Source organism: Thamnophis sirtalis, unplaced genomic scaffold (genome assembly GCF_051295495.1).
Source record: "Thamnophis sirtalis isolate CommonGarterSnake01/CBP01778 unplaced genomic scaffold, rThaSir2_p1.2 scaffold_4, whole genome shotgun sequence".
NCBI classification, from domain to species: Eukaryota; Metazoa; Chordata; class Lepidosauria; order Squamata; family Natricidae; genus Thamnophis; species Thamnophis sirtalis.
Window position 1 is genome coordinate 142,597,842 of NW_028261384.1, and position 66,769 is coordinate 142,664,610.

General features: G+C 55.0%; 5 protein-coding genes, 1 long non-coding RNA gene and 3 pseudogenes across 9 annotated transcripts; 7 read left to right on the forward strand and 2 right to left on the reverse strand.

Moving 5' to 3' along the window:
* Nucleotides 1–7,098: 7,098 nt before the first annotated feature.
* LOC148046943 (uncharacterized) lies at nt 7,099–7,707 on the forward strand. The gene is made up of 3 exons (XR_015696293.1): nt 7,099–7,197; nt 7,467–7,519; nt 7,611–7,707. It is a non-coding gene; the product is annotated as an uncharacterized LOC148046943 (long non-coding RNA).
* A 3,847-nt stretch (nt 7,708–11,554) lies between these two features.
* On the forward strand, nt 11,555–23,771 carry SLC12A9 (solute carrier family 12 member 9). Of its 2 annotated transcripts, none has more exons than XM_087714323.1 (14): nt 11,555–11,657; nt 12,134–12,375; nt 12,487–12,621; nt 13,241–13,372; nt 13,519–13,809; nt 14,212–14,319; nt 14,410–14,521; nt 15,148–15,305; nt 15,788–15,870; nt 16,879–17,003; nt 17,477–17,669; nt 20,441–20,615; nt 20,832–20,978; nt 21,802–23,771. In XM_087714323.1, exons 2-14 carry the CDS (start codon nt 12,156–12,158, stop codon nt 22,689–22,691), a joined length of 2,769 nt encoding a protein of 922 aa, XP_087570449.1. In that variant the 5' UTR covers nt 11,555–11,657; nt 12,134–12,155; the 3' UTR covers nt 22,692–23,771. The 2 variants fall into 2 exon arrangements, with proteins under 2 accessions (XP_087570449.1, XP_087570448.1); XM_087714322.1 differs by having other exon boundaries at nt 11,558–11,657; nt 12,130–12,375.
* Nucleotides 23,772–24,503: 732 nt separating this feature from the next.
* On the forward strand, nt 24,504–28,334 carry UFSP1 (UFM1 specific peptidase 1). The gene is made up of 2 exons (XM_087712131.1): nt 24,504–24,605; nt 27,556–28,334. The coding sequence occupies exon 2, from the start codon at nt 27,564–27,566 to the stop codon at nt 28,281–28,283; it is 720 nt and encodes a 239-aa protein (XP_087568257.1). The 5' UTR covers nt 24,504–24,605; nt 27,556–27,563; the 3' UTR covers nt 28,284–28,334.
* Nucleotides 28,335–37,579: 9,245 nt separating this feature from the next.
* On the forward strand, nt 37,580–39,214 carry LOC148046944 (N-acetyllactosaminide beta-1,3-N-acetylglucosaminyltransferase 3-like; annotated as a pseudogene).
* A 1,940-nt stretch (nt 39,215–41,154) lies between these two features.
* On the forward strand, nt 41,155–43,599 carry LOC148046945 (N-acetyllactosaminide beta-1,3-N-acetylglucosaminyltransferase 3-like; annotated as a pseudogene). The gene is made up of 3 exons (XR_015696528.1): nt 41,155–41,198; nt 41,332–41,933; nt 43,520–43,599. The product of XR_015696528.1 is annotated as an N-acetyllactosaminide beta-1,3-N-acetylglucosaminyltransferase 3-like (transcript).
* On the reverse strand, nt 43,424–45,029 carry LOC148046946 (N-acetyllactosaminide beta-1,3-N-acetylglucosaminyltransferase 3-like; annotated as a pseudogene). Its single transcript, XR_015696529.1, has 2 exons — nt 44,568–45,029; nt 43,424–44,164 (listed from the first exon to the last, which is right to left on the reverse strand). The product of XR_015696529.1 is annotated as an N-acetyllactosaminide beta-1,3-N-acetylglucosaminyltransferase 3-like (transcript).
* Nucleotides 45,030–47,059: 2,030 nt separating this feature from the next.
* Nucleotides 47,060–50,891, reverse strand: LOC148046947 (beta-1,3-galactosyltransferase 5-like). Its single transcript, XM_087714324.1, has 2 exons — nt 50,225–50,891; nt 47,060–48,192 (listed from the first exon to the last, which is right to left on the reverse strand). Exons 1-2 carry the CDS (start codon nt 50,814–50,816, stop codon nt 47,735–47,737), a joined length of 1,050 nt encoding a protein of 349 aa, XP_087570450.1. The 5' UTR covers nt 50,817–50,891; the 3' UTR covers nt 47,060–47,734.
* Nucleotides 50,892–55,527: 4,636 nt separating this feature from the next.
* On the forward strand, nt 55,528–61,836 carry LOC148046948 (beta-1,3-galactosyltransferase 5-like). Its single transcript, XM_087714325.1, has 3 exons — nt 55,528–55,560; nt 55,701–56,306; nt 61,263–61,836. Exons 2-3 carry the CDS (start codon nt 55,715–55,717, stop codon nt 61,718–61,720), a joined length of 1,050 nt encoding a protein of 349 aa, XP_087570451.1. The 5' UTR covers nt 55,528–55,560; nt 55,701–55,714; the 3' UTR covers nt 61,721–61,836.
* A 481-nt stretch (nt 61,837–62,317) lies between these two features.
* On the forward strand, nt 62,318–65,616 carry LOC148046949 (UDP-GlcNAc:betaGal beta-1,3-N-acetylglucosaminyltransferase 7-like). Its single transcript, XM_087715044.1, has 3 exons — nt 62,318–62,328; nt 64,514–65,052; nt 65,165–65,616. Exons 1-3 carry the CDS (start codon nt 62,318–62,320, stop codon nt 65,614–65,616), a joined length of 1,002 nt encoding a protein of 333 aa, XP_087571170.1.
* Nucleotides 65,617–66,769: the final 1,153 nt, after the last annotated feature.

Consider the following 66,769-nt stretch of genomic DNA (forward strand, 5'->3'; position numbering starts at 1 on the left):
TTGTTGTTGGGGGCGATATGCTGACTCTGTAAACCGCTTAGAGGGGGCTGAAAGGCCTATGAAGCGGTATATAAGTCTACTGCTATTTTAGACTGTGTTTGATAAAAAGCTATACCGGGTACGGGCTCTGGTAAGTCGGGAGGGGGGAAGGGAGGTTGGGGTCCTAGGGGGGAGGTGGGAGGTGGGGGAAAATATAGTTTGTGCCAGTTTTTAAAAGAACAGGATTGCACTTGTATACTGTTGCTTTTTTTGAAAAATTTTAGTATATAAATAAGAAGCTGAATATATCGATGGATAGTAGAAATACACAGAAGGGAGGAGCAGAGGGAAAGAAGAGGGAGGGGCAGAGAGGGAGGGAGAGGGGTATGGGAGGAGGGGGAGATGGAAGGGAGGGGAGAAAGGAGCGTTAGAGGGGGAGGGGAGGTAGGAGAGGGGAAAGTTGGAGGGGAAGAAAGGAAAGTTGGAGGGGGGGGAAAGAAAGGGTGGAGGGAGGTTGAAGGGCTCCATTGGTTTGGTCTTTGGGGGGAGACGAGGAGGGCTGGGTCTATCGCTCAATGCTAGACGGCCTCAACCAGGCACAGTAGACACGTGACTGTATGAAGTGAAAGTGAAAGTGACAGAAAAGAGTTGAAAGGCGAGATGGATGACCCGGGGACTCGCTCTGAACACGGAAGCTCCATCGGAAAGCCGGGCGGGGGGCGCAGGGAGCCCTTCCCCCCCAGGAAGTCTGCTGCCGGGGGGGAGGGTGGCCCTGCGCCATCCTCCTGATCGCCCCCTCCCCCCCTCCCCCCAGCCAGACCCGCGCCCCCTCCCCGGGCCATGCCCACCGAGAGCTCCCCGCTTCCGAGGTGAGCAGACCCAGGAGGGGAGCCCGCGCGGGTTCCCTGCACTCCAACACTGCGGATGGTTCCTCGCCTCTCGCCACGGTGGGTGCGACCCCCCCCCCATTTGAGCCACCTCTCTCCCGTCCCTTCCTCCGGCAGACAACGCCTGGGTCAGCAACCCCTGGCAGAACGAGGGGAAGTGCCAGGTCACCCCGGAGGGCTTCGAGTGTGCCTGTGTCGAGGGCTACATCGGACCCCTCTGCCAGGACTCCCCATTTGAGGGTTCGACCCCAGCGCCCCCCAAAACCACCGCGCCCAGCACCACCCGGACCCTGCCAGATGTCAGCCAGACGACAGGTAGGCAGACCCCCCACTCTTCTCCCACCCACCCCCCAGGCTGGGGCCTTCTGGCCCCTCATTCCCTCCCCCGCCCGCCCTCTTTCCGCCCCAGACCGGCCTTGCCCCGGGCATCGTGAGAGAGGCGCCCACAGGGCATGGGAGAAGCCTCCTGGGCACCACGAAGCAGAGGGGCTCAGGTGGCGCAGCCTTTGTGGCCGAGGGAGGCCTCCCAGGTGGGCTTCAGACCCCCGTGGCCCCCAGACTCACTGGGCCTCCGTGTCTTTTCAGCGGCTACCAGATGAAGCATGGAGGAAGACCACGTCTCCATCATCTCCACCACAGGTGAGCCCCTGCGCCATCTGGGCACCCGGCAGCTGGCACCCACCAGCACCCACCGGGGCTGCTCTGACTGGTGCGCCCTTCTCTCTTTCAGGCTTCCCTGGCTTGTGAGGCCCCCACCCACCAGAAGAGCCTCCCCCTTGTCCATCCCCTCCCACCTCGGGCAGCCCAGGCTCTCCCCCACCCCGATCTCCAGAGCCGGCTGAATTGGGAGACGAGTGAGGGGACCTCCTCCCCGACTCCACCCAGATCAACGGGCACTCCCCAAGTTGCTGGCCGGGGCATCCAAGTCCCCCAGGGTCTGCTTTATTATCTTAATAAAGATAATGCCTACAAAATGTCTCAGCAGTCCAGACAAGTGATTTCCCCTTTCACGGGCCTGGGGAGTCGGACCCGGCTGGAATCTTAGCGGTGGGGCACTCTGGAAACCATGGGCAAAAAGATGCCAGAAGGGGCATAGAAGGCGCCATGCAGAGATCATAGTGTCTGTCAATGTTGGCATGTTTAAGATGGGTGGACTTCAACTCCCAGAATTCCCAATCAACATGCTTTAAGATGGGTGGACTTCAACTCCCAGAATTCCCCAGCCGGCATGCTTTAGATGGGTGGACTTCAACTCCCAGAATTCCCCAATCAACATGCTTTAAGATGGGTGGACATGCTGCCATGGTTCTCGGCTGTCCGTCCAGAGGCCTCCTCTGCCAGCTGCCTCTGCTCCACGTCCCCACAGGGCACAGCCTCCGGGCGAGTGGGGAGGGAATGGAGCCCTGCCTGATGGGGGAGGTAGTACCTGGGAATTCCAGGCGTGGAAAGCCCCCCCCCTCAAACGTCAAAGGGTTTATCGCACGGTTTGTTTTCCCTGATTAGCCTCCGCTGGGTTATCAGCTGGTTGTTTGCAAAAGACGGCACTTCAATGGGGCCATTATGGCCGGAGAATTAAGAAAGCCGATGCCCCCCCCCCTCTCTGCCCCACCAGGTGTGGGACTCTGGCTGTGCCATGGCTGTGCCCAGATCACACCAACCCTGTGATGTGGGGGGAAGGGAGTTCCCAGGGGGGGGGCAGCAGATGCCCCTGGTGCCCAGCCCAGCTGGAGGGCCCTTCTTGAAGAGTGCCAAGTTTGGATTAAGCTTCGAATTCGAGATGGGCACCCCCAAATTCACCTCCCTCCAGGCTCTGGGGGAAGGAGCCCAGCCAGGCGTCCCTCCCTCCAAGCACTGAGGCCGGGGGGCCCCCAAAGGGAGCCCCTTCCCCATGGCTGGGAATCCCCCTGTGCAGGGACCTCTAGTTCCGCCTTAGCCATGAAAGGCAGCTGGGTGGACCTCGGGCCAATCACCAGGAGACGGCGAGTTCTAGTCCTGCCTTGGGCACGAAAGCTGGCCAGTCCCTCTCTCTTCGCCCAATCCGCCTCGCAGGGCTGTTGTTGCTGTGGGAAAAAGCAGTTAGAAAGGAGTTTTGTGTAGCTCGCTCCTTCTAAAAATCGTAAAAGAATCTGGAATGCAAATAAATATATAATTTTAAACAATGCTAAGAGCTGCCAGCTTTCTTTGAGGTGACCTGTCCTATCGGTCAGCCTGGAATGGGCAGCCACCAGGTCCCATAGATTCCGAGGGTCCAAGTGTCCATCGGCAGCCGTTGTGTATCCTGGCCTCAGCACCGTCCTGTGTCCATTCCCAGCACGGGGGGGGGGGCACACAAAAGGCCTCCACCCACCCTTAGAGCCACCAAGTGACCGAGGCTGAGGTCTTTGTTATACAAGCACGAAAGGCCAGCTGGCTCGCAAAAGGTCTCATTCTGGGCTGGCTCTGCTTGGGGAGGGGGTCTTTAACCCCCCCCGCTCCGCCCCCATCGCCCAGCAGCCTCCCTCTGCCCTGCCGCAACCCCTGGCCGGCACTCCCGCCCGCCCGCCCACTGCAACCTCCTCCAAGGTCCCGGGGTTATCGCAGTTGGTTATCCTGAAGCAATTGGACACGTGTGGCATTGCGGTTTTCCTGGCCCAGAGATAGCAGGGAGCCAGAGGTGGCCGGAGGGGGAGGCGCCAGCCGAGGAAAAGGGGGTTCACTGGAGAGAGCCCCCCGCCCCGTCACGCAGCTGTGGATCTGGAAGGCTCATAGCTCTCCAGGGTGGCCAGGCAGCCCCACAGACAGACAGACAGGCAGACGGACCCCAAATCTGTAGCTGTCAGTCCTTGCTCAGTTGCAGCCTTGACTCCATTGCCTTTCACCTGCACAGGTGGGAGGGTGACACACACACCCCCGGCTCCCTCCCTGTTTCCAGAGTGGGCTTTATGTGGTTTCACTGTCCCCGTTCTTATTTTCAATGGAAATTTTCCCCTGTTTTAAGGCAAATTATCTAGAGACCTTGGGACATTGGGACAGACAGACAGACACACAGACAGACAGACAGACAGACAGATTAGAGAGAGAAAGAGTAAGTTTAGATAGATAGATAGATAGATAGATAGATAGATAGATAGATAGATAGGCAGACAGATTAGAGAGAGAGTGATAGATAGATAGATAGATAGATAGATAGATAGATAGATAGATAGACAGATTAGAGAGAGAGTGATAGATAGATAGATAGATAGATAGATAGATAGATAGATAGATAGATAGATAGATAGACAGATTAGAGAGAGTGATAGATAGATAGATAGATAAGATAGATAGATAGATAGATAGATAGAGAGAGAGAGAGAGAGAGAGTAAGTTTTAGATAGATAGATAGACAGACATAGAGTGATAGATATATAGACAGAGAGTGATAGATAGATAGATAGATAGATAGATAGATAGATAGATAGATAGATAGATAGATAGATAGGCAGACAGATTAGAGAGAGGGTGATAGATAGATAGATAGATAGATAGATAGATAGATAGATAGATAGATAGATAGATAGATAGATAGACAGATTAGAGAGAGTGATAGATAGATAGATAGATAGATAGATAGACAGATTAGAGAGAGTGATAGATAGATAGATAGATAGACAGATTAGAGAGAGAGTGATAGATAGATAGATAGATAGATAGACAGATTAGAGAGAGTGATAGATAGATAGATAGATAGATAGATAGACAGATTAGAGAGAGAGTGATAGATAGATAGATAGATAGATAGATAGATAGATAGATAGATTAGAGAGAGAGAGAGAGTAAGTTTTAGATAGATAGATAGACAGACATAGAGTGATAGATATATAGACAGAGAGTGATAGATAGATAGATAGATAGATAGATAGATAGATAGATAGATAGATAGATAGATAGATAGATAGATAGATAGACAGATTAGAGAGAGAGAGAGAGGAAGTTTTAGATAGATAGATAGATAGATAGATAGATAGATAGATAGATAGGCAGATAGAGTGATAGATATATAGACAGAGAAAGAGAGAGATAGACAGAGAGTGATAGATAGATAGAGAGACAGATTAGAGAGAGAGAGAGAAAGAGAGAGAGTCAGTTAGATATAGATAGATAGATAGATAGATAGATAGATAGATAGATAGATAGATAGACAGATTAGAGAGAGAGAGAAAGAGAGAGAGAGTAAGTTAGATATAGATAGATTGATAGATAGATAGATTGATAGATAGATAGATTGATAGATAGATAGAGAGAGAGAGAGAGAGAGAGAGAGTAAGTTTTAGATAGATAGATAGACAGACATAGAGTGATAGATATATAGACAGAGAGAGTGATAGATAGATAGATAGATAGATAGATAGATAGATAGACAGATTAGAGAGAGAGAGAGTAAGTTTTAGATAGATAGATAGGTAGATAGATAGATAGATAGATAGGTAGGTAGATAGATAGATAGATAGATAGATAGATAGATAGATAGATAGATATAGATATAGATATAGATATAGATATAGATAGATTGATAGATAGATAGATAGATAGATATAGATATAGATATAGATATAGATATAGATATAGATATAGATAGATAGATAGATAGATATAGATATAGATATAGATATAGATATAGATATAGATATAGATATAGATATAGATATAGATATAGATATAGATATAGATATATATATAGATATATAGATATATAAGACACAAACAAAGGCAAAAACGAAAAGAGTTGGAAGAGGAAATCAAAAGAAAAATTTGAAATGTATCTAAATTGTGTTATAGAGGAAGGAGGCACAAAGGGGACAAAAATAAGGGTTTGGAAATAGATAAGATATTTAGATAAAGAGATAAGGCCCCTAGCTAGAGAAGAGTACAGAAAAAGCTGAATCAGCAAATAACTTCTGGGGAAATCCTGCAGGTAATCAATCAATCAAGATTAGGAACAATGTAAACTGCTTAAGTTTGTTTATGGTAAGAAGCTGAGTTCAATGCAGAGATTTTAGAGCCAAGGTGGCGCAGTGGTTAAATGCAGCACTGCAGGCTACTGCTAGATCCGCAGTTCAGCGGTTCAAATCTCACCGGCTCAAGGTTGACTCAGCCTTCCGTCCTTCCGAGGTGGGTGAAATGAGGACCCAGATTGTTGTTGGGGGCGATATGCTGACTCTGTAAACCGCTTAGAGGGGGCTGAAAGGCCTATGAAGCGGTATATAAGTCTACTGCTATTTTAGACTGTGTTTGATAAAAAGCTATACCGGGTACGGGCTCTGGTAAGTCGGGAGGGGGGAAGGGAGGTGGGGTCCTAGGGGGGAGGTGGGAGGTGGGGAAATATAGTTTGTGCCAGTTTTTAAAAGAACAGGATTGCACTTGTATACTGTTGCTTTTTTTGAAAAATTTTAGTATATAAATAAGAAGCTGAATATATCGATGGATAGTAGAAATACACAGAAGGGAGGAGCAGAGGGAAAGAAGAGGGAGGGGCAGAGAGGGAGGGAGAGGGGTATGGGAGGAGGGGGAGATGGAAGGGAGGGGGAGAAAGGAGCGTTAGAGGGGGAGGGGAGGTAGGAGAGGGGAAAGTTGGAGGGGAAGAAAGGAAAGTTGGAGGGGGGGAAAGAAAGGGTGGAGGGAGGGTTGAAGGGCTCCATTGGTTTGGTCTTTGGGGGGAGACGAGGAGGGCTGGGTCTATCGCTCAATGCTAGACGGCCTCAACCAGGCACAGTAGACACGTGACTGTATGAAGTGAAAGTGAAAGTGACAGAAAAGAGTTGAAAGGCGAGATGGATGACCCGGGGACTCGCTCTGAACACGGAAGCTCCATCGGAAAGCCGGGCGGGGGGCGCAGGGAGCCCTTCCCCCCCAGGAAGTCTGCTGCCGGGGGGGGAGGGTGGCCCTGCGCCATCCTCTGATCGCCCCCTCCCCCCCCTCCCCCCAGCCAGACCCGCGCCCCCTCCCCGGGCCATGCCCACCGAGAGCTCCCCGCTTCCGAGGTGAGCAGACCCAGGAGGGGAGCCCGCGCGGGTTCCCTGCACTCCAACACTGCGGATGGTTCCTCGCCTCTCGCCACGGTGGGTGCGACCCCCCCCCCCATTTGAGCCACCTCTCTCCCGTCCCTTCCTCCGCAGACAACGCCTGGGTCAGCAACCCCTGGCAGAACGAGGGGAAGTGCCAGGTCACCCCGGAGGGCTTCGAGTGTGCCTGTGTCGAGGGCTACATCGGACCCCTCTGCCAGGACTCCCCATTTGAGGGTTCGACCCAGCGCCCCCCAAAACCACCGCGCCCAGCACCACCCGGACCCTGCCAGATGTCAGCCAGACGACAGGTAGGCAGACCCCCCACTCTTCTCCCACCCACCCCCAGGCTGGGGCCTTCTGGCCCCTCATTCCCTCCCCCGCCCGCCCTCTTTCCGCCCCAGACCGGCCTTGCCCCGGGCATCGTGAGAGAGGCGCCCACAGGGCATGGGAGAAGCCTCCTGGGCACCACGAAGCAGAGGGGCTCAGGTGGCGCAGCCTTTGTGGCCGAGGGAGGCCTCCCAGGTGGGCTTCAGACCCCCGTGGCCCCCAGACTCACTGGGCCTCCGTGTCTTTTCAGCGGCTACCAGATGAAGCTGGAGGAAGACCACGTCTCCATCATCTCCACCACAGGTGAGCCCCTGCGCCATCTGGGCACCCGGCAGCTGGCACCCACCAGCACCCACCGGGGCTGCTCTGACTGGTGCGCCCTTCTCTCTTTCAGGCTTCCCTGGCTTGTGAGGCCCTGACCCACCAGAAGAGATTCCCCCTCGTCCATCCCACCTCGGGCAGCCCAGGCTCTCCCCCACCCTGATCTCCAGAGCTGGCTGAATTGGGAGACCTCCTCCCTGACTCCACCCAGATCAACGGGCACTCCCCAAGTTGCTGGCCGGGGCATCCAAGTCCCCCAAGGGTCTGCTTTATCATCTTAATAAAGATAATGCCTAGAAAATGTCTCAGCAGTCCAGACAAGTGATTTCCCCCTTTCACGGGCCTGGGGAGGAGGAGCCGGCTGGAATCTTAGCAGTGGGGCACTCTGAAACATGGGCAAAAAGATGCCAGTAGGGGCATAGAAAGGGCGCCATGCAGAGATCATAGTGTCTGTCAATGTTGGCATGTTTAAGATGGACGGTCTTCAACTCCCAGAATTCCCCAATCAACATGATTTAAGATGGGTGGACTTCAACTCCCAGAATTCCCCAGCTGGCATGCTTTAAGATGGGTGGACTTCAACTCCCAGAATTCCCCAATCAACATACTTTAAGATGGGTGGACTTCAACTCCCAGAATTCCCCAATCAACATGCTTTAAGATGGGTGGACATGCTGCCATGGTTCTCGGCTGTCCGTCCAGAGGCCTCCTCTGCCAGCCGCCTCTGCTCCACGTCCCACAGGGCACAGGCCACGGGGCGAGAGAGAGGGAATGGAGCCCTGCCTGATGGGGGAGGTAGTACCTGGGAATTCCAGGCGTGGAAAGCCCCCCCCTCCCCAAAGGCAAAGGGTTTTATCGCACCGTTTGTTTTCCCTGATTAGCCTCCGCTGGGTTATCAGCTGGTTGTTTGCAAAAGACGGCACTTCAATGGGGCCATTATGGCCGGAGATTAAGAAAGCCGATGCCCCCCCCCTCTCTGCCCCACCAGGTGTGGGACTCTGGCTGTGCCATGGCTGTGCCCAGATCACACCAACCCTGTGATGTGGGGGGGGGAAGGGAGTTCCCAGGGGGAGCACCAGCTGGAGGGCCCTTCCTGAAGAGAGCCAAGTTTGGATTAAGCTTTGAATTCAGGATGGCCACCCCCAAATTCACCTCCCCTCCAGGCTCTGGGGGAAGGAGCCCAGCCAAGGGTCCCTCCCTCCAAGCACTGAGGCCGGGGGGGCCCCCCCAAAGGGAGCCCCTTCCCCATGGCTGGGAATCCCCCTGTGCAGGGACCCACAGCCTGCCCCCCACCCCCCGGGCAGCCCACTTGGGGGTTTTGCTCCATGGCAGGAAAGAGGGTTTCTGGCCCCTTCGCCTGAAGGCTGGGAGTTCTAGTCCTGACTCCTGCATGGAAGCCAACTGGGTGGCCTTGGGCCAATCACTAGGAGACAGTGAGTTCCAGTTCCGCCTTAGCCATGAAAGGCAGCCGGGTGGACCTCGGGCCAATCACCAGGAGACGGCGAGTTCTAGCCCTGCCTTGGGCACGAAAGCTGGCCAGTCCCTCTCTCTTCGCCCAATCCGCCTCGCAGGGCTGTTGTTGCTGTGGGAAAAGCAGTTAGAAAGGAGTTTTGTGTAGCTCGCTCCTTCTAAAAATCGTAAAAGAATCTGGAATGCAAATAAATATATAATTTTTAAAAATCCTAAGAGCTGCCAGCTTTCTTTGAGGTGACCTGTCCTATCGGTCAGCCTGGAATGGGCAGCCGTCAGATCCCATAGATTCCGAGGGTCCAAGTGTCCATCGGCAGCCGTTGTGTATCCTGGCCTCAGCACCGCCCTGTGTCCATTCCCAGCACGGGGGGGGGGGGCACACAAAAGGCCTCCACCCACCCTTAGAGCCACCAAGTGACGGAGGCTGAGGTCTTTGTTATACAAGCATGAAAGGCCAGCTGGCTCGCAAAAGGTCTCATTCTGGGCTGGCTCTGCTTGGGGAGGGGGCCTTTAACCCCCCCGCTCCACCCCCATCGCCCAGCAGCCTCCCTCTGCCCTGCCGCAACCCCTGGCCGGCACTCCCGCCCGCCCGCCCACTGCAACCTCCTCCAAGGTCCCGGGGTTATCGCGGTTTGTTATCCTGAAGCAATTGGACACCTGTGGCATTGCGGTTTTCCTGGCCCAGAGATAGCAGGGAGCCAGAGGTGGCCGCAGGGGGAGGCGCCAGCCGAGGAAAAGGGGGTTCACTGGAGAGAGCCCCCCGCCCCGTCACGCAGCTGTGGATCTAGAAGGATCATAGCTCTCCCAGGGTGGCCAGGCAGCCCCACAGACAGACAGACAGACAGACAGACAGACGGACCCCAAATCTGTAGCTGTCAGTCCTTGCTCAGTTGCAGCCTTGACCTCATTGTCTTTTCACCTGCACAGGTGGGAGGGTGACACCCCCCCCCGGCTCCCTCCCTGTTTCCAGAGTGGGCTTTATGTGGTTTCACTGTCCCCGTTCTTATTTTCAATGGAAATTTTCCCCTGTTTTAAGGCAAATTATCTAGAGACCTTGGGACATTGGGACAGATGGATGGATGGATGGATGGATGGATGGATGGATGGATGGATGGATGGATGGATAGATAGATAGAATTAGAGAGAGAGAAAGAGTAAGTTTGAGATGATAGATAGATAGATAGATAGACAGACATAGAGTGATAGATAGATAGATAGACAGATTAGAGAGAGAAAGAGAGAGAGAAAGTTAGAGATAGATAGATAGATAGATAGATAGATAGATAGATAGACACAGACATAGAGTGATAGATAGATAGATAGATAGACAGACATAGAGTGATAGATAGATAGATAGATAGATAGATAGATAGATAGACAGATTAGAGAGAAAGAGAGAGAGAGAAAGTTAGAGATAGATAGATAGATAGATAGATAGATAGATAGATAGATAGATAGACAGATTAGAGAGAAAGAGAGAGAGAGAAAGTTAGAGATAGATAGATAGATAGATAGATAGATAGATAGATAGATAGATAGATAGATAGATAGACAGACAGACAGACATAGAGTGATAGATAGATAGATAGATAGACAGACATAGAGAGATAGATAGATAGATAGATAGATAGATAGATAGATAGATAGATAGATAGACAGATTAGAGAGAGAAAGAGAGAGAGAGTAAGTTAGATATAGATAGATAGATAGATAGATAGATAGATAGATAGACAGACACAGACAGACAGAAAGATTAGAGAGAGAAAGAGAGTAAGTTTGAGATAGATAGATAGATAGATAGATAGATAGATAGATAGATATAGAGTGATTGATATATAAATAGACAGAGAGAGAGTGACAGATAGATAGACAGAGAAAGAGAGAGAAAGTTAGATATAGATAGATAGATAGATAGATAGATAGATAGATAGATAGATAGATGGATAGATGGATAGACAGACAGACAGACAGACAGACATAGAGTGATCGATATATAAATAGACAGAGTGACAGATAGATAGATAGATAGATAGATAGATTAGAGAGAGAAAGAGAGAGAGAGAAAGTTAGAGATAGATAGATAGATAGCTAGACAGACAGACAGAGTGATAGATAGATAGATAGATAGATAGATAGATAGATAGATAGATAGATAGATAGATAGATAGATAGATAGATAGATAGATAGATAGATAGATAGATAGATAAACAGACAGACAGACAGACAGACAAATGAAGACTTCCGAGTTTAGGAAAAGCCCGCGTGGAATACAGGGGGGGGGGTCACCTTTCCACCTGTTGGGAAGAATCTCCGCTGCGCAGGGAGGAGGAAAAGCGGGGTCCCTGCCGCAGGGGGATGGGGTGCCAGGGCGGGGGGCGCGGACTTTCCCTCCAGGGGGGCCAATGGGATTCCCTCCCCCCCCCCCAGAAGCAGCCGGGGTTCTCCCCGTGGCCGTCGGGCGCTGCGGAGGAGAGCCCGGGAGCCCCCCCCCCGCCCGCCTTCCCTGGCGCCGCCTCCGCCCCCGCCCCTTCCCCCGCCCCTCCCGGCAGCATCTGAGCGGACGGGCGGGGGAAAGATGCAGCCCGGCGGCGGCGGAGGGCCCGGCCGGCCCGGTCACATGCCGAGCCCGTGAGCCGCGGACGGAGCCAGGTGGGCGAGGGGCGCGGGGAAACGGGCGGGGGGCTCCCGGAGCCGCTCTCGGGGGGGAGGGGGGCGGCCGGGGGAGGGGGGGGAGATCGGAGGATCCCTTTCCTCCCCTCCCCATAATTGGGGGTCTCCGCTGCCCGGGCATCGCCCCCCGCCCCAGCCCCTCCCGCCGCTCCCTCCCAAGCGGCGAGTGTCCCCCCCCGGTGGGCGCTGCGCCCCTCGGGTCCCCCTCCCCACTTTGCCCTCCCCCCGGAGGCGGGAGGGGGGGCGCCAGTAGACCCCCAGCCCACCCTCTGTCCGGGCATGCCGGCGATGGATGCCCCGGGGACTCGCTCTGAACGCGGAAGCCCCATCGAAGAGCCGGGCGGGGGGGGGCAGGGAGCCCTTCCCCCCCCCGGAAGTCTGCTGCCAGGGGGGGGTCTGCGGCAGCCTCTGATCTCCCCCCCCTCCCCATCTCCCCCCTCTCCCCCCCCAGCCAGACCCGCGCCCCCTCCCCGGGCCATGTCCACCGAGAGCTCCCCGCTGCTCAGCTACCGGCTCTTTCGGGTCTCGGGGGACGCGGAGATGGCGGGGGTCGGCCAGGAGGAGGCACCCCTGGTGGTGGGCTCGAGCTCCGGCGGCGGCGGCGCCCCCGACCCGGCCCGCCAGCTCTCCACCTTCTTCGGGGTCATCGTGCCCACCGTCCTCTCCATGTTCAGCATCGTGGTCTTCATGCGAGTCGGTAGGTCGGGGGGACTCCGTCCTGGGGGGGAGGGAGGGGAGGGGGGGTTTCTCAGCCTAGAGCTCACCCCCCCTCCCTTCTCCCTTCTCCCCCCCTCCCCACTCTTGCCAGGGTTCGTGGTGGGCCACGCGGGGTTCCTGCAGTCGCTGCTGATGCTGGTGGTCGCCTATCTCATCATCTCCCTCACCGTCCTCTCCGTCTGCGCCATCTCCACCAACGGAGCCGTCCAGGCTGGGGGGGCTTACTGTATCCTTTGGCGCTGCCCCCCACCCACCCCAAGGGGTGGCCGCACTGAAAGACACCCCCGGGGGGGCTCCAGGGCTGGCAGACCTGCTCTTCCTGGGCAGAGAGTCCGAAGGGGACCTCGCAGGTCATCTAGTCCAACTCCTTGCCCCAGCGGGAGACCCGACACGTGCCTCCACCTAGGATCGAACTCCCAACCGCCTGATTGTGAGCCGAGGCACCAAGTCCAGCCTCGTAGGTGCTGTCCCCGCTCCCAGGACCAATGCGGGCCTTTCCAAACCCCAACCTGAGTGTGGCCCCTGGCCGTGCAGAGGAGGAGATGTGGCACATGGGATTCGTGGTCCTTCGGAAGGGAGGCGACGGGCCACCTCCGATGCTGGGCTTTGGCATCCCACCCAAGGATTCGGCCTGCTCCTCGGCTCCTACAAGCTGCAGGCGAGGGAGGGAGGGAGGGGACACTGCCCAGATGGGGGGGATGTTGGGGTCTCTCCAGGGTCACCCCTCAAACACCCAAAAACCCAGCCTGAGGGGGGGAGACTGCCTCTGTGGGGGGCTCCCTCCCTCAAGGGGGCCTTGTGTGTGTGCTATTTTCCCTTAACTGCCCCCCCCCTGCGCCCTCCAGTCATGATCAGCCGGACTCTGGGCCCCGAGTTCGGGGGCAGCATCGGCCTCATGTTCTACCTGGCCAACGTCTGCGCCTGCGGCGTCTACGTCCTTGGGCTGGTGGAAGCCATTCTGGACGTCTTCGGAGCAGGTGGGGCCTCCAGCCACAGAGCCTCCCTCCCCCCAGGGGTTGGGTTGGAGACACAGGGCAGGTTGTTCTGCTCCGGACACGGGTGCGGATCTTGCCCTGAAGCCCCCCCCCTCTTCTCTCTCTCTCTCTCTCTCCACCTGGCCCAGACGGATCAGAGCCAGCGGGCCTGAAGACCCTCCCGCAGGGCTACCTCTACAGCTTCCTCTACAGCTCCCTGGTGCTGCTGCTGTGCCTGCTGGTGTGCCTGGTGGGGGCCCAGATCTACTCCCGGGCGGCTTTCTTCATCTTCCTCCTGGTCAACCTGGTGCTGGTCACCATCTTCGTCAGCTTCTTCACCGTCTCCCCGAGGGAGATCGCCGTCTCCCACGGCGGCAACCAGACTTTCAACGCCTCCTTCACCGGCTTCAACATCTCCACCCTCAGGGACAACCTGTATGGTAGGGGGGCTTCGGACAGGTGGTGCGAGGAGGGAGGACCAGGGGCCGGCCTTCAGCCCCGGCATCTCCTGGGGCCTAGAGGTGGACCTCTAGGCCTCACAATCGGGCCTAGAGGCTGTGAGTTTGATCCTAGGTAGAGGCAAATATTTCTCTCTCCCGGCACGATCCGCCCTGGCGACGGGGAAAGGCGTCCGGCCAGTAAAACACTCTGCTAGCTCCATCCAGTCGCCCAGACTCTACCTCGCAAGGGATTATGGGGCCTTAAATGATGTGCCGGGGAGAGGGGTGTCCGGCAGCCTCTCTGGGTGGCCAGATGAAGAAGCCACAGGGAGGGAGGGGAAGGGAGGGCTGGAGGTAGCCGTGCCCCCTCGGGATAACCTGACTCTCCCGTCCTCCACATAGCCATGTACTCGAGGGACTACACAACCAACAACATGATGTCTTTTGCCACCGTCTTTGCCGTCATGTTCAACGGCTGCACCGGGATCATGGCCGGCTCCAACATGTCAGGTGAGGCGTGGAAGGCCCCCCGGGGAGGGGGGGGATCCGGGAGTGCTCCCATGGGGCAGACGGGAGGGTAACGGCGGCTGATTCCCGCAGGGGAGCTGAAGAACGCCAGCGCCTCCATCCCCAAGGGGACCATCGTGGCCGTCCTGTATACCTTCATCATCTACTTCTTCCTTTTCTTCATGACCGGCTTCACCTGCGAGAGGTGAGCGGCTGCAGGGACGCCAGCGGGTAGCAGCCCCTCCCCCACAACAGGTTGGGGGCTGCAGGGACGCCAGCGGGTAGCTGGGCCCAAGGCAGGCATGGTGGGTGGGCAGACTGACTCCGCAGGGTTCCGAATAGCCCCCAAAATTAAATCAGAGTCCCAGGCAGAGGATTCCTCCAAGTTCCCAATTTATGAAGAGAGCCACGTTGGCACATCTGGGGACACCCGAATCTGAAAGCTTCCCGGTTTCCCCCCCACCCAGTTCAAAGTTCAAGATCTTGCCTCCACACCCACATCTCCCATCTCATGGTCCAATCTCCCACTTCCCTTTTGCAGTTCCACCCATCCAGGGGCAGAGGTGCAAAGAATAAAAGATGACCTTGGTTTTCTAGAAAGAATGTTGTTATGGCTACCTAGCATCTAACTCCATACAATCCCATTTTCCCACCGTAGAAAAAGCATCGTAGAATAATGGACAGTGCGGCGGGCCAAATTTTTAAAAAAAATAACATTAGTGGCCTGAAGAGGTGGGGGGGGGGTCTCCAAGTGGGGCGTGGAGGATTTCTGGCAGGGGAGAGACTGATTCCCCCCCCACTTGCCTTGGTCCTCGCCCCCTCCCCCCTCAGGGCCCTCCTGAAAGGCGACTACGGCTTCTTCCGCTCCATCAACATCTGGCCGCCGTTCGTGCTGATGGGCATCTACTCCGCCTCGCTTTCGGCTTCCATGAGCAACCTGATTGGCGCTTCCCGCATCCTCCACGCCTTGGCCAAGGATGACCTGTTCGGTGAGCGAACCCCCCCCCAACCCCACCCGCAAAGCCCCTTGGCAGACCCTCCCCTCCTCCAGTGGATGCTGTCGGGCTTCCAAATAGCATCAAAAATTAAATCAAAGTATTGCTCAAAGTTCCCAATTGATGAAGAGAGCCATGTTGGCACATCTGGGAAAACCCACATCTGGAAGCTTCCCGGTTTTCCCACCCAGTTGAAAGTTCAAGATCTTGCCCCCCACCCACCCACAAGTCCATCCCACGGTCCAATCTCCCACTCCATGCTGGCAGTTTCCACCCATCCAGTTCCATCCAGGTGCAGAGGTGCAAAGAGAAAGGATGACCTTGGTTTTCTAGAAAGAATGTTGTTATGGCTACCTAGCATCTAACTCCATACAATCCCATTTTCCCACCATAGAATAATAGAAAGTGTGGCAGGCCAAAGACCCACAAGAAAAGATGGCTGCAGGCCTGACAGATGCTTCTTTCTCTCCCCGCAGGTGTTGTCCTGGCTCCGGCCAAGATTGTCTCCAGAGGAGGCAACCCCTGGGTGGCCGTCCTCTACACCTGGGGCCTCGCACAGGTAACATCTCCCCCGCCCCCCAAAATCAGGCCCTAAGAACGAAGCCCAAGAGGTGAAATTAGTTGTCTTTGGTGTTCATCTCTAGCTGGGGCCTCCAAATGCGGCCACTTTAAAACTTCTGGATTTCCAGAATTCCCCAGCCAGCCAGCCAGCCAGGACAAGCGAGCTGGGAATTTTGGAAGTTGAACTCCCACAAGCCTCAAAATCACATTTGGAGACTCCTGCTCTATACAAGGAATCCTCGACTTAACGACTGCGATCGGGCCCTCAAATTTCTGTTGCTCAAGTGAAACGTTTGTTGCCCTTTCTTGTCACCGTCGCTAAGCGAAACACTGCGGTTGTTAAGTTAGGAAGAGTGAATCCAGCTTCCCCGTTGGTTTTACTTGTCAGGGGGTCGGTCGCAAAAGGGGATCAAGCGACCCCGAGACACGGCGACCGTCATGAGACGGTGGCACCCGAAGTTTGATCACGTGACCCTGGGGATGCTACGACGGCCTTAAGAGTGGGGAAACGGTCATAAGTGCCTCTTTCCAGCGTACCTTTGCATGGCCACTAAATGGAGAGCCGTGAGCCTAGTAAGACCTGCAGACAGGATCTTGCCAGACGAAAGCATAACGAGAGAGAGAGAGGGAGACTCCTGTGAGCTGCCAGAGAACTCGCCTTCCCTAGCCTTGCCTTCTTCCTGCCCCCCCAGACACTCCCATCTCCCCTGCCTCTGTGCCCTCGGGGAGAGCAGCCCCTCCCTCCCAGGACCCCCAAACTCTCTTTCCCGCCCCTGGTCCACGTCGGGTGACTCCGGGGGTCCTCAAGGCAGAAGAGACCCTCATTAGGAACCCATCCCTTCTCCGGTTCTTTGCTCCAATGGCTGGCCGCCTTCTGGCCCTAAGCGGGGGCACCTGAGGGCCTGGGCAATGCTGTGAAGGGTGGAAGGTGGGCACCTACCTGCCGGCTGGGGGGGGGGGCTTTCCCGGGTCCCTCCCCCCCTTTAAGGAGCTCTGCCTTCCTCAGCTGGTGCTCCTGGTGGGGAAACTCAACACCATCGCTGGCATCGTCACCGTCTTCTACCTGGTGGCCTATGCCGCCGTTGACCTGGCCTGCCTGGCGCTCGAGTGGGCCTCGGCCCCCAACTTCCGGTGGGTGCAGCTCCCGTCCCAAGAGGGAGGAGGGGGAGGGCACACGCGGGGGGAGGGGGAGGCTGTGGGTTCAGGTGCGACCTCAAGTCCCAGAAGGGATGGGATGGGGGAGGACCTTGCCAGCCACATCCATCTCTCTCTTTCTCTTTCTTTCTTTCTTTCTTTCTTTCTTTCTTTCTTTCTTTCTTTCTCTTTCTCTTTTCTTCCTTCCTTCTTTTCTTTCTTTCTTTTTCTTCTTTCCTTTCTTTCTCTCCCTCTATTTTCTTTTTTCTTCTTCTTTCCTTTCTTCCCTCTTTCCTTTCTTTTCCTTCTTTCTTCATTTTTCCTTCTTTCCTTCCTTCCTCTCTCCCTCTATTTTCTTTTTTCTTCTTCTTTCCTTTCTTCCCTCTTTCCTTTCTTTTCCTTCTTTCTTCATTTTTCCTTCCTTCTTTCTTTCCTTCCTCTCTCTCTCTCTCTCCCTTTTGTCTCCGCAGCCCCACCTTCCAGCTCTTCTCCTGGCACACCTGCCTTCTTGGCATCCTCTCCTGCCTGGTGATGATGTTCCTGATCAGCCCGGCGGGGGCCTCGGGGAGCCTGGGGCTGATGCTCCTCCTGTTGGGCTTCATCCACCTCCGCTCGGCCGCCTCTTCCTGGGGCTACATCAGCCAGGCGCTCATCTTCCACCAGGTGCCCGGCGGGGGCTGGGCTGGGCTGCTCCAGAGTCGGGCGGGAGTCTGTCCGTCTCGTCCGGCCGCGGGGGGTCGGGGCAAGGCTGGCTGAGCAGGACGAGGGGTCTTCCGTGGGGAAGGGGCTGTGACGATCCGTACATCACGGGGGGGCTAAATGGTGGAGGCAGGGATGGTGGAGGGGGGGGCTCAACTCACAGCCACGATTGGAAGTCTGTGGCTCGGCCTGATTTTACGAACCTTTTCCCCATGGTTGTTAAGTGAAAAAGATGGTCGTGAAGCCCACCCGGCTTCCCCCGTGGAAGCCCCCCCCCCGGGGAAGGTCACGCATGACTTGGTCACATGACCCCAGGAGGCTCCACCCGCCGTAAATCCACTTCGGTTGCCAAGGGCCCAAATTCTGATCAGGCGTCCGTCAATGGACACGGCCTTTTTTAAAAATAATTTTCCCCTTTCCGATTCATTCACAAATGTAGATTCTTATAATTGCTCCTTAACCTTCGTCTATTCATCATTAATATCTGTAATTATTTCCTCACAAATATAGAGAATACATTTCGGGTCATTTTCTTGTCATCCTATACCTCCATCTTATTTTGCAACAACTTTGCTCCTTCCCTCTTCTCAGCCTCCCTTCTCTGCCTTCTTCTTTCCTTCTCTCCTTCCTCCTTTCTTCTTCCCCTCTCCTTTCCCCCTCCTCCTCTCTCCTCTTCCTTCTTACCCTCTTAATTCCCCTCCCTTACTCCCTCTGCTTTCTTCCTTTCCCTCCTCATCCTTCCTCCTTTCTCCTTCCCCCTCCTCCTCCTCTCCTCTTCCTTTCCCCTCTCTCCTACTCTTCATTCTCCTCCCTTACTCCTTCGGCTTTCTTCCTTTCCCTCCTCATCCTTCCTCCCCTCTCCTTCCCCTCTCCTTCCCCCTCCTCCTCCTCTTCTCTTCCTTCTTCCCCTCTCTCCAACTCTTAATTCCCCTCCCTTCCTCCCTCTGCTTTCTTTCTTTCCCTCCTCATCCTTCCTCCTTTCTCCTTCCCCTCTCCTTCCCCCTCCTCCTCCTCCTCTCTTCTCTTCCTTCTCCCACTCTCTCCTACTCTTCATTCCCCTCCCTTACTCCTTCAGCTTTCTTCCTTTCCCTCCTCATCCTTCCTCCCCTCTCCTTCCCCCTCCTCCTCCTCCTCCTCTCTTCTCTTCCTTCTTCCCCTCTTAATTCCCCTCCCTTACTCCTTCTGCTTTCTTCCTTTCCCTCCCCATCCTTCCTCCTATTTTCTTCCCCTCTCCTTCCCCCTCCTCCTCCTCTTCTCTTCCTTCTGTCTCTCCTCCTCTTAATTCCCCTCCCTTACTCCTTCTGCTTTCTTCCTTTCCCTCCCCATCCTTCCTCCTATTTTCTTCCCCTCTCCTTCCCCCTCCTCCTCCTCTTCTCTTCCTTCTGTCTCTCCTCCTCTTAATTCCCCTCCCTTACTCCCTCTGCTTTCTTCCTTTCCTTCTTCCTCCCCCCTCCTTTCTTCTTCCCCTCTTTCCCCCTCCTCCTCCTCCTCTCTTCTCTTCTTACCGTCTCTCCTCCTCTTAATTCCCCTCCCTTACTCCCTCTGCTTTCTTTCTTTCCTTCCTCATCCTTCCTCCTTTCTCCTTCCCCCTCCTCCTCTCCTCTTCCTTTTCCCCTCTCTCCTACTCTTAATTCCCCTCCCTTACTCCCTCTGCTTTCTTCCTTTCCCTCCTCATCCTCCCTCCTTTCTCCTTTCCCTCTCCTTCCCCCTCCTCCTCCTCTCCTCTTCTCTTCCTTCTTACCGTCTCTCCTACTCTTAATTCCCCTCCCTTACTCCTTCTGCTTTCTTCCTTCCTTCCTTTCCCTCTTCCTCCCCCCTCCTTTCCATTGTAGCTTATTCACTTTCTCTAATGCAGTGTTTCTCAACCTTGGCGACTTTAAGTCCTGTGGACTTAAACTCCCAGAATCCCCCAGCCAGCTATGCTGGCTGGGGGATTCTGGGTGTTGAAGTCCACAGGACTTAAAGTCGCCAAGGTTGAGAAACACTGCTCTAATGGGGTGGCATTTCAGCAATCCCAATTTTATATTTTCATACAAACAATTCCCTCTATTACATTTTATTTCTGATATTACATCCACTGATGCCATTTTCCCACTTCTTTACTTGCATTTCAATATTTTCTTGTTTCCCCTCCTCCTAATTTGCTGTTGTCGTTTTGAATGGTCACTAAGCGAGGAGTTGTATGTCGAAGGCTACCTGTAATGCACAAGATGGGGGGCAGAGCAGGACGGGATCCCCTTCGGTGGCCTCACTTAGTGACGGTTTGAGGTTCCCAGGGACGTGAACCCTTTTTCACCCTTATGACCATTACGGCGTCTCCATGCTTATATGATCAAAATTCAGGCGCTTGGCAAGTGACTCGTATTTATGACGGTTGTGTCCCTGCTCCGGCAACCTGGATTCACTTAACAACCGTGTTCCTAACCACAACAACAGTGCTGATTCCCTTAACTATTGTGGCAAGAACGGTCACTTTAATGAGGACCCAGGGATGTAGCGTGCTCTGAAGCGGTATATAAGTCTACGGGCAATTGGTAAGCGGGACAGAACTCACTTAACGACGGTCTCGCTTAGCAACGTAAATGTTGAACTCCTTGACTTACGACCGCCCGCAGAGGAGAAGACAGTGTGAACACTCCCAGCTGAAGACCAGCGGGGGGAAATGTCTCCTGTGGGGCTAACAGGGGGGGTCTCTTCCCCTCTTCCTCCTCCTTACCCTCCCCCCCCCCCAAAAGGTCCGGAAGTACCTGTTGCTCCTTGACATCCGGAAGGACCACGTCAAATTCTGGCGCCCGCAGATCTTGCTGATGGTGGCCAACCCTCGCGGGGGATCCCAGCTGATGAGGTTCATCAACCACCTGAAGAAAGGGGGCCTCTTCGTCCTGGGCCACGTGGAGATCGGGGACCTGGGTAGGAGCATGGATGGGGGGGGGGCCCTGCAGACTCCCGGGGACTCCTCTCCCGTGGGACCCCATGGATCCCGGGGGGGAGTGTGGGGGTGGTGGTGGCAGGATTTGGAAAGACTGAACCCCAGAAGCATGGGACGAAGGGGCATCTTCCCCACACCCCCCGGCCTATCCCCTTGCCCTGCCGGCGGTGCCACCTTTGGTGCCTCTCCCACTGCAGATACGATGCCCTCGGACCCCATCCAGGCTCATTACAACTTCTGGCTCAGCCTGGTGGACAAACTCAGCATCAAGGCCTTCGTGGACCTCACCCTGTCGCCCTCCGTCCGCCAGGGGACGCAGCACCTGCTCCGGATTACGGGCCTGGGTGAGGAGGGGGCAGGAGGAGGGCTGTGCCAGGAGGGGAGGGCACCTGGGGGGGTCAGCTTTTGGCGTCGAGGTGCCTGGCGTTTCTTTCCTTCTGCTGTTTTGAGGGGAGTTTGGGAGTTGCTAACCCCTGTGAGGTCGGTCTTGATTGCCCCTGGGTGCCCCTGAGAATGAAGCATTGAAGCCCCGCCCTCTGCCCCCCCCCACAGGTGGCTCTGCCCCTTCCCATCCACAGATCACAGCCAGATGTTTCGGGGGAGTCAAACCAAATCAATCTGCTTATTCGTTCATTCGTATCCTGCCTTTTATTAGTTCTATGAATGAACTGATGCTCCTCCTTCCTCTTATCTTACCATAACAACCACCCTGCGAGGCGGGCTGGGCTGAGAGAGAAGGACTGGCCCAAAGTCACCCAGCCGGCTTCCATGCCCAAGGTGGGGACTAGAACTCACCGTCTCCTAGTGATTGGCCCCAAGTCATCCAGATGGCTTTCATGCTTCAGGCGCCACTAGGATTCCCAGGCGCCTGGCGATTTCCCCGATCACCCAGCCACGCATATGTGCCTAAGGCGGGACTAGAACTCACCGCCTCCTAGTTTCTAACCCAGCACCTTCCCCACTGGGCCAAACCTGGCCACAGGATGGGTTCTTGCACCCCCTTTATTGGGGCGGGGAGGGAAGTTAACAGGGACTATAAATCCCAGTCAGGGTGCTGCGCCTTGATCTGCCTGGGGGGGGTGGGGGGGAGCCCGGCTGGTTCTCCCTTTCAGGACCCGCTCGGGCCGCCAGAGTCGAACTGGTTCGTGTGCTTCCTTTGCCTTGCAGGCGGGATGAAACCCAACACGCTGGTCCTCGGTTTCTATGACGACTGCGTGCCTGAGGATTACTTCCTGCAGGACCCGGCCTTCAGCCAAGCCCGGGAGAACGACGAGTTCGGGGTGGACCTGGCGGCCCTGCAAGCCCACTTCCCCCCCGTGCGGGTGACGGCCAACCAGCGGGCCCTGAAGCCCTCCGAGTACGTGGCCATCGTCTCGGACGCGGTGAAGATGCACAAGAACGTGTGCCTGGCCCGCTACTTCCACCTGCTGGACAAGGACCTGCTCTCCTCTTCGGCCTCCAAGAGGCGCCTGGAAGGCCGCTACATCGACGTCTGGCCCCTCAACCTCCTGCGCCCCGACACGCCCACCTACGTGGACATCTGCAGCCTCTTCCTCCTCCAGATGGCCTGTATCCTCACCATGGTCAGCTCCTGGAAGGGGGCCCGGCTGCGACTCTTCATCTGCGTGGAGTCGGGGGACGGCGGCTGGGTGAGCAAGGAGGAGAAGCTGCGGGAGCTGCTGACCAAGCTGAGGATCAAGGCCACCATCAAGATCGTGACCTGGGACCAGGTGGCCAACTGCCAGAGCCACCCGCGGCCTCCGGGCACCGTTGAGGTCCAGGCTCCCCCGGAGGCTCTCCCCACGGAGAAGCGCTCGGGGGAAACCTTCCTCAACGCGGCCACCTTCCGTGTGACGGACGAGTATTTGGCTTCGGTCAACGAGCTTCTGCGGAAGCAAGGCGGCCAGACGGCCGTGCGGTTCCTCTACCTGCCGCGTCCCCCCGCCGACACCTCTCAGTACGAGCGCTACCTGGAGCAGCTGGAGATTCTCACCACCGACCTGGGGCCCACGCTGCTGATCCACGGGCTGACCCCCGTCACGTGCACCGAACTGTAAGTGGCCGGCAGCGGGCCCCGCAGTCGTGACCGGCAGCGACTCTAAAACGCCTTGTCGCCGATGAACAAAACGTGCCTTTGTCTCTGGAGTGGGGGGAGTGGAGAAGTGAGGAGGAAGCCGGGCCGAGCACGGCTGGGCTGAAGACGTGGGGGGAGAAGGGGAACATTTGGGGCAGCTGAGAAGGCCTGCCGAATCAGGAGAGGAGGAACAAGGGCTGAGTTCTGCAGGACACAAACGTCTTCCACTATTTCGGGACACTTTCCGTCTTAATGGACCTGAGGGTCCCCAGCCGGGAGATCTTCCTGTACCCCTGGAGGCCCGAGGGCTTCTTCTCAGCTCTCCCCCAGATTTCCAGAGCCGGGAATTATTTCCTCATCCGTTTCCTTGTGCGAGAAGGCCGGGCACCGATATTCAGGTGAAGGAAACGTCTTCCAACCCCTTTGGATTTCAACGCGATTTGGTCCTCAACCAGAGGTCTGTGCCGGCTTGGCCAAGGCTACCGGCCTCCCCAGGTGTGGAATTACAACGCCCATCCCTCATCGCGGGCCGCTCGAGGGTGGCTGCGTTTGGCGGGAACGATGGGATTTGCGGTGCGGCTCTACCAAGAAGTGCATTCGGTGTCATTGGGGAAACCGTTTGGATGGGGGGGACGTTGCGTGGAGCTTCCGATTTGAGTTGGAGGTGGGTCGTTTCTGGGCGTGTTTTTGAACCCAGGACAGCCCTGCCTCTGGCTCGCACGTCTTTGTGTTCCGAGTGGTTGAAACGACCCCTTTTCAGAGGCCTTGAGCGAAAGCAGTCCTTTTTGGCAGCCACCCCTCCTTCAGCTGGAGCAGAACGGGTGGTTTGAGGGGAGAGCCTCTTTGCACCCCAAGTTCTCCCCCTCCCCCCATGGAGGTCAAGGTTAAAGCGCCTTTGCTCCCACCCCCCTCCCCAAGCCCTGGCTGGGGTCTCCACCCATGCCATTAGCATAGCGGATTAGAAATGAAAACACGCTTAACCAAAAGGGAGTTTTTAACTTCGTTCCTGCAAGGGATGCTTCTACTAACCACTAACTGGGCCCCGGAATCAGCTGCCTCCCAAACCAGGGCTGTCGGGGGGCACCTGGGAAAACCGGGTGCGGGGATGGAAAGGGGGGGGGTCGTCAAGGGAGCCCCAGCACCAACAGGGAGGGGAGGGGGAGAGAGCAGCTGCTCCTGCGGAAGAAACCGGGGCAATAAAAGCGAGATTCTTGGAGTGGAGTCGTGTCTGCCTTTAAGCTGCGGCGTTTGTGGGCTTCCCCCTGCCCAGGGGTCCAGACGCCATGGAGGATCAGCGAGGAAGGGAACAGGGGGCTCAACACTTCAGCCAGGAGGGTTTCGCTCTGGTAGGGTGGCTGAGCCCAGTTTGGGGTGGGGGTGGCAGACTGGGCAGCCCCCATGATGATGCAGCCCCCCGAGGAAGGGGGGAAGGCTTGGGACTGCTGGGCTGGCCGGCAGGGCTCGGCCAATAGGCTGCTTTTCAAGACCCCTGTTCGAGTTTGGCAAATTTCAAAGCGGGTGGACTTCAACTCCCAGAATCCTTTGCGGCTGGGGAATTCTGGGAAGTTCACCAGTCTTTATTTATTTCTTTAAAATTGCCAGGGTTTATTTTTTTAAAAAAAAAGCACCGCCTTAGGTTCATGCGTAATTCAAGCGATGGCTTGAGCTGCTGTCAGGGAATGATGGGACCTGGAGTTCTAAAGAGTGGAAGAGGGACAGCCCAAGAAGGAGCCCAGAAGTTGCACAGTAACGAGGGAGGGCTAGAGCGTCACTCTTCACTTTCGTAACTCTAGGACTTCCGCCCAGGTCGCTTTTTTTGCCATAGAGGCGGAATATGTAGAGCGGTCACGGCGCCGGCTCCGAATACAAGTGCGATTCTCGGACGCTCGACACGCAGGTATTAATTCACACAAGGACGCCGCGCCAGCGTGGGGGCAGAGAATGAGCCCGTGTGGCGGGGTGGGGGTGGACACGTGTTCTTTCGGGCTGGGCCTCTTCCAAGATGGCCGGCTTCCACTTGCGGTGGCGGGCGGAAACGCGAGACCGGAAGGCTGGACGCTCTAGGACAGTGTTTCTCAACCTTGCTGGCTGGGGAATTCTGGGAGTTGAAGTCCAGACATCTTCAAGTTGCCAAGGTTGAGAAACTGCTCTAGGAGCACAGCGCGGTCTCCATAGCCAGGCGGAAGTTCCCCGCCCGTCACTTCCGGCCTGCAGGTATGCTTCGCCAGGTGAGTCCAGGTAGCGCGGGGAAGCCGGGCAGCCCGCAGGAAGGAGCCGCCTCTGCGGATGCGCCCGGCGCCCGGTCTGCGGGAGCGCCCCAATCCCTGGATCCCGCTCCCATCATCCCGGGCCACCCATTGTGATGGGAGTTGTAGTCCAGCTGCCTGGATGGAGAAGATCTCCCCCCCCCCCAAAAAAAATCTGACTTCCACTCGAGGGGCCTGGAAGAAAATCGAGCAGGGCTCGACTGGAAGACCTCCAAGGTCCCTTCACGTGCTAAAAGGCTGGAGTAGCTCGGGGGGGGGGGCGCACTCACTTTTGGGGTGCAGTCTTCTCCCCCAAAAAAAACATCTGGGAAAGCCCCCTGCATTCCCCAAAAAAGAACCTTTCCCAGCCTCCCTTCCAAACCTGATATTTATTTATTTATTTATTTATAGATAGATAGATAGATAGATAGATAGATAGATAGATAGATAGATAGATAGATAGATAGATATAAATAGATACTGTATGATAGATTGATAGATAGATAGATGATAGATAGATAGATAGATAGATAGATATAAATAGATACTGTATGATAGATTGATAGATAGATAGATAGATAGATAGATAGATAGATAGATAGATAGATAGATATAAATAGATACTGTATGATAGATTGATAGATGATAGATAGATAGATAGATAGATAGATAGATGATAGATAGATATAAATAGATACTGTATGATAGATTGATAGATAGATAGCTAGATATAAATAGATACTGTAAGATAGATTGATAGATGATAGATAGATTGATAGATAGATAGATGATAGATAGATAGATAGATAGATAGATAGATAGATAGATAGATAGATAGATAGATAGATAGATAGATAGATAGATAGAGATAGATAGATATAAAAATATATAGCTTCCTAGAGCTTGTGGAGTATCTGCCCATCAGGCTTGGGGGCCCTGAGCGAAGGCTTCCTTTAAGGACAGATGTGTGTGGAGATTCATTTAAGTTCAAAGTGCCTTTGAGTCCAGAGAGCAGCTGATCTTCTTGCTGCTGTGGACATAAATTTTCCAGCGCTGGGCTCTTCCTTTTCAATAGTTTTGGAGAGAGGTACATTTGCTGTCTTCAACTGACACGCTGTCCGTCCCACCTCTCTTTTTTTTTAGTTTTTCCTCAGGAGCATCTTGGATTATGACCACAGACTTTTCAGACAAGGGTCTTTTGACCTCTTTACAGGTGATGGAGACAAAGGATGGCTTAAAGCCAGTGTTTCTCAACCTTGGCCACTTGAAGATGTCTGGACTTCAACTCCCAGAATTCCCCAGCCAGCAAATGGAGTGGGATAACGGAGAATCTCCAGAGACAAAAATATAACTCTTCTTTTTTCCTCTTCCAATGACTCAGCCCTTCCCTTCTCAAAAGCTTCTCTTTCAAACCATGGTTTCTATGATGCCACCCCGTCACTCTGAGCTAATGGGAAAACTGGGGCAGCCACGACAGGAGTCTTTAGGCCACTGAAAAGATGCACGGAGGTTCCCGGTTTTGTTCCTGGAGTCAAAATTGGCCCCACGGGCTGGGTGTTGCAAGCAAGTAAGTTGCAACGCATAGGTCCAGTATAGGTGGTCCCTTGCTCAATAGTAGCAACTGTGAGGGGGATCTTGGAGTCCTAGTGGAGAACCATTTAAATAGGAACCAGCCGTGGGCAGCAGCTGCCAAAAAAGCCAACACAGTTCTAGGCTGCATCAACAGAGGGAGAGAATCAAGATCACGTGAAGGGTTAATGCCACTTTATAAGGCCTTGGGAAGGCCACACTTGGAATCCGGCATTGAGTTTTGGTCACCACGATTCAGAAAAGATGTGGAGACTCTAGAAAGAGTGCAGAGAAGAGCAACAAAGAGGATTAGGAGACTAGAGGCTAAAACATAGGCAGAACGGTTGCAGGAACTGGGGATGTGTAGTTGAATGAAAAGAAGGACTAAGGGAGACATGATAGGAGTCTTCCAGTATCTCAGGGGTTGCCCCAAAGAAGAGGGAGTCAAACTATTCTCCAAAGCACCTGAGGGCAGGAGAAGAAGCAATGGGTGGAAACTAATCAAGGAGAGAAGCAATTTAGAACTAAGGAGAAATTTCCTGACACTTAGAACAATTAATCAGTGGAAGAGAAGTTGCCGCTAGAAGTTGTGAATGCCCCAACACTGGAAGTCTTTAAGAAGATGTTGGATAGCCATTTGTCTGAAATGGTATAGGGTTTCCTGCCTAGGCAGGGGGTTGGACTAGAGGACCTCCAAGGTCCCTTCCAACTCTGCTATTGTATTGTATTCTATTCTAAATGGTGAAGTAGGAGATGTTGGCTTAGATGTTGTGTCACACGATCCCCTTTTGCAATCTTCTGACAAGCAAAGTCAATGGGGAAGCCAGATTCGCCTGTCAGCCCTGGGACTAACATAACAACTCCAGTGATTCATTTAACAACCGTGGCAAGAAAGGTCGTGAAACGGGGCAAAATTAGCAGCAGAAATCTTGGGCACACTTGTGGTCATAAGTCAAGGACTCCCTGTACTGGAAGGCGAGCCACCCCTCTCCTGCTCTGCTTCTCATTCCTCTGTCCTTTGTCCTCTTTCAGCTTCAGGCATGGCATTGCTGTCCACCGTCCACCTGGGCCTTCCCCCTCCCGGCCGCCCGCATCGCTTGGCCCTCGTCTCCGGGCCCTACCACTACCACCACTACGGCTGCGACGGGGTGGACGACCGAGGGTGGGGATGCGGCTACCGTACCCTCCAGACGATGTGCTCCTGGCTGTTGGCCGCCGGGGGAGAAGGAGGAGCCGCCCGCCGCCCGGTTCCGTCCCTGAAGGAGATCCAGGACTCCCTGGTGAAGATGGGCGACAAGCCTCCCTCGTTCTCAGGCTCGCGGGACTGGATCGGCACCGTGGAAGCCGCCCTCTGCTTGGATCGTTTCTACGAGGTGCCGGGGAAACTGCTCCACATCCGCCTGGGAAAAGATCTGGAAGGGGAGCTGGAGACGCTGTATGCCCACTTTCAGGGCGGCGGGGGCCCCGTGATGATGGGGGGAGGCCGGGACCATTCCTCCAAGGGGCTGCTGGGGGTCTGCTCTGGCCCCGAGGGGCACCACCTGCTCGTCCTGGATCCACATTTCTACGGCACGGCAGGGTCGCTCAGCCGGCAGGAAGCCCAGGGGAAGGGTTGGGTTTCCTGGCGGGCCCTCGGCTCCTTTGAGGAGACCTCCTTCTACAACCTGTGTTTGCCCCAGTTCTGGGCCAGGCGCCCCCCCCTGTGTGAAAGAGGCGTCCCCACGGAAGACGAGGGGAACCCTTCACGCCCGGCGCTTTGAGGCACTTCCCAGGGACGGGCTGTGGATGGGCGTCCCATGCTGGGGGCCTCGACACGGCAACTCTGGCATCAACCAGGACGGGCTCCAGCCCCTCCGGGTGGCTTCCCTACCTACACCTGGCAGCTTCAAGGCCGATAAAGACAGCCACGTTCTGGAGCAGCTGCTACGTCTGGGTCACTTGAACCGGCCTTCCTTCCCTGGCCAGCACACCAAACCCGCCCCGTTAAAGACCAGAGGACTAAACTGGGTTTCTTTTAACCTGACCGGGATTTGAGGAGAGTCCGTGCTGTGTGGAAGTGGCTGGTTTGGTTACTTGGTGCTTTCATTGCTTTTAAGTACGGGAGCTGCCCTCCCAGGGGGCCTCTCCCGAGAGGAGCTTCCGTTTGGCTAAAGCAAAACTTGGGCCGTTTTAAGGCTTGTGGGCTTCAACTCCCAGAATTCCCCAGCCGGGAAAGGTTTACCAGAATATCAGCATGGATAGGACAAGGAGAAATGTGGCTACGCTTCCTATATTGCACTTTAAGAGATGGTGGGAATGCAGTAAACATAATATATCTTCAGCAAAGGTAACTTTCTTTAAGAGATGGTGGGAATGCAGTAAGCATAATATATCTTCAGCAAAGGTAACTTTCTTTAAGAGATGGTGGGAATGTAGTAAACATAATATATCTTCAGCAAAGGTAACTTTCTTTAAGAGATGGTGGGAACGCAGTAAACATAATATATCTTCAGCAAAGGTAACTTTCTTTAAGAGATGGTGGGAACGCAGTAAACATAATATATCTTCAGCAAAGGTAACTTTCTTTAAGAGATGGTGGGAATGCAGTAAACATAATATATCTTCAGCAAAGGTAACTTTCTTTAAGAGATGGTGGGAATGCAGTAAACATAATATATCTTCAGCAAAGGTAACTTTCTTTAAGAGATGGTGGGAATGCAGTAAGCATAATATATCTTCAGCAAAGGTAACTTTCTTTAAGAGATGGTGGGAATGTAGTAAACATAATATATCTTCAGCAAAGGTAACTTTCTTTAAGAGATGGTGGGAACGCAGTAAACATAATATATCTTCAGCAAAGGTAACTTTCTTTAAGAGATGGTGGGAACGCAGTAAACATAATATATCTTCAGCAAAGGTAACTTTCTTTAAGAGATGGTGGGAATGCAGTAAACATAATATATCTTCAGCAAAGGTAACTTTCTTTAAGAGATGGTGGGAATGCAGTAAACATAATATATCTTCAGCAAAGTAGGGAAGAAAGAGCTGGCTGGGGAATTCTGGGAGTCGGAGTCCAAAAGCCTTTAAAATTTGCCAAATTTGGAGACCCCCCTGCATTAGAGAAAGGGGTGTGGCTTCGGAGGGAGAGGGGAAAAAAGGGAGGGGGGGTTCTGCAGGAAAGAGCAGCCAAGGTGGCTCTTAACAATGAAAACTTCCCTACCTAAGTTTAGAAAAACAATGAGGAAACTCCCGTTACGGTTACTAGAAAGTGAAGTTGTTCTTGGAGCGGTGCCATAATTGTGTGACGGTTGAGACACACATATTATCATAGTTAACCTGATGTGACAGTCACTGGAATGCCGTTTGCCGTGTACGATGGATGAATTGTTTTTTGTAGCCGTAAGGCAAGTGGTTCCCAAACTTGGCAACTTTTAAGACTTGTGGACTTCAACTCCCAGAATTCTCCAGCCAGCTCTGCAGAGCTGGCTGGAGAATTCTGGGAGTTGAAGTCCACAAGTCTTAAAAGTTGCCAAGTTTGGGAACCACTGCCGTAAGGAATGCCCTCTGGCAAGGGGAGAAAATTCCCAGCATTCCAGGGGGCAGGGGAGGGACACCCAGGGAGGGGAGAGGTGTGGGACAAATTGGAGAAAGGTAACAAGAAAAGGGGGCTGGTTCCTCCCTCTTTAGCCAGTCAGCCCCACCGTAGCCTCGGTTGATATCCGGTGGCTCAGCAACGGAGTCGTCTTCGCGATGGCCGCGGTGTCCCGGACGCCTTTTGTGACCTGATGAGGAACCTCAACGAGGAGATTTGCTCAACCGCGTGGTCAACAACTTGCAGTGATTCACTTAACAATCGTTGCGAAGGAAGGTCGTAAAACGGGGCAAAGCTCACTTAAACAGCTGTCTCGCTCAGCCCCAGAGGTGTTCAGCTTGGGGGTTATAAGTCAAGGACTAGCTGTGGCTCTACCTGTCAAGAACCCCGCCTTCCGATTGTTCCCAGCGGAGTCCCTTCCCGGTTCCACACCTGGAGACTGAATCTTGCCAGGGTGAAGAGTGGCCTGCATCTACAATGGACTTTGGCAGCTGTCCAGGAGCAGCTGTCCTCATCTTCTTTCCCTCACACTTAATATTGGGGCTGAGTTGCCTCTTCCTCCTCCAGAATGGACCCCTCCCTCCTGGGGATCCCCCCCCCCCGCTCACTACATTTCCACCCACCCACCCAAGTGATTTCCCCCCCCCCTGTGATTTTTCCCCACCTCCACCTTCTCAGTTTAAGTCTTTCCCCATCCATGAGCCAATCCTGTTTGGCTTCAGGAGCTGCTCTTAAAAAGGGACTTTGGGAACAGGTGTGTGTGGGGGGGGTCTCCCCCAGCATTATCTGGAGAAACACAATTTGACACATGGCCTGTATTGATATTAATCACTTATTTAAGGAAGTGTGCCTTCTCGCCCAACAGTTAGCAATAGCAATAGCAATAGTTAGACTTATATACCGCTTCATAGGGCTTTCAGCCCTCTCTAAGCGGTTTACAGAGTCAGCGTATCGTCCCCAACAACAATCCAGGTCCTCATTTCACCCACCTCGGAAGGATGGAAGGCTGAGTCAACCCTGAGCCGGTGAGATTTGAACCGCCGAACTGCAGATAACAGTCAGCTGAAGTGGCTGCAGTACAGCACTCTAACCACTGCGCCACCTTGGTTCCAAAAACTGCTTTCTGTTGGGTCAACGGGCCTTCTCCATTTTGTTTTGGGACATGCTGGCTGGACGTCTGCAGGGTTAAGGCGCTATTTAGCCACCGAGGGGAAAGATTGGCGTTTTATGACCCACGGTGGCAGCCCTCCGCCTGATTTGCCAGGCCCTGCGCCATCTCCCAGCATCCCTCTTGTAGAGAAGAGCTAGTGGTTTGGTTAGGAGGTTGTGTGCTGGTGATTGCCCACTTGTGAATTTAGGGAGGCCTTCCTTAATTGAAGATGTCGGCCGTGGATAAAGAGAATATAAAATGTTGTATAGGCGGGCATTCCTTTACTCCTGGCGAGATTGGCCAAAATGTTCCCCAACGGACCTCCAAATTGCTGGAAATTCAACCATCAACAGAGAACCTTCTGCCACATGTGGTGGGCACGTCCCAAAAGCCAGGGAGGACTGGAAAAAAAATTCAAAACTGGTTGGAGGAAATAACGGAACAAAAAACATGATATGAAACCCGAGGAATAATAAAAAGAAAGTAAAGAAATTCAATGTATTACGCTTCACGTTATTATTGCAGGCAGAATTACGTTCGCCCAAAATTGGAAACAAAACGCAGAGATTATAAAAACGGTGCCAATGCACGGAAATGGACGAGTTAACGATGGAACTAGGAGACGGAGAGGAAGCAGAATATTATAAGACACGGAAGAGGTGATAAAATTGGCTTGAAAAGAGATGTAAAATCAATGCATAAAGAATACATGCCGTATAATAAAAAGAAGTGGTGTATATTGAGAGAGTAAATAGAGGTGTAAATATTGTATATAATATATAAATGAAATAAGGAGGTATGTGTATAAAACAATAGGTCTCAGGAATGTAAAATTTGAAATCAAAGAAAGAAAAATACCGATAACGTAAAGCTGTAAAAGTGTAATTGGGATTTTAATGTTTAAAAAAATGTTGACTAGTTTAAACAAAAAGATTAGTGGGAGATCCAGCTCCCCATTCGCTCATCTGGAGAGCCAGGGAGGTTGATCAAGACCAGGAAGCTCATCGGAGATCAAACCAGACTTTAAAAACTAGATTTTTAATAGCTCCGGAGAGCCCCCTCTCTTTTCACTGGCAGGAGGTGGCAGGAGGCTGTTGCAGCTGAAAACGGAGCTCGGGAACCCATTTTCGCTGGCACGAGTGATGTCGAGATGGCCCACGTCCCCCCCTTAAGTCAAACACCACCCTGAGGCGGCCCTCAATTAAATCGAGTTTGACCCTTCTGCTTTCGACTCACCCATAATGCTATGCGACCCCAGTGTGCATGCCCTTGCAACCAGCTTTCCCCCCCTCCCCACTTTTGGTGCACTTTTTTCACCCTCCCCGGGCACCAGGGGCTTTCTAGGAGCCTCCCCCACCCCCAAGGCCCTCTGGAGGTTTCAGGAGCTTCCCTGAAGGCGAAAAACCGCCCTACGGCCACACCCGTTCCCAAATTTGTAGGGCTGTTTTTCGCCTTCAGGAGCCAAAGTCAGCTGGCACACGCTGGAGCTGACAGGGCAGCGCCTCATGTGCCCTAAGAAATGCCTACGTGTGCCACGTGTGCCATAGGCTCTGTCAGCGTTCCAAATCTCATGTAGAATTAAATCAGAGTCCAAGGCAGAGATATCCTTAAAGCTCCAATTTAATAAGAGGGACATGTTGGCAACGAACTGTGGAAATCCCAAATCTGAAAACTTCCTGGGATTCCACCCAGTTTGAAAGTTCATGATCTTATTATCCCCCACACCCATAAATCCATCACATGGTTCCAATCTTCTTCGGCCACGCTGGCGTTCTCCGGCCAGCTGGTTCCGGTCAGGTGCAGAGGTGGGGAGACAAAAGATGAGCTTGGGCTTCTAGAAAAGAATGACGACAACACATTCCACAATCCTACTCCTTTCTATTCCCCCCTCCCAACGACTACACTAATGAAACAGCAGAACGAAGTAATAGAGAGTGTGGCAGGCCAAAGATCCTAAAACAGTGTTTCTCAACCTTGGCCACTTGAAGATGTCCGGACTTCAACTCCCAGAATTCCCCAGCCAGCATTTGCTGGCTGGGGAATTCTGGGAGTTGAAGTCCGGACATCTTCAAGTGGCCAAGGTTGAGAAACACTGGATTAGGCAGTTGTATTAACCTCTAAGCCACAAGCTCTCCTCCCTTATCAGCTGAGCCAGGGGAATGATTAAGCATTCGCTGGCTGGGGAATTCTGGGAGTTGAAGTCCGGACATCTTCAAGTGGCCAAGGTTGAGAAACACTGGATTAGGCAGTTGTATTAACCTCTAAGCCACAAGCTCTCCTCCCTTATCAGCTGAGCCAGGGGAATGATTAAGCATTCGCTGGCTGGGGAATTCTGGGAGTTGAAGTCCGGACATCTTCAAGTGGCCAAGGTTGAGAAACACTGGATTAGGCAGTTGTATTAACCTCTAAGCCACAAGCTCTCCTCCCTTATCAGCTGAGCCAGGGGAATGATTAAGCATTCGCTGGCTGGGGAATTCTGGGAGTTGAAGTCCGGACAATCTTCAAGTGGCCAAGGTTGAGAAACACTGGATTAGGCAGTTGTATTAACCTCTAAGCCACAAGCTCTCCTCCCTTATCAGCTGAGCCAGGGGAATGATTAAGCATTCGCTGGCTGGGGAATTCTGGGAGTTGAAGTCCGGACATCTTCAAGTGGCCAAGGTTGAGAAACACTGGATTAGGCAGTTGTATTAACCTCTAAGCCACAAGCTCTCCTCCCTTATCAGCTGAGCCAGGGGAATGATTAAGCATTCGCTGGCTGGGGAATTCTGGGAGTTGAAGTCCGGACATCTTCAAGTGGCCAAGGTTGAGAAACACTGGATTAGGCAGTTGTATTAACCTCTAAGCCACAAGCTCTCCTCCCTTTATCAGCTGAGCCAGGGGAATGATTAAGCATTCGCTGGCTGGGGAATTCTGGGAGTTGAAGTCCGGACATCTCAAGTGGCCAAGTTTGAGAAACACTGGATTATGCAGTTGTATTAACCTCTAAGCCACAAGCTCTCCTCCCTTATCAGCTGAGCCAGGGGAATGATTAAGCATTCGCTGGCTGGGGAATTCTGGGAGTTGAAGTCCGGACATCTTCAAGTTGCCAAGTTTGAGAAACACTGGATTATGCAGTTGTATTAACCTCTAAGCACAAGCTCTCCTCCCTTATCAGCTGAGCCAGGGGAATGATTAAGCATTCGCTGGCTGGGGGAATTCTGGGAGTTGAAGTCCGGACATCTTCAAGTTGCCAAGTTTGAGAAACACTGGATTATGCAGTTGTATTAACCTCTAAGCCACAAGCTCTCCTCCCTTATCAGCTGAGCCAGGGGAATGATTAAGCATTCGCTGGCTGGGGAATTCTGGGAGTTGAAGTCCGGACATCTTCAAGTTGCCAAGTTTGAGAAACACTACCCTAAAAGGAATATAACTATAGGCCTCACAAGGAGGTTTTAGGCTATCATCTCCCAAGGTCTAAGCACAGCTGGGTTTGTTAAACCACGGCTAATTGGCCTGTTACTGATAAGCATGTAAACTCCCCCTCCCCTAATGACCCTTCTCCCCCTTCCCCCCTCCGATTAAAGTGCCACGTCAGCCCCAGGCAGCTGCAGAAGCCCACCAAAGCTGCTCTCTTTCGAACCCGAGGTCTGAGTTGGAAGGAGGCGGTAGGGCTCCTCTCTGAGATGGCTGCTTTCCTTGCAAACGTTTCATGGCCCAACTAGGGGACGTCATCAGTGCTAGGAGGATGTTGGGTTTGCAGAGAGGAGGAGGAGGAGGAGGAGGAGGAGGAAGAGGAAGAGGAGGAGAAGGGCTGTGGGCTCCTGGGTGCTCTCTGAGCTGGGTGGTTTCCTGTGCAAACGTTTCATGACCCAACTAGGGAACGACATCAGTGCTAGAGGATGTTGGGTTTGCAGAGAGGAGGAGGAGGAGGAAGGAGGAGGAGGAGGAGGTGGTAGTGAAGGAGGAGGAGAGGAAAAGAAAGGACTGAGGGGTCCTTGGTGTTTTCTGAGCTTGGTTCTTTCCTTGCAAACGTTTCATGACCCAACTAGGGGACATCATCAGTGCTAGGAGGATGTTGGGTTTGCAGAGAGGAGGAGGAGGAGGAAGAGAAGAAAAAAAGAGGAGAAGGAGGAGAAGAAGAGGAGGAGGAGAGGAAGACAAAGAAGAGAGGAGGAGGAGAGAGAAGAAGAAGAAGAAGAGGAGGAGGAGGAAGAGAAGAAGAAGAGGAGAAGAAGAAGAGGAGGAGGAGGGGAGGAGGAGAAGGAGGAGAAGAAGAAGGGAGGAGGAGGAGGAGGAGGAGAAGAGGAGGAAGAAGAAGAGGAGGAGGAGGAAGAGAAGAAGGAAGAGGAGAAGAAGAAGAGGAGGAGGAAGGAAAACTGCTCTCTGAGATGGGTTTCTTTTCTGCAAACGTTTCATTACCCAACTAGGGACATGGGCGGGAAGCACGCGCTGCCCCCCCGATGGCTCTTCCCCGGGTGAGCCACTTCGGCGGGGCTGGCTGGGATGGCGAGGCGATGCGGGGCGATGCGGGGCTCCCATCGCCCAGCACGCCTGAGCTTTGCAGCCGCCCTTCTGCGGGAGCCGCTCGCTGGGAGAAAGGCGCCGTCGGAGTTCCCGAGGAGCGCCTGAGCCTCCGCCCCCGGGCGGCCCCCGGGACCCCAGCCCGGCTCCCTTACTGGAAGGCAGGCAGGCGGTGGGCAGGGAGGGAAGGGCCGGCGCCGGTTGGTCAAAGGGGAGCGTCGCCCAGCTGGGGAAGGGTCGGAAGGCGGAGGAAGGAGGCGCTCAGGAGGAGGAGGAGGAGGAAGAGTGGGGCTGGAGACCTAGACGAGGGCAGCCGGAGATCTCGGAGGTCCCAGGAGGTGAAGCCAGGGTCTGGGAAGGGAGGGAGGCAGAAGAGGGAGGAGGAGGGGAGGGAGGGAGGGAGAGGAGACCCCTGACCCTTGCAGCCCAGGGGGGGGGGCTCTGGCTCTCTCCTCAAAGAGGGCTTCTCCTCCTTTTTTTATAAATGTGTTTTTATTTTATTTTTTCCCCATTTTCATTCGTACAGTCACATATTGTATTGTAAGTTTATTTATTTATTTATACTGTGCATAACCGGGGCCATATAACATTGAACAATAAACACAGCCATTCCTCTTGTCGACAATACCCCCCAAAATAGAAACCCAATGTTCCTCTTCGACCCTCCATCCACCCTTTCTTTCGCCCCCCTCCAACTTTCCCTTCTTCCTTCCAACATTCCCCTCTACTTCCTACTTCCCCTCCCCTTCTACCACTCCTCTCTCCCGATACACTCCCTCCCTTCCTTCTCACCCCTCCTCCCATCCTCTCTCCCACCCTCTCTACCCCTCTTTCTTCTATCCCTCTACTCCTCCCTTCGGTGTCTTTCTACTATCTGTTCATATATTCAGCTTGTCCTATTTTTACAGTGGAATTAAGAGCAACAGTATATACTCACGTGACTTTAAAATCTAACACATACTGTATATCCCTCTCCCCCCTAACACCCCACCTCCCTCCCCCCCCACTTCCCAGAGCCCGTACACGGTATAGGTTTTAACAAATACAGCCTAAAATATATTAAGACACAGGAAATAAAAAAAAAGAAGTTAATAACATCTCTGCATTAAACTCAGCTTCTTCCTGTGCACTAACTTTGAGCAGTTTAGATTATTCCTAATCTTAGTCCCGTATTTATTTTGTATATAGTCAATCCATTTTTTCAGTCTCGTTTATATCTCTCATTTGAGTGTCTTTAAGATATGCCGATATTTTAGCCATCTCGACTAAGTTTGTGACTTTCAATGTCCATTCTTGAATTGTAGGAAACTCTTCAGTATTGCACCACCAACAGTCTTGCTGCGGTTATTAGGTGCAGAACCAAATTGGTCTCTACCGCTGTAAATTCAGTACATATACCTGGTAAGAATAACTGAGGAGTAAACTTTATCCTTCTTTAAAAATATTTTGCATAACCCACCACATTTTTATCCAAAATGCCTTAACCTTTGACAAGTCACCGTATATGAAAATATGTAGCATCTGGGAAGGAGGGAAGCAGAAGAGGGAGGGAGGAGGGGGAGGGAGAGGAGACACCTGACCCTTGCAGCCCAGGGGGGGGCCTCTGGGTCTCTCCTCAAAGAGGGCTTCTCTCCTTTTGCGCAGGTTCTTCGTGGCCCATGGCTCCCTCCCCCCTCCCCCAGGTCACCAGCGCAGAGCCTGCCAGCTTTGGGGGGCTGACCCCTGGGGGCCCTGACCTTCCTCCTCATCTTCCTCAGCTGGCAGAAGGAGCAGCTGGCCCCCTGCGCCCCTGCCCCCTCCACTGCCACCTACAGAGGGACCATCACCCTGGACCGATGGGAACCCCTCGCCTTCTGCCTCAACCGAGACCTCTACGAAGCCACTTCCCTCACCTGCAGCTCTACCGGTGCCGGGAGGTGATTCCCCAGGACGGGCTTGTGCCAGGGGCCCTCCCATCCCCCCTGCTGCTCCTGGCTATCAAATCCCATCCGGCTTCCACCGGCAGGAGGGCCACCCTGAGACGCACCTGGGCCCAGGCGGCGGAGGTGGGGGGCTTCCGGCTGCAGCCCCTCTTCCTCCTGGCGGCCACCCCCAAGCAGAAGCAGCTGGAGCTGGTGGCACGGGAGAGCCTCACCTTTGGAGACATCCTGATGTGGGATTTCGTGGAATCCCACCACAACCTCTCCTCAAGGAGCGCTGCTTCCTCCAGTGGGTGCACGGGCACTGCCAGCAGGCGGCCTTCGTCTTCAAAGGTAAGTGGGCAAGGTGCCACCCCAGTGGGGCTCTCTTCGCACCATGCCCTGAGCTCCGTGTATCACTGAAGCCGGACCCCAATCCCACCATCAACGTAGAAGTAGAACAATTATTTGATGTCAATTCTTCGCACTGACCGTGCACTGGTGAGCAGGGGGGGGAGGTGGTGAGAAAGCCAAGGGGGCGGCTGCACCTGGTGGATCAAGCCCCGCCCCTTTTAATCTGCAAGAGCTTTTGGTGGGGCACAGGGTCCCATGTTGACCTTCTGACCCCCCCACCTGCTTCTAGAGGCCGAAAGCTCCATCCTGAGGCCATTCCTTTGGGAAGGGAGACCAGCTGGACCGTGAGGACCAGCGCAGGGGCGACCTGCCACGCTCCACGGAACTAAATGCCACGTTGTTTTTCAGGGGACGACGACCTCTTTGTGAACCCCAAGGTGTTGACTGATTACCTCCGTCGGACACCCAACGCCCCCCACTTCATCCACGGCAACATCCGGGTGCACTCGGCAGTCATGAGGTGGAGCAAGTACGGTGTCTCGAGGGATTTCTACCCCATGGACAAGTACCCCAACTTTGTCTCCGGAGGGGGGTTCATCATGTCGCACCAGGGGCTGGCTGCCTCTACCGAGCCTCGCTGGAGCTTCCCGTCTTCCCCCTGGACGACGTCTACCTGGGCTTCCTGACGCTGGCAGCCAAGATCCCCCACCGGCACGACCAGGTCTTCCGCGCCTGGGGCATCCCCAAGGATGAGCTCTCGGCCTACCAGCACTCCATTTCCATCCACGGGTCAGCCTGGAGAGGATGGAGGAAGTCTGGAAGCAGCTGGAGATCCCCTTTTGGACCTGGTCTTAATGCCTGCAGACAGACCAGTCCTCCCGCCCGACTGGTGGATGGAACAGGTTCTCGGTAGCCTCCGGGCCGGAGAAGCACCTTGACCAAAAGGCTGGTCCACTTCCGGCGAGGTTCTGGGACACTGTCACATGAGCAGGACATGAGTGGCCATGAGTCTGCCTCCTCCGCCCCCCCGTCTCAGGAATTAGAAAAGACATCACTGTAAATGAAGCGGACATAAAAATCAGCAATACTGTCAGGCTTGCCCCAACTTAGACTGCTAGGAAAGGAAGACCCTCGACTCCATACGATTGAAGTGATAGGTTTTTTTTTACTAAAGTTAAGTGGTTGCAGCAAAAATAAAGCTGGATCTGAATATTCACATGCAAAGGTTGCACTTTTCAACATCCCCGTCCCCGCGATCAGCTCTCCAGTGTCCAATAGGAGGCCTTTTTGGTGTTTTGGGAACTCCCTGGGTGTCTGGCGCTTGTCGATGTCGTTTTGCATCCTGTTCCCAGGCGGTTGGAGACCTCTGGTTTCGCTCGACGTTTCTCTCCTCCCTTCCATGCTCGCACATTTCCCGCCCCAATTCCTGCCCGCCTCCCCTGTGTTTTATGGCCAGGATGCCAGCCAGGCGAAGAAGCAGGAACTGGCGCAGGTTTGAGGCTGTGCTGGGCATCCCCCACTTTCTCCCTTTCAAGGAGGAAGGTGGAGAGGGCAGCTGAGCTCTCTGAAGCCTGGGGGAGGGTATTTTGGGAGGGTGACTCCTGAGAGAGCTCAGCTGCATCACACCAACAAACCTCCTCCTCCGGCGACTATGGTGGACACTCCCAGTCTGCGCCGTTCCCAACGCATGCGCAGACGACCGCAATATCTTGATGGTTACGCATGCGCAATCCGGGGGAAAGGAGTGTTGCGTCCAGCCGGACACAGCCAACAGCCGCAGCCAGAGCCGAAAGAAGATCCGATTGGCTCTGGCGCGGCTGCCGGCTGGCGGGAGGAATGCCGCACCCGATTGGTTCCCCACCTGACAGCTGTCAGTATAAATAGCTGTCAGGAGGGAGCTGTTCTGTCCTTCTTCGCATTCTGAAGTGTTCTGTTAAATAATAAAGACTGTTGAATGAAACCTCTCCTCAGTGCATGAATACTTGAAAGTAAGCTGCCCAGGGCAGAGAGGACCCAGGAAGGACCTTCCGGAGGTGGCCCCCCCTTTAGTCCTGCTCAGTGTCCGAGGTTGAGGGGGGAAAACCCACTGGGGGTCCATCTTTCAGGCGTGTCCCCATAGTCCAGGGGTGCCCAGCCTTGCAAACTCTCTGGACTTCAGCTTCCCAGAACAATACGGCGTGGCACGACAAAACCGCGCTCGACTAAAGCGCGCCCGATGAAACCGCGTCGCTGACGTCATCAACAGGGCGACAACAGCGAGCGCGGAGAAAGAAGGGCGCTTTAAATAGCGCTTTGAAAGCAAGCCGCTTCAACTTAAGGTAAGGGTTAGGTTTAGGGTTAGGTTTAGGATTAGGTGTTAATTTTAGGTTTAGCGTTCACAGCGTGCTTTTTACTCGGCGCTGTTGTCACGCTGTGATGACGTCAGCTACGCGGTTTCGGCGAGCGCCCTTTAGTCGAAAGCGGTTTTGTGGTGGAACCCAATACGGACAGGCGAATTACAAATGTGGCTAAACGACATTATTGCATTTTTGGATTGAGTTTCGTAATAGATAGTCGGATAGCGGGAGTAGCCGTTTTGCCCCCCATGCGGGCTTCCAGAAGCACTCCCATTGGCCGCCCTGCTTGACAACTCCCGTATAAATAGCTGTCAAACAGGGCGAGTTGTTGAATCCAGTCTGTACATTGAATTGAATTGAATTTATTTCATTTATATGCCACCCTTTTCCCCGAAGGGGACTCAGGGCGGCTCACAATCCAAGTCAAGGGAAGGGGTACAAATAAAGAATAAAAAAGACGAACAAAACAATGCACAATTTAAAAGCACAAAACAATCATACCATTCGAGAAGGGGGGGCAGAAGCTCTTTAGCCCCAGGCCTGTCTGGAGCAGCCAGATTTTAAGGGCTTTGCGGAAGGCCTGGAGGGTGGTGAAGGTTCGAATCTCCATGGGGAGCTCGTTCCAGAGGGTCGGAGCAGCCACAGAGAAGGCCCTCCTCCGGGTAGTCGCCAGTCGACACTGGCCGGCGGATGGAATTCGGAGGAGGCCTAATCTGTGGGATCTGATCGGTCTAGTGGAGGTGATTGGCAGCAGGCGGTCTCTCAAGTACCCAGGTACATAGTTACTTGTTGTGTTTACAATAAATTGCTCTTCAACTCACCTCAGCCGCCTCACGTCTCGTCCATCTTTCGATCTTTTACACCAAGTAGGTGAAGCCAGGGTCTGGGAAGGGGAGGGAGGCAGAAGAGGGAGGAGGGAGGGAGGGAGGGGAGACCCCTTGCAGCCCAGGGGGGCCTCTGGGTCTCTCCTCAAAGAGGGCTTCTCCTCCTTTTGCACAGGTTCCTCGTGGCCCATGGCTCCCTCCCCCCTCCCCCAGGTCACCAGGCGCAGAGCCTGCCAGCTTTGGGGGCTGACCCTGGGGGCCCTGACCTCCCTCCTCCTGTTCCTCAGCTGGCACAAGGAGCAGCTGGCCCCCTGCACCCCTGCCCCCTCCACTGCCACCCACAGAGAGACCATCACCCTGACGATGGGACCCTCACCTTCTGCCTCAACCGAGACCTCTACGAAGCCCACTTCCCTCACCTGCAGCTCTACCGGTGCCAGGAGGTGATTGCCCAGGATGGCTTGTGCCAGGACCCTCCCATCCCCCCCTGCTGCTCCTGGCTATCAAATCCCATCCGGCTTCCACCGCAGGAGGGCCACCCTGAGACGCACCTGGGCCCAGGCGGCGGAGGTGGGGGGCTTCCGGCTGCAGCCCCTCTTCCTCCTGGCGGCCACCCCCAAGCAGAAGCAGCTGGAGCTGGTGGCGCACGAGAGCCGGACCTTTGGAGACATCCTGATGTGGGATTTCGTGGAATCCCACCACAACCTCTCCCTCAAGGAGCGCTGCTTCTCCGGTGGGTGCACGGGCACTGCCAGCAGGCGGCCTTCGTCTTCAAAGGTAAGTGGGCAAGGTGCCACCCCAGTGGGGCTCTCTTCGCACGATGCCCTGAGCTCCGTGATCTGGAATAGTGGAGGTGATTGGCAGCAGGCGGTCTCTCAAGTACCCAGGTCCAATACCATGAAGGGCTTTATAAGTGACAACTAGCGCCTTGAAGCGTATCCGGAGACCAATAGGCAGCCAGTGCAACTCGCGGAGGATAGGTGTAACGTGGGTGAACCGAGGTGCACCCACGATCGCTCGCACGGCTGCATTCTGGACAAGCTGAAGTCTCCGAATGCTCTTCAAAGGCAGCCCCATGTAGAGCACGTTGCAGTATTCCAGCCTAGAGGTCACAAGGGCGCGAGTGACTGTGTGAGGGCCTCCCGGTTCAGGTAGGGGCGCAACTGGTGCACCAGGCAAACCTGGGCAAATGCCCCCCTGGTCACAGCCGACAAGTGGTGTTCAAAAGTCAGCTGTGGGTCCAGGAGGACTCCCAAATTGCCAACCCTGTCTGAGGGGCGTACTGTTTGACCCCCCCAGCCTGAGAGGTAGCACACTTGGCCAATTAGTAGGAGGGAAACACACCAGGCCACTCGGTCTTATCTGGATTGAGTACAAGCTTGTTAAGCCCCATCCAGTCTCTAACAGCCTCGAGGCACTGGCACTCACGTCAACCGCTTCACTGAGTTGGCACGGGGCGGACAGGTGCGTATCGTCCGCATACTGATGGTATTTTATCCCGTGCCGTCGAATGATCTCACCCAGCGGCTTCATGTAGATATTAAACAGGAGGGGGGACAGGACCGAACTCTGCGGCACCCCATAATTCAGGGGCCTAGGGATCGATCTCTGCCCTCCGACCAACACCGACTGCGAACTGTCCGAGAGGTAAGAGGAGAACCACCGTAGGACAGTGCTTCCCACCCCCACCTCCCGCAGTCGTCGCAGAAGGATACCATGGTCGATGTTATCGAAGGCCGCTGAGAGGTCAAGGAGCACTAGGACGGAGGCGTGACCTCCATCCCTGGCTCTCCAGAGATCATCAATCAATGCGACCAAAGCGGTTTCCATGCTTTAGTCAGGCCTGAATCCCGACTGGAAGGGATCTAGATAATCGGTTTCCTCAAGGACCGCCGGAGCTGAAAGGCTACCACTTTCTCAACTGTGCCAGTTCCTGCTTCTTCACCTAGCTGGCATCCTGCCATAAAACACAGGGGAGGCGGGCAGGAATTGGGGAGGGAAATGTGCAAGCATGGAAGGGAGGAGACAAACGTCGAGAAAAACCAGAGGTCTCCAACCGCCTGGGAACAGAATGCAAAACGACATCGACATGCGCCAGACATCCAAGGAGTTCCCAGAACACCAAAAAGGCCTCCTATTGGACACTGGAGAGCTCATCGCGGGGGACGGGGGCTGTGAAAAAGTGCAACCTTTGCATGTGAATATTCAGATCCAGCTTTATTTTTCCTGCAACCACTTAAATTTAGTAAAAAAAAAAAAAGTATCACTTCAATCGTATGGAGTCGAGGGTCTTCCTTTCCTAGCAGTCTAAGTTGGGGCAAGCCTGACAGTAGTGCTGATTTTTATGTCCGCTTCATTTACAGTGATGTCTTTTCTAATTCCTGAGGGGGGGGGCGGAGGAGGCATACTCATGGCCACTCATGTCCTGCTCATGTGGCAGTGACCCAGAACCTCGCCGGAAGTGGACCAGCCTTTTGGCCAAGGTGCTTCTCCGGCCCGGAGGCTACCGAGAACCTGTTCCATCCACCAGTCGGGCGGGATCACTGGTCTGTCTGCAGGCATTAAGACCAGGTCCAAAAGGGGCTCTCCAGCTGCTTCCAGACTTCCTCCATCCTCTCCAGGCTGACCCCGTGGATGCAAATGGAGTGCTGGTAGGCCGAGAGCTCATCCTTGGGGATGCCCCAGGCGCGGAAGACCTGGTCGTGCCGGTGGGGATCTTGGCTGCCAGCGTCAGGAAGCCCAGGTAGACGTCGTCCAGGGGAAGACAGGCAGCTCCAGCGAGGCTCGGTAGAGGGCAGCCAGCCCCTGATGCGACATGATGAACCCCCCTCCGGAGGCAAAGTTGGGGTACTTGTCCATGGGGTATAAATTCCTTGAGACGCCGTACTTGCCCGACCTCACGACTGCCGAGTGGACCCGGATGTTGCCGTGGATGAAGTGGGAGGCGTTGGGTGTCCGGCGGAGGTAATCGGTCAGCACCTTGGGGTTCACAAAGAGGTCGTCGTCCCCTGAAAAGCAACGTGGCATTTAGTTCCGTGGAGCGTGGCAGGTCGCCCCTGCGCTGGTCCTCACGGTCCAGCTGGTCACCCTTCCCAAAGGAATGGCCTCAGGATGGAGCTTTCGGACTCTATAACAGGTGGGGGGGTCAGAAGGTCAACATGGGAGCCTGTGCCCCCCGAAAGCTCTTGCAGATTAAAAGGGGCGGGGCTTGATGTGCCACCTTGGCTTTCTCACCACCTCCCCCCCTGCTCACCAGTGCCAGACGGGGGAAGGGTCAGTGCGAAGAATTGACATCAAATAATTGTTCTACTTCTACGTTGATGGCGGGATTGGGGTCCGGCTTCAGCGATACACGGAGCTCAGGGCATCGTGCGAAGAGAGCCCCACTGGGGTGGCACCTTGCCCACTTACCTTTGAAGACGAAGGCCGCCTGCTGGCAGTGCCCGTGCACCCACCGGAGGAAGCAGCGCTCCTTGAGGGAGAGGTTGTGGTGGGATTCCACGAAATCCCACATCAGGATGTCTCCAAAAGGTCCGGTTCTCCCGTGCCACCAGCTCCAGCTGCTTCTGCTTGGGGGTGGCCGCCAGGAGGAAGAGGGGCTGCAGCCGGAAGCCCCCCACCTCCGCCGCCTGGGCCCAGGTGCGTCTCAGGGTGGCCCTCCTGCCGGTGGAAGCCGGGTGGGATTTGATAGCCAGGAGCAGCAGGGGGGGATGGGAGGGTCCCTGGCACAAGCCGTCCGGGCAATCACCTCCTGGCACTGGTAGAGCTGCAGTGAGGGTAGAGGATTCGGTAGATGCTGTGGTTGAGGTAGAAGGTGAAGGTGTCGTCGGCCAGGTCTGGGACGGGCTCAGGCGTTGCCGGGAGGGCCGGCATCTTCCTCAGGGCGGAGGTGAGCAGGAGGACGGCTGCCAGGCCCAGCGTCACCCACCGGATGGAGACACGGCTGAGCCTAGGAAACGAGGCGGAGTGAAGGCAGGACTCTTTGCGCGAATGGGGTTGAAACCCCCCCCCTCCTGAAAGGCTACACCCAGGTGCAATTCCAGCTCCACTGCCCAAATCTAATCCATTCAAGCCGTTGCCAAAGGCGGAGGAAGTTTCCACTTCGGTTCTTATCGGCCGTGGAGCCTCTGCTGTCTGAAGCGAAGAGTTGGGACGTTTGCAATGAGAGCCGGGACCCCCTGCCAGCCCCACAGGGAGCCCTCCGGCCCCAGAGGTTCCCCCAGGAGGGATTCCCTTCCAGGCCTTTGGACAAAGGAGACCAGGACGCCCCTTGGCTCTTCCCTGGGTGGGCACAGAGAACCATTCCCCCCACCCCCCCCAAAAAAGGGAGCCCCTCCCCCAAATTGCAAGGGGTGATGGGGGGCTTTGCAAGCACCCAATTGGAGCTGCCCTCCCCCCTCCAGGCTTGGCGTGGGTGGGAGGGGAGGGGAGGGGAAGGGGCTTTGCAAGGGCTGGCAGGCCTCAGGCCTTGGGGCCCCATGGCTGCCCAGCCCTTACCCCCCCTTTGCCCCGGGGAAGCCGGCCGGACCCCAAAGTGCACCCACCTCCTGGGCCGCAGCCTCCTGCAGCTCCTCCCGAGAGCCATCTTGGGGGAGGGTTTCCCCAGGGAGCCCTCACCCCCCCCCCCCAAGATGGCTGCAGACAGGCATCCCAGCCTCACCGTGCGGGGGACTCTGCTGCCCATCATCCAGCACACGGGGGTGGTGGGGGTGGAGGGGAAGAGATGCAATGCAGCCGGGAGGGGGGACAGACAGCCCCTACAGTTGGGGGGGTCCGATCTCACCTAGAGTGGGGCTGCAGGGTGAAAACCCAAGCAGCCCCCAGGCCAAATACGGGCTTCAGAAGGCACCCCCACCCTCCACGGCTCTGCCTGGCTCACTTTGCCCCCCCCCCGGGCTGAGCAGTTCCAGTGCCCACCTGGGAGGTTGGATCCCCCCCCCCAACTTGGGGGAGACCCCCAATTGAAAAGTTGCCAGGATCTTGGCAGTTTCCACCAGGTGGGCTGCATTCCTATGGGGCTGCTCTGGAAAGGGGGATAGGCTGGGGGTGGGGGAGCCCCGGAGCTTGTGGGGGGGGGAGACACACGACTGGCTCTCCTTCTCATCAGGCTAACAGGAAGCAGGTGGGGAAACCTGGGGGGGGGGGGGATGTGACAGGCATTGTCCAGAGCCAGCCTGAAAACAGTGAGGGAATTGACTCCTGATGGGGGGGGGTCCAGGGGAGGGGGGTGAAGGGGAAAGACCCCTGGATGAGTCAGGCCAGGCTGCTTCAACCGCCCCCCCCCGGGGGTTCTGGGGAGGGTCCGATTCCAGGAACCTGGGATGATTCAATCTGGAGGGGAGGGGGCTGCTGTTGTAGGATTGAGAGCTGCCACACCTCCCCTCTGCAAGAGGATCCCTCTGGAGTGGGGCAGCCCCCATCCACTCACCCCACACTCTATGGACACAGGCCACTTCCAGCCCCCCCCCCCCCCCGGATTCCTGCCGGCTTGCAGACGAAGCATCCCGCAGGCCCCCTCAGCTGTGGGAGGTGAGCCAAGGCAGGTGGGTCTGCCCCAATCCCCCCCCCCAAGAAACCCCTTTCCCTCACCCCCCAAATGCCCCCATGGCATCTCCTGAGGATGGGGCGCTTTCCTTCCTCCCCCTCCCCAAGCTCTTGCGGTGCAAAGCAGATCCTCTGGGGCTCCCGATGTGCCCATGGCAGCCGGGACAGGGGCCAGAGGGGAGGGCCAGGAGTCACCCTCCCAAAGTACCCCCCTCCCCCAGGCTTCACAGAGCCGAGCTGCCCTCTCCACCTTCCACCCGGAGCAGGGGGAGTTCTCCGTTCTAAAAACTGCAGCCAAACCGGCTGATCCGCCTTGCGGTCCCTTCCCAAAGCAGGAACCCGGATCGGGAGGGCACAGAAAGGGAGAAAGGGGGGGATGCCCAGCACAGCCTCAAACCTGCGCCAGTTCCTGCTTCTTCGCCTGGCTGGCATCCTGCCATAAAACACAGGGGAGGCGGGCAGGAATTGGGGAGGGAAATGTGCGAGCATGGAAGGGAGGAGAGAAACGTCGAGAAAAACCAGAGGTCTCCAACCGCCTGGGAACAGGATGCAAAACTACATCGACGAGCGCCAGACACCCAAGGAGTTCCCAGAACACCAAAAAGGCCTCCTATTGGACCCTGGAGAGCTGATCGCGGGGGACGGGGAGGTTGAAAAAGTGCAACCTTTGCATGTGAATATTCAGATCCAGCTTTATTTTTGCTGCAACCACTTAACTTTAGTAAAAAAAAAACCTATCACTTCAATCGTATGGAGTCGAGGGTCTTCCTTTCCTAGCAGTCTAAGTTGGGGCAAGCCTGACAGTAGTGCTGATTTTTATGTCCGCTTCATTTACAGTGATGTGTTTTCTAATTCCTGAGGGGGGGGCGGAGGAGGCAGACTCATGGCCACTCATGTCCTGCTCATGTGGCAGTGTCCCAGAACCTCGCCGGAAGTGGACCAGCCTTTTGGTCAAGGTGCTTCTCCGGCCCGGAGGCTACCGAGAACCTGTTCCATCCACCAGTCGGGCGGGATCACTGGTCTGTCTGCAGGCATTAAGACCAGGCCCCGGAGTCCTTTGTGGGGCTCTCCAGCTGCTTCCAGACTTCCTCCATCCTCTCCAGGCTGACCCCGTGGATGCAAATGGAGTGCTGGTAGGCCGAGAGCTCATCCTTGGGGATGCCCCAGACGCGGAAGATCTGGTCGTGCCGGTGGGGGATCTTGGCCGCCAGCGTCAGGAAGCCCAGGTAGACGTCGTCCAGGGGGAAGACGGGCAGCTCCAGCGCGGCTCGGTAGAGGGCAGCCAGCCCCTGATGCGACATGATGAACCCCCCTCCGGAGGCAAAGTTGGGGTACTTGTCCATGGGGTAGAAATCCCTTGAGACGGCGTACTTGCCGCCCCTTATGACTGTCGAGTGGACCCCGATGTTGCCGTGGATGAAGTGAGAGGCGTTGGGCGTCCGGCGGAGGTAATCGGTCAGCATCTTGGGGTTCACAAAGACGTCGTCGTCCCCTGAAAAACAACGTGGCATTTATTTCCGTGGCGCGTGGCAGGTCGCCCCTGCGCTGGTCCTCACGGTCCAGCTGGTCTCCCTTCCCAAAGGAATGGCCTCAGGATGGAGCTTTCGGACTCTATAACCAGGTGGGAGGGTCAGAAGGTCAACATGGGAGCCTGTCCCCCCCCCGAAAGCTCTTGCAGATTAAAAGGGGCGGGGCTTGATCCACCAGGTGCATCCCCCCCCCTTGACTTTCTCACCACCTTCCCCCCCCTGCTCACCAGTGCCAGACGGGGGAAGGGTCAGTGCGAAGAATTGACATCAAATAATTTTCTACTTCTACGTTGATGGCGGGATTGGGGTCCGGCTTCAGCCGCCAGTCAGCCTTGGCACGCGCCAGGCAGACGAAGCCCCTTCCCCCCCCCCAGGCAGCAAATGTGCCCCAGGTTGACTTCACGAAAGGTGTTTCTGTGCAGGGAGGGTGAAACTGAAGCAGCCAATGAGCACGTGGGATGTGCAGTTAAGTACGGGCGTAAGGCTTAGATTGCAGAGGGGAGATTAGGAAAAAAGATAGAAAAGGTTGCAACAAAAGAAAGCAAGAAGGATTTAAGGGCCTGGAGGTTAAACACACAAGGGAGGGTTGCAGGAATTGGGTGTGTCTTGTTTAATGAAAAGGAGGACCAGGGGAGACAGGATAGCAATCAGAATAATAGAATGATAGCGTTGGAGGGGACCTTGGAGGTCATCTAGTCCACACACACCCCACCCAGGGAGGAGACCCTACCCCATTCCAGACAGATGGCAGTCCAGCCTCTTCTTGAAAGCCTCCAGGGATGAATTAATTTCAGGCTGCATACTAATGGGCTCTCTAGAACAAATACTAAGTCATCGGCATAGGCTTGGGCCTTATATTCTTCATTTCTGAGTCTTAAACCTTTTATTCCCTGGTCTTTCCGAATTTCATTTAGTAAAATTTCCAGAGTCAATATAAACAGCAAAGGAGAGAGAGGGCATCCCTGTCTGACTCCTTTTTTTATTTCAGATCTCCATTCATCAGAACTTTGGCTGTCTGAGTGTTATAAAATCCTTGTATATTTTTATAAATTTTTCTGCGAATTTCATCTCGTCCAATAGTGTTATTATAAATTTCCAGATTACATTGTCAAATGCTTTTTGTGCATCAAGGAAAACCATTTGCTTTTCTGGATGCGCCTTGAAATTCTCTATTATGTCTAGGATGACTCTCGTATTATTTTTAATGTGTCTGTGGGGTAAGTGCCCCCCCCTTTCTCTTGGTTTTGGGGAGCCAGAAGGGAAGAAATGGAAACAACTGATGGAAACCAATCACGGAGAGGAGCAACCTGGAATTAAGGAGAAACTTCCTAACAGTGAAGACAATGAAACATTGGAACGACCTGCCACCAGAAAGTGGGGGCTCTCCATCTTCGGAGGTTTTCAAGAAGAGGCTGGACTGCCACCTGTCTGAAATGGTACAGGGTCTCCTGCTTGAGCAGGGGGTTGGACTAGAAGGCCTCTGAGGTCCCTTCCTTGGTCTGCATTCTTTGAGCCCTGCAGCAAACCTGCTTTTCGTCAGCTTTCTCTCTCCGAAAGGGGGCTGCTCACTTTTGGGGAGCTTGGAGACTAACGTGGATCCCCCCACCCCCCTCACCTCAAAGGCCCACAGCTGAGGAAGAGGAGGATGTGATGACACAATGCTGAAGGAGACCCCCCATCACAGGGCAGCCTTATCCCAGGGCTTCCCATAGTTAACTCTCTCTTCCCTTCAGATTTGCTCCCTAGCACTGGGTTGGGGGTTTCATTCCCCCCCCCTGCACTCCAATTGAGCTAAAATCCACCTCTCACCTGCTTGCTCACCAGGAATGAATTCTCTTCCAAGGAAAACAGGTCCAGTTAAACCCTTGCTGGGTTCAGACAACCAATTACCCTACAGCCAAGTGGCAGGAAGTGGTGGGAATCTGCTTCCAGATACACGGAGCTCAGGGCATGGTGCGAAGGGAGCCCCACTGGGGTGGCACCTTGCCCACTTACCTTTGAAGACGAAGGCCGCCTGCTGGCAGTGCCCGTGCACCCACTGGAGGAAGCAGCGCTCCTTGAGGGAGAGGTTGTGGTGGGATTCCACGAAATCCCACATCAGGATGTCTCCAAAGGTCCGGCTCTCCCGCGCCACCAGCTCCAGCTGCTTCTGCTTGGGGGTGGCCGCCAGGAGGAAGAGGGGCTGCAGCCGGAAGCCCCCCACCTCCGCCGCCTGGGCCCAGGTGCGTCTCAGGGTGGCCCTCCTGCCGGTGGAAGCCGGATGGGATTTGATAGCCAGGAGCAGCAGGGGGGGATGGGAGGGTCCCTGGCACAAGCCGTCCTGGGCAATCACCTCCTGGCACCGGTAGAGCTGCAGGTGAGGGAAGTGGGCTTCATAGAGGCTTCGGTTGAGGGAGAAGGCGAGGGTCCCATCGTCCAGGGTGATGGTCCCTCTGTGGGTGGCAGTGGAGGGGGCAGGGGCGCTGGGGGCCAGCTGCTCCTTGTGCCAGCTGAGGAAGAGGAGGAGAGAGGTCAGGGCCCCCAGGGTCAGCCCCCAAAGCTGGCAGGCTCTGCGCCTGGTGACCTGGGGGAGGGGGGAGGGAGCCATGGGCCACAAAGAACCTGCGCGAAAGGAGGAGAAGCCCTCTTTGAGGAGAGACCCAGAGGCCCCCCTGGGCTGCAAGAGTCAGGGGTCTCCTCTCCCTCCCTCCCTCCCCTCCTCCTCCCTCTTCTGCTTCCCTCCCTTCCCAGACCCTGGCTTCACCTTCCTGGGACCTCAGACAAGAGATACGGTTCCTTCTCCGGCTGCCTTGTCTAGGTCTCCAGCCCACTCTTCCTCCTCCTCCTCCTGAGCGCCTCCTTCCTTCGCCTTCCGACCCTTCCCCGGGAGGAGGCTGGGCGACGCTCCCCTTTGACCAACCGGCGCCAGCCCTGCCCTCCCTGCCCACCGCCTGCCTGCCTTCCAGTAAGGGAGCCGGGCTGGGGTCCGGGTGCCGCCCGGGGCGGAGGCTCAGGCGCTCCTCGGGAACTCCGCCGCGCCTTTCTCCCAGCGAGCGGCTCCCGCAGAAGGGCGGCTGCAAAGCTCAGGCGTGCTGGGCAATGGGAGCCCCGCATCGCCCCGCATCGCCCCGCATCGCCCCGCATCGCCTCGCAGCCCAGCCAGCCCTGCCGAAGTGGCTCAGCCGGGGAAGAGCCGGCCATGGAGGGCAGTGCGTACTTCCGACGGTCTTTCTCCCCTGCGGCCGTCCGGAGTGGGGGTAGGAGGAGGAGGAGGAGGAGGAGGAAGGAAGGTGGAGATGGTGGAAGAGGAGGAGAAGGGGAAGAAAGGGAGAGCGGGAGAAGGAAAATCTGGGCACCGCGTAGCCCCGAGGGGCGCTGCAGTCCCGGGACTCTCTGCCCCCCTCCCCTCCCCGCAGCCTCTCAGACCCTGGGACTCACTCGCCCCCCCCCCCCAGTCCCAAGCAAAGGAGGGGGGGGTCCCGAGGTGCAAGCGGGCCAGCGGCGGGGGGGGGGAACTCTTCTGCGTAAGCCTCCCCAGCCGCGTCTTCGGGTAGAGGCTCGAATTGGGGGGGGGGTGTCTTGTGGACGGGATCCCCGGCCTCGCTCGGCCCCAGGCGCAGCTTCTGCCTGCGCTCCGCAGTTCCGGGCTCTTTGCGCCTAACTTTACAGAGATGCCAGCGGCGGAGGCGCCCGGTGGGCATTCGGGCTCTTTGCTCCCGCTTGGCTGGCATGGACCACCCACCCACTCCCAGAAGAGCCGTCCAGGCAGCCAGGTCTAATTCAAGTCTCCAGCCTGGGCTCCGTCGAGGCTTCTCCCAGCAGGGGCTCAAAGGCTCAACGGCTCCAACGTCTTTCGGGTAACACGGGGCTCTTCCGCTCCGTCCGCCAGAGAAGCAGCTCCCTCCCCCCCCGGGGTGGGGGGGCTTGTAAAGGGGTCCTCGGTGGATCGCAGCCCACCGTCTCTCTTGAGGGGAAGAGCTGCGGAGACCAAGAAACCTTTGTCTGAAGTGGTGTCGCGTTTCCTGCCTAAGCAGGGGGTTGGACTAGAAGACCTCCGAGGTCCCTTCCAACCCTCCTAGTCTGTTAGTCCAAGGAAGAGAAGGAGCAAGGGTGGCATTATGGCAGCCTTCCAATATTTGAGGGGCTGCCCCACAGAAGAGAGGGGCAGGGTGTCAACCTATTCTCCACAGAACTCAAAAGGGAGGAGGAGAAGCAATGGATGGAAATTAAACAAGGACAGAAGCAACCTGGAATTAAGGAGAAACTTCCTAACAGTGAGGACAATTAACCAGGGGAACAGCTTGCCACTAGGAGGTGGGGGGGCTTCATCACCAATATTGAAAATTTTGAAAAAAAAACTTTTACAAATGTTTACTTCCCTCCCCCTCCCCTCCCCTCCCAAACCCCGCCCCTCCCAACCTTCCCTCCCCCCGACTTCCCAGAACCAATACAGGGTATAAATATTTAATAAAAATAATCTAAAGTAAACTTAAAAGTAAAACATTAATATCCTCTATCATTTGACCTTTAAGTCCTCCTTGCTAGGCTAGTTCTAAACAGATTATATCATTCCTTGTTCCTTCAGTTATAAACTATCTGGAATTTCTTAGTCCCGTATTTATTTTGAGTCTAGTCAATCCATCTTCTCCACTCCAGTTTCTATCTCTCATTTGAGTGATCCTTAAGATATGCTGATATTTTAGCCATCTCTGCTAGGTTTGTGACTTTTAATGTCCATTCTTGAATAGTAGGCAAATCTTCCTTCTTCCAGTATTGCGCCACCAGCAGTCTTGCTGCAGTTATTAAATGCAAAAGCAAATTAATCTCTATAACTGTACAATCAGTAATTATACCTAACAAGAATAACTGAGGTTTTTTTTTAAAATAATGTAATCTTTTAATCTTTTCCCAGTTTAACAACAACGCCTCCCTTATATAATGTCTTCTAAAATAACCATGTGGTTATTATTCCAGTCTGGACATCAACAATTGAAGCATTCTCGTATCCGATAATACATAAAAAGGAACAAACAGTTAGATATATAGAATTATTGAATGCAGAGGGTGAGCTCAAATCTAGTCAAGAGTTGAAGCAAGAAGGGATGGAAATGAACTGGTATTCATATGTACAGATACAATCTAGATATAATGAAGATAGAAAAACTAAAGGTCTCTATAATAAAATGACTGAGCTAGACAAAATTCTAACAGGTACCGATGAAAAAGTAATTAAAAAACTATATGGATATTTATTGGAGTTTAAATTGCATGAAGAACAAGTTAAAGAAACTATGATTGCTTGGGGGAAATTTTTTAAGTATGGGATTGATTTAGAGAACTGGCAGAAATTGTGGTCTCAAAATTACAAAATGACAATGTCCACTGCATATAGAGAAAACTTGTATAAGATGTTTTACAGGTGGCATCTACCCCCGACCAGAATCGCAAGAATGTTTAAGAATAAATCAGAAAAGTGTTGGAAATGTCACCAGATACCTGGCTCATACTACCACATGTGGTCAGGCCAGTTTTTTAGGATCTAAGTGCCATCTATAAAACATCTTATAAAAGTTTTCTCTCAAATTTGGGGCTTGTGTAAATTTTACATTTCTTACCCAGATCTTTTCCCATGTATCCAACATTATTGGTTCTTCAAAGTTTTGTGTCCATTTTATCATACAGTCTTTAACTAATTCTGTTTCGGAATCCATTTCTATTCATGCATTATATAGTCTCTTTATATGCATTGGACTCTGATCTCTAATTTGTTTTAATAAATTATCCTCATTTTGCATAAAACCGATTTTTTTTATCCTTTTTCCATCTGGCCTGTAACTGCCCATACTGAAACCGTGTTTGAATAGCCTTTTCCTCTTTTAGTACATTCAAGGGTTTTAATTGTAACACACCTCTTTCTAAGGTGAGAAGCTGTCTGTATGTAGTTACATCCTGTTTTTGTGCTATATTTATGTTTTCTATTGCGTGTCTAGGAATTGCCAGCGGCGAGGGGGGGGGGGGGACTCTTCTGCGTAAGCCTCCCCAGCCGCGTCTTCGGGTAGAGGCTCAGCCGGGTGGATGAGCGGCGCTGCGTCCCCGGAAAGAAACCTTTTGCGCTCCGGGACCATCCCAGGCGTTTCCCGCGGGGAGCAGCTCGGGTTCCTCCTCTCTGTGATTGGGGGGGGGGGTGTCTTGTGGACGGGATCCCCGGCCTCGCTCGGCCCCAGGCGCAGCTTCTCCCTGCGCTCCGCTGTTCCGGGCTCTTTGCGCCTAACTGTGCAGAGATGCCAGCGGCGGAGGCGCCCGGTGGGCATTCGGGCTCTTTGCTCCCGCTTGGCTGGCATGGACCACCCACCCACTCCCAGAATAGCCGTCCAGCCAGGTCTGAAGACCCCCCCGTCTAATTCAAGTCTCCAGCCTGGGCTCCGTCGAGGCTTCTCCCAGCAGGGGCTCAAAGGCTCAACGGCTCCAACGTCTTTCGGGTAACACGGGGCTCTTCCGCTCCGTCCGCCAGAGAAGCAGCTCCCTCCCCCCGGGGGGGGGGCTTGTAAAGGGAGCCTGGGTGGATCGCAGCCCCCCGTCTCTGTTGAGGGGAAGAGCTGCGGAGACCGAGAAACCTTTGTCTGAAGTGGTGTCGCGTTTCCTGCCTAAGCAGGGGGCTGGACTAGAAGACCTCCGAGGGCCCTTCCAACCCTCCTAGTCTGTTAGTCTAAGGAAGAGAAGGAGCAAGGGACTGGCAGTGCGCAGGTGGCTGCCCCGGTGCTGGCATCGCCCCTCGGGGCTACGCGGTGCCCAGATTTTCCTTCTCCCGCTCTCCCATTCTTCCCCTTCTCCTCCTCTTCCACCATCTCCACCTTCCTTCCTCCTCCTCCTCCTCCTACCGCCAGTCCGGACGGCCGCAGGGGAGAAAAGCCGTCGGAAGTACGCACTGCCCTCCATGGCCGGCTCTTCCCCGGGTGAGCCACTTCGGCAGGGATGGCTGGGCTGCGAGGCGATGCGGGGCGATGCGGGGCTCCCATTGCCCAGCACGCCTGAGCTTTGCAGCCGCCCTTCTGCGGGAGCCGCTCGCTGGGAGAAAGGCGCCGTCGGAGTTCCCGAGGAGCGCCTGAGCCTCCGCCCCGGGCGGCACCCGGACCCCAGCCCGGCTCCCTTACTGGAAGGCAGGCAGGCGGTGGGCAGGGAGGGAAGGGCTGGCGCCGGTTGGTCAAAGGGGAGCGTCGCCCAGCCTCCTCCCGGGGAAGGGTCGGAAGGCGAAGGAAGGAGGCGCTCAGGAGGGGGAGGAGGAAGAGTGGGCTGGAGACGTAGACAAGGCAGCCGGAGAAGGAACCGTATCTCTTCTCGGAGGTCCCAGGAAGGTGAAGCCAGGGTCTGGGAAGGGAGGGAGGCAGAAGAGGGAGGAGGAGGGGAGGGAGGGAGGGAGAGGAGATCCCTTGCAGCCCAGGGGGGGGGGCCTCTGGGTCTCTCCTCAAAGAGGGCTTCTCCTCCTTTTGCGCAGGTTCCTCGTGGCCCATGGCTCCCTCCCCCCTCCCCCAGGTCACCAGGCGCAGAGCCTGCCAGCTTTGGGGGCTGACCCTGGGGGCCCTGACCTCCCTCCTCCTGTTCCTCAGCTGGCAGAAGGAGCAGCTGGCCCCCAGCGCCCCTGCCCCCTCCACTGCCACCCACAGAGAGACCATCACCCTGGACGATGGGACCCTCGCCTTCTCCCTCAACCGAAGCCTCTACGAAGCCCACTTCCCTCACCTGCAGCTCTACCGGTGCCGGGAGGTGATTGCCCAGGACGGCTTGTGCCAGGGGCCCTCCCATCCCCCCCTGCTGCTCCTGGCTATCAAATCCCATCTGGCTTCCACCGGCAGGAGGGCCACCCTGAGACGCACCTGGGCCCAGGCAGCGGAGGTGGGAGGCTTCCGGCTGCAGCCCCTCTTCCTCCTGGCGGCCACCCCCAAGCAGAAGCAGCTGGAGCTGGTGGCGCGGGAGAGCCGGACCTTTGGAGACATCCTGATGTGGGATTTCGTGGAATCCCACCACAACCTCTCCCTCAAGGAGCGCTGCTTCCTCCAGTGGGTGCACGGGCACTGCCAGCAGGCGGCCTTCGTCTTCAAAGGTAAGTGGGCAAGGTGCCACCCCAGTGGGGCTCTCTTCGCACGGTGCCCTGAGCTCCGTGTACCTGGAAGCAGATTCCCACCACTTCCTGCGACTGGGATGTAGGCTAATTGGTTGTCTGAACCCAGCAAGGGTTTAACTGGACCTGTTTTCCTTGGAAGAGAATTCACTCCTGGTGAGCAAGCAGGTGAGAGGTGGATTTCAGGTCAATTGGAGTGCAGGTGGTGGAGGGGGGAATGAAACCCCCAACCCAGTGCTAGGGAGCAAATCGGAAGGGAAGAGAGAGTTAACTATGGGAAGACTTGGGATAAGGCTGCCCTGCGAGGGGGGGGGTGTCTCCTTCAGCATTGTGTCATCACATCCTCCTCTTCCTCAGCTGTGGGCCTTTGAGGTGAGGGGGGGTGGGGGGGAGCCACGTTAGTCTCCAAGCTCCCCAAAAGTGAGCAGCCCCCTTTCGGAGAGAGAAAGCTGACGAAAAGCAGGTTTGCTGCAGAGCTCAAAGAATGCAGACCAAGGAAGGGACCTCAGAGGTCTTCTAGTCCAACCCCCTGCTCAAGCAGGAGACCCTGTACCATTTCAGACAGGTGGCAGTCCAGCCTCTTCTTGAAAACCTCCGAAGATGGAGAGCCCCCACTTTCTGGTGGCAGGTCATTCCAATGTTTCATTGTCTTCACCGTTAGGAAGTTTCTCCTTAATTCCAGGTTGCTCCACTCCTTGATTAGTTTCCATCAGTTGTTTGTTTTTCTTCCCTTCTGGCTCCCCAAAACCAAGAGAAAGGGGGGGGCAGTTAAGAAGGAAAGGGAAAATGGCCCCTTAGCCAAGGAAGGGGGCAGCCAGGGGACTGAAGGGCCCTAAACTTCTGCTCTGAATGGTTTGCCGTTCGTTCTTCCTTATCCGGAGGCTGTTCCGCTTCCAATCTTTTCAATATTTACATTTAAATTGATTTGAATTAAGAGAGAAGGAATTAAGGCAACACCAAATAATGAGGTGGCTAGGACTTCGAATAGGAACAGATGGGCTGAAAAGTATGACGACTTATTAGGCGTTTCCCAGTCTTTATAAAAGCCAAGTTTTCCACCTGGGTAGGAAAAAACAAAGAGAGATTAGGTGAGACGTGGCTCCAAAACAGACGGAGCCGGGAGGCTCCAAAAGAGACGGAGCCGGGAGGTGGACCTGGGAGTCCCAGTGGGCCATCACTTAAAGCACCAGCCAGCCGTGTGCAGCGGCAGCCGCCAAAAGAGCCAAACGCCACCTTTGATTGTATAAACAGAGGCTGATAATCAAAACCAGGCAAAGGATTATTACCACGTTATAAAGTGAGGCCACACCTGGAATCCTGCACCCAGTTTTGGTCACCCAATTCTTGCCCTGCCGTCAGGGGTTTTGTGGCGGCCCCTCAAATATTGGAGCACTGACCTCATGACCAGGGCAGAGGCGATAGCACCGTTCCAATATGTTAGGTTAGCTCCCTGTTGGGAGAGCGAGTCCGTTCAGAGAAGCGTTGTGAGAGTTGTGTTGGAGAACACACAAAACCAGCATGCAGAGACACTGCAGTTTGAATAGGCTTTTACTTTCGTGGAAATAGAGGTATCAGAGCCCATCAAACAGTCCAAGTCATTCACGGATAAGACAGTCGGTCATCAACGTCTTTCAGTTAAGGGATAATCCAAATAACATCGTCTAGTATCATATAATCAGTTCAGTACTCAAAGTTTGCTAGCAGCTGCAAAACTTACAATAGCCACACGGCACTTTCTAATACCCAGCTTCCAAAAACACTCAGATCAGATCAGCATCTAACAAACAGAGAGCTAACAGTCATTCTGGCTCCCTCTTATGGCCGATTGAGGAAATGGCAACCAATCACATGCTACAGTATGCTTTAAAGAAACAGGTAGAACAACATTGTTACATGAGTTATATGTTGCCAACCCAACCGTTAGAATTATATTCCTAACACAATATTTGAGGGAGGGGCTGCCGCAGAGAGGAGGGGGGGGTGAAGCTGTATTCCAAAGCCCCCGAAGGCCAGACAAGGAATAACGGATGGAAACTGATCAAGGAGAGATTCAGCCTGGAAATAAGGAGAGATTTTCTGAACAATCAACCCATGGGAACAGAAGTTGCCTGCAGAAGTTTTGGGAGTTTCATCCCTGGAGGCTTCCAAGAAGAGCCGAGGTGGTGCAGTGGTCAGGGTGCAGCACTGCAGGCCACTTCAGTTGACTGTGATCCGCAGTTCAGCGGTTCAAATCTCACCGGCTCAAGGTTGACTCAGCCTTCCATCCTTCCGAGGTGGGTGAAATGAGGACCCGGATTGTTGTTGGGGGCAATATGCTGACTCTGTAAACTGCTTAGAGAGGGCTGAAAGCCCTATGAAGCGGTATGTAAGTCTAATAAATAAATAAATAAATAAATAAATAAATAAATAAATAAATAAATAAATAATAAATAAATAAATAAATAAATAAATAAATAAATAAATAAATAAATAAATAAATAAATAAGAGACTGGACTGTCATCGGTCAGAAATGTTGGTTGTTGGTTTGTTTATTGGATTTATATGCCAAAATGGGGTAGGGTCTCCTGCTTGGGTGGGGGGGGGTTGGACTAGATGACCTCCAAGGTCCCTTCACACTGTTATTCTGCCCTTCCTTCCTTCTCCCTTCCTGCCTTCTTTCTTTTTTCCTTTCTTTTAGAAATGGGGTAGGAGGGTCTCCTGCTTGGGCAGGGGTTGGACTAGATGGCCTCCAAGGCCCCTTCCAGCTCTGTTTTTCTAACATTGTTCAATAGCAGTAGACTTATATACCGCTTCATAGGCCTTTCAGGCCTCTCTAAGCGGTTTACAGAAAGTCAGCATATTGCCCCCAACAATCTGGGTCCTCATTTTACCCACCTTGGAAGGATGGAAGGCTGAGTCAACCCTGAGCCGGTGAGATTTGAACCGCTGACCTGCTGATCTAGCAGTAGCCTGCAGTGCTGCATTTAACCACTGTGCCACCTTGGCTCTTTCTCTTGTTCAGAAATTGTGGGAGCTTCATCCCTGGAGGCTTTCAAGAAGAGGCTGGGCTGCCGTCTGTCTGGAATGGGGTAGGGTCTCCTCCCTGGGTGGGGGTGTGTGTGGACTAGATGACCTCCAAGGTCCCCTCCAACTCTGTCATTCTCTTGTCCTGACTGCTGTCCTGTCTCCCCTGTTCCTTCTTTTCGTTAAAGGAGACACACCCAATTCCTGCAACCGTCCTTTGTGTGTTTAACCTCCAGGCCCTTAAATCCTTCTTGCTTTCTTTTGTTGCAATCTTTTCTATCTTTTTTCCTAATCTCCCCTCTGCATTCTAAGCCTTGCGCCTGTATTTAATTGCACATCCCACGTGCTCATTGGCTGCTTCAGTTCCACCCTCCCTGCACAGACACAACCTTCTGGAAGTCAACCTGGGGCGCATATTTCATTTTTTTTTTTTCATTTATTTGACATTTATAGGCCGCCCTTTTCCCTGAGGGGACTCAGGGCGGCTTACAATTTATAGGAAGGGAGTGCAAGACAAAACACAAAAAGAAAATGTGGAATATAATAAAATAAAACAATAAAACACAACATTCATTCAGCATTCGGGTGGGGCGAAATTAGGGTCTTATCCCCAGGCCTGACGGGATAGCCAGATCTTGAGGGCCGTGCGGAAGGCCTGGGCGGTGGTGAGGGTGCGGATCTCCACAGGGAGATTGTTCCATAGTGTCGGAGCCGCAACAGAGAAGGCTCTCCTCCGCGTAGTCGCCAGTCGGCACTGACTGGCGGATGGAATTCGGAGGAGGCCTACTCTATGCGATCTGATGGGACGAAGGGAGGTAATCGGCAGAAGGCGGTCTCTCAGATAGTCGGATCCATTACCATGGAGGGCTTTATGAATGGTAAGTAACACCTTGAAGTGCACCCGGAGATCAACAGGTAGCCAGCGCAGCTCACGGAGGATTGGTGTTATGTGGGCGACCCGTGGTGCGCCCACAATCACTCGCGCGGCCGCATTCTGGACTAGCTGAAGTCGCCGGATGCTCTTCAAGGGCAGCCCCATGTAGAGCACATTGCAGTATTCCAGCCTAGAGATCACAAGGGCACGAGTGACTGTTGTGAGGGCCTCCCGATTCAGGTCGGGCCGCAACTGGCGTACCAGGCGAACCTGGGCAAATGCCCCCCTGGTCACAGCTGACAAATGATGGTCAAAAGTCAGCTGTGGGTCCAGGAGGACTCCCAAGTTGCGGACCCTATCTGAGGGGTGTAAATTTTGACCCCCCAGCCTGAGGGATGGAACACTGGCCAAATTGTTGGGAGGGAAACACAACAGCCACTCGGTCTTGTCTGGGTTGAGTACCAGTTTGCTAGCTCTCATCCAGTTCTTAACAGCCTCAAGACCCCGGTTCATCACGTCCACCGCTTCATTGAGTTGGCACGGGGCGGACAGATACAACTGTGTGTCGTCCGCGTATTGATGGTATTTTATCCCGTGCCTCCGAATGATCTCGCCCAGCGGTTTCATGTATATGTTAAATAGTAGGGGGGATATATGCTGCCTGGGGGGGGAGGGGGCTTCGTCTGCCTGGCACGTGCCAAGGCTGACTGGCGGCTGAAGCCGGACCCCAATCCTGCCATCAACGTAGAAGTAGAACAATTATTTGATGTCAATTCTTCGCACTGACCGTTCCCCCGTATGGCACTGGTGAGCAGGTGCAAGAGTTACCTGCTAGGGGGGGGGGGGAGAAAGCCAAGGTGGTGGATCAAGCCCCACCCCTTTTAATCTGCAAGAGCTTTCGGGGGGGCACAGGCTCCCATGTTGACACCCTCCCACCTGGCCGGTTTTGGTTCTAGAGTCCGAAAGCTCCATCCTGAGGCCATTCCTTTGGAAAGGGAGACCAGCTGGACCGTGAGGACCTGCCACGCTCCACGGAACTAAATGCCACGTTGTTTTTCAGGGGACGATGACCTCTTTGTGAACCCCAAGGTGCTGACCGATTACCTCCGCCGGACGCCCAACGCCTCCCACTTCATCCACGGCAACATCCGGGTCCACTCGGCAGTCATGAGGTGGAGCAAGTACGGCATCTCGAGGGATTTCTACCCCATGGACAAGTACCCCAACTTTGCCTCCGGAGGGGGGTTCATCATGTCACATCAGGGGCTGGCTGCCCTCTACCGAGCCTCACTGGAGCTGCCCGTCTTCCCCCTGGACGACGTCTACCTGGGCTTCCTGACGCTGGCGGCCAAGATCCCCCACCGGCACGACCAGGTCTTCCGCGCCTGGGGCATCCCCAAGGATGAGCTCTCGGCCTACCAGCACTCCATTTGCATCCACGGGGTCAGCCTGGAGAGGATGGAGGAAGTCTGGAAGCAGCTGGAGAGCCCCACAAAGGACTTCTGGACCTGGTCTTAATGCCTGCAGACAGACCAGTGATCCCGCCCGACTGGTGGATGGAACAGGTTCTCGGTAGCCTCCGGGCCAGAGAAGCACCTTGACCAAAAGGCTGGTCCACTTCCGGCGAGGTTCTGGGACACATGAGCAGGACATGAGTGGCCATGAGTCAGCCTCCTCCGCCCCCCCCCCTCAGGAATTAGGAAACACATCACTGTGACGAAGTGGACATAAAAATCAGCACTACTGTCAGGCTTGCCCCAACTTAGACTGCTAGGAAAGGAAGACCCTCGACTCCATACGATTGAAGTGATAGTTTTTTTTTTTACTAAAGTTAAGTGGTTGCAGCAAAAATAAAGCTGGATCTGAATATTCACATGCAAAGGTTGCACTTTTTCAATATCCCCGTCCCCCGCGATCAGCTCTCCAGTGTCCAATAGGAGGCCTTTTTGGTGTTCTGGGAACTCCTTGGGTGTCTGGCGCTTGTCGATGTCGTTTTGCATTCTGTTCCCAGGCGGTTGGAGACCTCTGGTTTTTCTCGACGTTTCTCTCCTCCCTTCCATGCTCGCACATTTCCCTCCCCAATTCCTGCCCGCCTCCCCTGTGTTTTATGGCAGGATGCCAGCTAGGTGAAGAAGCAGGAACTGGCGCAGGTTTGAGGCTGTGCTGGGCATCCCCCACTTTCTCCGTTTCTCTGCCCTCCCGAGCCGAGTTCCTGCTTTGAGAAGGGGGGTGGGGGGGGGGTTTGGAAGTGGCCTGTGTCCATAGAGTGTGGGGTGAGTGGATGGGGCCTGCCCCACTCCAGAGGGATCCTCTTGCAGAGAGGGGGGGGGGCACCTCCCAATCCTACAAGTGTTTTTACAGCAGCCCCCTCCCCTCCAGATTGAATCATCCCAGGTTCCTGGAATCGGACCCTCCCCAGAACCCCCCCCGGGGGGGGCGGTTGAAGCAGCCTGGCCTGACTCATCCAGGGGTCTTTCCCCTTCACCCCCCTCCCCTGGACCCCCCCCCCATCAGGAGTCAATTCCCTCACTGTTTTCAGGCTGGCTCTGGACAATGCCTGTCACATGCCCCCCCCCCCAGGTTTCCCCACCTGCTTCCTGTTAGTCTGATGAGAAGGAGAGCCAGTCGTGTGTGTCTCCCCCCCCCAATAAGCTCCGGGGCTCCCCCACCCCCAGCCTATCCCCCTTTCCAGAGCAGCCCCATAGGAATGCAGCCCACCTGGTGGAAACTGCCAAGATCCTGGCAACTTTTCAATTGGGGGGTCTCACCCAAGTGGGGGGGGGATCCAACCTCCCAGGTGGGCACTGGAACTGCTCAGCCGGGGGGGGGGTGGGGGGCAAAGTGAGCCAGGCAGAGCCGTGGGGGTGGGGGTGCCTTCTGAAGCCCGTATTTGGCCTGGGGGCTGCTTGGGTTTTCACCCTGCAGCCCACTCTAGGTGAGATCGGAGCCCCCCGACTGAAGGCAATAGCAATAGCAATAGCAGTAGACTTATATACCGCTTCATAGGCCTTTCAGGCCTCTCTAAGCGGTTTACAGAGAGTCAGCATATTGCCCCCAACAATCTGGGTCCTCATTTTACCCACCTCGGAAGGATGGAAGGCTGAGTCAACCCTGAGCCGGTGAGATTTGAACCGCTGACCTGCTGATCTAGCAGTAGCCTGCAGTGCTGCTTTTAACCACTGTGCCACCTTGGCTCTAGGTTAAAGGGGCTGTCCGCGCCCCCCCCCCGGCTGCATTGCATCTCTTCCCCTCCACCCCCCCCCCCGTGTGCTGGATGATGGGCAGCAGAGTCCCCCGCATGGTGAGGCTGGGATGCCTGTCTGCAGCCATCTTGGGGGGGGGTGAGGGCTCCCTGGGGAAACCCTCCCCCAAGATGGCTCCCGGGAGGAGCTGCAGGAGGCTGATGCCCAGGAGGTGGGTGCGCTTTGGGGTCCGGCCGGCTTCCCCGGGGCAAAGGGGGGGGAGGGCTGGGCAGCCATGGGGCCCCAAGGCCTGAGGCCTGCCAGCCCTTGCTAAGCCCTTTCTCTTCCTTCCCCACCCACGCCAAGCCTGGAAAGGGGAGGGTAGCTCCAAGTGGGTCCTTGCAAAGCCCCCCCTCCCCCCTGCAATTTGGGGGAGGGGCTCCCTTTTTTGGAGGTGGGGGGAACGGTTCTCTTTGCCCACCCAGGGAAGAGCCGAGGTGCCTGCTGGTCTCCATTGTCCAAAGGCCTGGAAGGGAATCCCTCCTGGGGGAACCTCTGGGGCCGGAGGGCTCCCTGTGGGGCTGGCAGGGGGTCCCGGCTCTCATTGCAAACGTCCCAACTCTTCGCTTTGGACAGCAGAGGCTCCACGGCCGATAAGAACCGAAGTGGAAACTTCCTCCGCCTTTGGCAACGGCTGGAATGGATGAGATTTGGGCAGTGGAGGCTGGAATTGCACCTGGGTGTAGCCTTGGAGTATTTCTAAGCTTGGAGGGTTATTTTCTTTGCCCGGGGGGTGGCAGGGGAGGGGGAAACAGGCTGCGGACATTGGGGAATGAAAACGTTTTTAACCGTGGCTTGGGAAATAATTGGAAATGTCGGCTTGCTTGATCCTGGTTTGTACAGGAACCGTGTGTGTTTGTGTGTTTGTGTGTTTGTGTATTGGCCTTCCCTGCTGCCATCGCTGCACTGTGGTGCCCACCGTTTCCTGAGACCGTGGGGGCCCCCTGAGCGCTGGCTGGTTGTGGGTGGCAGCACCAATTCCTGGCTCCGTGGGCCCGGCCTTTCAGGACGGTGGGGTTCAACCCCATTCGCGCGAAGAGTCCTGCCTTCACTCCGCCTCGTTTCCTAGGCTCAGCCGTGTCTCCATCCGGTGGGTGACGCTGGGCCTGGCAGCCGTCCTCCTGCTCACCTCCGCCCTGAGGAAGATGCCGGCCCTCCTGGCAACGCCTGAGCCCGTCCCAGTTCTGGCCGACGACACCTTCACCTTCTACCTCAACCACAGCATCTACCGAATCCTCTACCCTCACCTGCAGCTCTACCGGTGCCGGGAGGCGATTGCCCCGGACGGCTTGTGCCAGGGGCCCTCCCATCTCCCGCTGCTGCTCCTGGCTATCAAATCCCATCCGGCTTCCAGCGGCGGGAGGGCCACCCTGAGACGCACCTGGGCCCAGGCGGCGGAGGTGGGGGGCTTCTGGCTGCAGACCCTTTTCCTCCTGGGGACCGTGTCTAACCAGAAGCAGCTGGAGCTGGTGGCGCAGGAGAGCCGCGTCTTTGGCGACATCCTGATGTGGGATTTCGCGGAGTCCCACAGCAACCTGCCCCTCAAGGAGCGCTGCTTCCTCCAGTGGGTGCACGGGCACTGCCAGCGGGCGGCCTTCGTCTTCAAAGGTAAGCTGCCCAGGGCAGAGGGGGCTTCCCTGCCAGGGGCCTCTGCTTTCTGCTTTGCCCAACCGGAAGAGTCTGAGGCATGGCGGCCGACTGCGGTGCTCTCTCCTTGCAGGCGAGGACGACGTTTTCGTGAATCCTGTGGCCCTGACGAAGTTCCTCGGGGAGACGCCCGACGCCTCCCGCTTCATCCACGGCCACATCCGCTACCACCCTGCCGTGAAGAGGATCGGGCGGGACGCCATTCCCTTCCCGCTCTTCCCCCTGGCCCACTACCCCCACTTCGCCTTGGAAAAGGGCTTCCTGGTGCCCGGCGCTGCCCTGCCTGCCCTCTACCAGGCCTCCCTCCGGCTGCCCACCTTCCCTCTCAGCGACGCCTACTGGGGTTTCCTGGCCTTGGCCGCCCAGCTGCCCCATAAGCACAGCGGAGACTTCCGGGCCTGGGAGAAGATGCAGGACCACCTCACCGTCTACCAGAAGTCCCTGGTGGTCTACGGGGTCCCCGTGGAGAGGATGACGGAAGTCTGGCAGGAGCTCAGGGACTCCGCGCGAGACTGGCCCAAGTGAACGCAGGCGCCTCTGTGCCCAAGCTACGCCGTCCTTCCCCCGGGACGGAGTTGGTCAACTGGAGCTGGGAAAGACCCCCCATCGGCACTGGCTTCCTCCGTCTCCCAAAGCCCCTTCTCCGTATTCGGTTATTAAAAACGTCTCCCAAGCAGGAGGGTCTGTCTGAAGGCTTGAAGCGCCCAACCTGGGCAACGTTTTAAGGCTCGTGGGCTTCAACGCCCACAATCGCCCCGGCCAGCAGTGCCAGAGAGGACGCCAAGATGCCCGTGGGGTCATCACCACCAATTAATTGATAAAGGGAGGGGGGGGGAGAAACGAGTGTTTCTGGGGCTCCTAGAGAGGTCGGCCAGTGCAGGAAAAGCAACTTTTGACGCCTTTCCAGTGTTCATTTAAAACAGGGCCCTCCAACCTGGTTTTAAGCCCTCTGGACTCCAATTCCCAGAATTCCCCAGCTGGCACACATGCTCTAGACCTGTGACAGGGGGGACCCATGGGACCTGCAGCCATATTTGCTGGTATGCCAGCCATCAGTTCCGGCGTGCATGTGCGCGCCAGCCCACTGCTTTTCGGCCTTCCTGAGGCTGGGGGGGGGGAGAGGTCGTTTTGCCCTCCCCACGCTCTTCAGGAAAGCCTGGGGAGGGGTTGTGTGCGCACACGCAGGTGGGCAGGGAGGAATTGAATTGGCGTGGGCACAATTGTGGCACACCATGAGGAAAAGGTTTGCCATCAGAGGCAGGGGACGATGGGCCCTTATGACTGGAGGACTTCAGGAGGGCTCGGGAATTCTGGGAGTTGAAGCCCACCAGTCATAAAAGGGGCCATCGTTGTTCCCCCTCCCCGCTCTAGATTCAAATGCTCCGATGTGGACCAGGGAGGGAGGGCAAATTCCTATCTATACCCTAAAAATGAGACGCTCAGCCCCCTCCCCAGCTCAGCCCCCAACTCAACAGCCAAAGGGGCCCCTGGTCAGCGGCCCCCACCCCCAAACACCCTCAGTGGAGTGGGGGGGAGGGGGAGCAGGGTGCCCGGGAGGCCGTCGTTCGCACAGATGCCCCGTAACGGTGAGCAAACGTGGGCAGAGCCTGGGAAACGGAGAGGCTTTTATTGAAATCCAAATACAGCTAAACACGTAAAACCGGCGGACGGATCTCAG

Excerpts from the sequence above, each read along its gene's own strand:
- SLC12A9 (XM_087714323.1), top strand. The coding sequence starts at position 12,156 with ATGTCCACCGAGAGCTCCCCGCTGCTCAGCTACCGGCTCTTTCGGGTC. Across the intron at positions 14,522-15,147 it reads ACCGGCTTCACCTGCGAGAG|GGCCCTCCTGAAAGGCGACT; the intron begins GTGAGCGGCTGC and ends CTCCCCCCTCAG. Across the intron at positions 17,004-17,476 it reads GCCTCGGCCCCCAACTTCCG|CCCCACCTTCCAGCTCTTCT; the intron begins GTGGGTGCAGCT and ends TTGTCTCCGCAG.
- UFSP1 (XM_087712131.1), top strand. The coding sequence starts at position 27,564 with ATGGCATTGCTGTCCACCGTCCACCTGGGCCTTCCCCCTCCCGGCCGC.
- LOC148046947 (XM_087714324.1), bottom strand. The coding sequence starts at position 50,816 with ATGGCTCCCTCCCCCCTCCCCCAGGTCACCAGGCGCAGAGCCTGCCAG. Across the intron at positions 48,193-50,224 it reads GGCGGCCTTCGTCTTCAAAG|GGGACGACGACGTCTTTGTG; the intron begins GTAAGTGGGCAA and ends GTTGTTTTTCAG.
- LOC148046948 (XM_087714325.1), top strand. The coding sequence starts at position 55,715 with ATGGCTCCCTCCCCCCTCCCCCAGGTCACCAGGCGCAGAGCCTGCCAG. Across the intron at positions 56,307-61,262 it reads GGCGGCCTTCGTCTTCAAAG|GGGACGATGACCTCTTTGTG; the intron begins GTAAGTGGGCAA and ends GTTGTTTTTCAG.
- LOC148046949 (XM_087715044.1), top strand. Across the intron at positions 65,053-65,164 it reads GGCGGCCTTCGTCTTCAAAG|GCGAGGACGACGTTTTCGTG; the intron begins GTAAGCTGCCCA and ends CTCTCCTTGCAG.